Consider the following 72,089-nt stretch of genomic DNA (forward strand, 5'->3'; position numbering starts at 1 on the left):
ATTTGCCTTAAAATGTATATTAAGAGAAATTGGTTAGCATTTAATGTGAAAAATCTTTGTCACATAGCTAAGGGATCAAAATATGTTATGTAATATATTCACATACGTTAGCATATCACACAGGGATTCTTCACATACATACTTACTGCTGTTATCCTAATGAATCATCTTATTTGTGTTGTGTGTTTTTTAAGAACTGAGAAACTATTGGAGGGATTTCAGAGAGCCAACATGTTCAGACTTTCTGCTTTTTATTAAGGAACAGTTATACTAAACTATGAGTATATATAAATATTCACAATAACTTTTGCCAAGTGAATACACCTACAATCAATATGCAGATAAAAAACCAGAACACTCTTAACACCAGAGGAGCTCCCTCAAGTCAATCCTTGCAACTTGTCACCATCCAGGCAACTACCATCCCAACTTCCAACACCACATATTAAATTTGCCTTTTTGAGTGAAATATAGTATGTACTCCTTTGTGCTGTTTCTTTTGTATGCATGCAGTTGTGGTTGGTTCATTCTCACTGCTGTAGAGTGTATCACTGAGTGAATAGAGCACATTTATGTATCCATTCTAGTGTTGGTGGACATTTGTGCTGTTGTCTGTATCCGGGCTATTGAGAATAGTACTACTATGAATACTCTTTCAGTAAAAATATTTGTATTTATCTGTTGGATATATGCCTAGAAGTACAATTACACATCCAAAATTTAGGGGAATTCCCTGGCAGTCCAGTGGTTAGGACTCCATGCTTAAGATCCTGCATGCTGTGCAGCACGGCCAAAAACAACAACCAAAAAGTAGCAAAACAAACAAAAAACAAAAAAACCCCAAAATTAACATGCCTGCTCAGCTTTAGTAGAAAAAGCCTGTTTCCCAAAGTGTACAATTTAGATTTCCACCAAACTTGTATGAGTCCCAGTTGCTTCATATCTTCATCAGTTTTTAAAAAATCATTTTAGCCATTCTGCTGTGTAGTGGTATTAAATTTTTGTTATAATTTACCTTTCCTTGATGGCTACTGAAGCTGATCAAGTTTTCACATGTTTACTTGCCAGTTAAATATACTCTTTGTAAATTATGTTCGATTTACATTTTTCTGCTAATTTTTCTGACTTTTTTGATTTATAGGAGCTCTTTACATATTTTGTGTGAGAGTCCTTGGTTAGAAACATGCACTGCAATTGTCTCCTCCCAGTCTGCCACTGGCTTTTAACTTGTGTTTTTTGAACAAACAGCATTTAATTCCAATGCAAATTTCTCTATATTGTTTTTGTTTAACGTGTCTTACCCAAGGTCATGATGTTCACCTGTATTTTCTACCAGTGTTATTGTATTGCCTTTCACATTTAGATGTACAATCTATATGAAATTGACTTCTGTGCATGGTAGGTGGTTACAGCCAAGATGTTTCTTTTTTGCATATAGCAGGCCAATTATCCCAGTACCATTTATGATGAAAACCATCTTTTCACCACAGTACTACATGTGACCTTTGTCATTTATCAGTGTGCTTGGACCTGTTTCTCAACATTGTTCATCGCTGTGACTATACAGACATACTTCATTTTATTGTGCTTCACTTAGTTGCACTTGACAGATATTGCATGTTTTACAGAGTGAAGGTTTTGTGGCAACCCTGCATCAAGCAAGTCTATCAGTGCCATTTTTTTCCAATAGCATTTGCTCACTTCATGTCTCTGTGCCACAGTTTGGTAATTCTCACTGTATTTCACACTTTTCATTTTTAAACTTGTTAGGGCAATCTGTGATCAGTGATCTTTGATGTTACTATTCAAAAAGATTACAACTTGCTGAAGGCTCTAATGGTGGCTAGCATTTTTTATCAACAGATATAACACTATTGCACACTTAATAGACTACAGTATAAACATAACTTTTATATGCACTGAGAAGCCAGTGTGACTCGCTTTATTACAATATTTACTTTATTGCTGTGGTCCGGAACCAAGCCAATAACTCTGAGGTCTGCCTGTAACAGTCTAGTTATGTAGCAGTCTGAGTCCTGCAGCTTTATTTTGCTATTTTCAGACTGTGTCAGCTATTGTTGGTCACTGCATCTGCAAATACATTTTAAATTCATAATTTCCAACAACAAAACCTGCTGTTGGATGGCAGTTAGGGTTGCACTGAATCATTCATTCAATTTAGGGAGAAATCAGTTTTCAGTCATCAACACTAAGTAAATCCTTTCATTTATTTTTGTTAACTGTTTTGGATTTGTTTTTTTTTTTTAGAACTTTTTAAAAAATTTTTATTTATTTTTGGCTGTGTTGGGTCCTCGTTTCTGTGCGAGGGCTTTCTCTAGTTGCGGCAAGTGGGGACCACTCTTCATCACGGTGCGCGGGCCTCTCACTATCGCGGCCTCTCGTTGCGGAGCACAGGCTCCAGATGCGCAGGCTCAGTAGTTGTGGCTCACGGGCCTAGTTGCTCCGCGGCATGTGGGATCTTCCCAGACCAGGGCTCCAACCCGTGTCCCCTGCATTGGCAGGCAGATTCTCAACCGCTGCGCCACCAGGGAAGCCGTGGATTTGTTTTTGTAGGTGTTTTTTCTTACCTTCCTTTTTTTCTCTTGTGATCTGACGACTAACTTTAGTGTTGTGTTTGGATTCCTTTTTCTTTTTTGTGTGTGTATCTATTGTAGATTTTCGGTTGCAGTTACCATGAGGTTTTGATATAGCAGTCTATGTAAAAAAATAAGATTGTATTAAGTTGCTGATCTTTAATTTCAAATGCATTTCCAATATCCTGCACTTCTGCTCTTCTCACAATTGCTGGTTTTGATATCATATTTGTGTGCAGATAATTTCCTATGTTTACTGTATGTTTGCCTTTACTGGTGAGCTCTTCCATTCATAATTTTCTTGTTTCTAGTTGTGGTCTTTTCTTTCCCACCTAGAGAAGTTCCTTTAACATTTGTTGCAAAGCTGGTCTGGTGGTGCTGAATTCTCATAGTTTCTGCTTGTCAGAAAAGCTTTTGATTTCTCTGTTGAATCTGAATGAGAACCTTGCTGTGCATTCTTGGTTGTAGGTTTTTCCCTTTCATAACTTTAAATACATTGTGCCACTCCCTTCTGGCCTGCAGAGTTTTTGCTGAGAAATCAGCTTATAACCTTATGGGAGTTTCCTTGTACGTTATCTGTTGCCTTTCCCTTGTTGCTTTTAGTATTTTTTCTTTATCTTTAATTTTTGTCAATTTGATTACTATGTGTCTTGGCGTGTTTCTCCTTGGGTTTATCCTGCCTGGGACTCTCTGCCCTTCCTGGACTTGGGTGACTATTTTCTTTCCCATGGTAGGGAAGTTTTCAGCTATTATCTCTTCATGTATTTTCTCAGGTCCTTTCTCTTACTCTTCTCCTTCTGGGACCCCTATAATGCAAATGTTTGTGTGTTTAATGTTGTCCCAGAGGTCTCTTAGACTGTCCTCATTTCTTTTCATTCTTTTTTCTTTATTCTGTTCCATGGTAGTGATTTCCACCATTCTGTCTTCCAGCTCACTTGTCCATTCTTCTGCCTCAATTATTCTATTGATTCCTTCTAGTGTATTTTTCATTTCAGTTATTGTATTGTTCATGTGTTTGTATGTTCTTTAGTTCTTCTAGGTTTTTGTTAAACATTTCTTGTATCCTCTCCATCTGTGTCTCCATTTTTTTCCCCACGATCTTGGATCATCTTTACTATCATTACTCTGAATTCTTTTTCAGGTAGATTGCCTATCTCCACTTCACTTAGGTGGTGTTCTGGGGTTTTATCTTGTTCCTTCATCTGGGACGTATTCCTCCGCTGTCTCATTTTGTCTAATTTTCTGTGATTGCAGTTTCCATTCTGCAGGCTGCAGGGTTGTAGTTCCTTCTGGCTTCTGCTACCTGCCCCCTGGTGGATGAGGCTGGCTAAGAGACTTACGCAGGCTTCCTGGTGGGAAGGACTGGTACCTGCGCACTGGTGGGTGGAACTGGGTCTTGTCGTTCTGGTAGGCAGGGCCATGTCGGGCTGTCTATCAGGCAGCAGTTTATTCAGGAGGACTTTAAGCAGCCAGTCTGCTGTTAGGTGGGGCTGTGTTCCTGCCCTGTTGGTTGTTTGGTCTGAGGTGTCCCAGCACTGAGCCTGTAGGCTGTTGGGTGGGGCCAGGTCTTGGTGAGAAAATGGCAGCCTCCAAGAGGGCTTAAGCCAGTGAGTACTTGCCAGAACTGCTGCCACCAGTGTCCTTGTCCCCGCAGTGAGCCACAGCCAACCCCGCCTCCGCAGGAGACCTTCCAACACTAGCAGGTAAGTCTAGCCCAGTCTCTTATGAGGTCACCACTTTTTTCCCTGGGTCCTGGTACACACAAGACCCTTTGTGCGTCCTCCAAGAGTGGAATTTCTGTTTACCCCAGTTCTGCGGAATTCCTGTGATCAAACCCCGCTGGCCTTCAAAGCCAGACTCTCTGGGGGCTCCTCCTCCTGTTGCCAGACCCCCAGGCTGGGAGCTCAGCACTTTCACTCCTGTGGGAGGACTGTGGTATAACTGTTTTCGAGTTTGTGAGTCGCCCACCTGGCATATATGAGATTTGATTTTATTGTGATTGTGCCCCTCCTACTGTCTCTTTGTTGCTTCTTCTTTGTCTTTGGATGTAGGGTATCTTTTTTGGTAGGTTCCAGCATTTTTTTTTTGTCAGTGGTTGTTCAGCAGTTCGTTGTGATTTTGATGGTTCCGTAAGGAGTGAGTTCACTTCTTTCTACTCTGCCATCTTGTCTTCTCCCCACAAGTCATTCTTAACACCCTTTCATTTATTTTTGTCTTTGAACTTCTAATTTTGTGATGCACTTTTTGGATTTCTGGAACTGTTTTAGGGCTGTTGTATGTCCAGTGACATGAACATAATTATTTCCTTTATTTTTCTGTTTCCCCTTTCCCCAATTATGTCAGGCAGGAGAATAAATCTGGTCTTTGCCACCCTATCCAGGAAGGATGCAATTCTCCTGGCATCACTTTTCTATTGGTTGTTTATACATAAAAATATAATTTTTATACAGCCAGTTTGCTAAATTCACATATTTCTAATAATTTTTCCATAGACTTTTAAATGTAAACAATGGTATTACCTGCAAATAATGAGTTTTACTTCAATCTTCCCAGTTTTTATGTCTTATTTTTATTTTTATTTGGCCTTACTGACCTGACCTAGCTAAAACCTTCAGTCCAGTGTTAGACAGTAGTGGTGGTAGTAACAAGCATTCTTGTCTCATTATTTTTTTTAATTTATTTATTTTTGGCTGTGTTGGGTCTTCATTGCTGCGTGTGGGCTTTCTCTAGTTGTGGCAAATGGGGGCTACTCTTTGTTGCGATGCGCAGGCTTCTCATTGCGGTGGCTTCTCTTGTTGCAGAGCACGGGCTCTAGGCGTGTGGGCTTCAGTAGTTGTGGCACGCAGGCTTAGTTGCTCTGTGGCATGTGGGAATCTTCCTGGACCAGGGTTCGAACCCGTGTCCCCTGCACTGGCAGGTGGATTCTTAACCACTGCGCCACCAGGGAGGTCCTTGTCTCATTATTAATATCAGGAAGAAATATTCCAGTATTCATCTACTTAGTTTGATGTTTGTTGTATGTTAGCTTTTTGTTTGTTTTTAATGAAGTTTCCTTCTATTTCTAGTGTAGTTTTTTAATCATGAATATGTGTAAAGTTCTATCAAATGTTTTCTACATCTACTGAGACACTAATATGGTTTAACTTATTTTTTTCTAATGTGGTAGGCTACATCAATTAACTTAAACTTTTAAGTAAGTATTTGCTTGGATATGATTTCAAACTTACTAAAGTCACTAGTAGAAAAAACTCATTCCGATTTCCCCCTGTGCACTGCATTTTCTCCATCTGTCCCCACATACTTGAACTCTGTCTCTACACACACACACTCATTACTCTTTTTCTAAAGTGTTTGAAAATAACCTGCAGACACGAGATTTCGTTTCCCCTATGTACTTGTGTATTTTCCTGAACACTTACTTACCTACGGACCCAAGTCTGGAAATAAACACTACCATCCAATTTACACACTCTTTATTGTCCCAACTATTCTATTTTTCCTTTTTGTTTTTATTTTAAAACATCTTCAGTCTACTCCAACCTGGAACAGTCTCCCAGTCTTTTCCTTTTATGTCCTTGACAATTTAAATACAGGCTTTACATTCTATAATATAACCTTTCAAGCGGGTTCATCTGGTATCTCCGCATTAGCATACTCTGGCTATGCTTTCTTGGTAAGAATACAGCACAAATGTGTTGGCTCTTCTCAGAGCATCTCACCAGGGAATACATTACGTTGACCTGTCCTACCATTGGTGAAGTGAACTTTGATCACTTGATTATGTTGGTGTCTGCCAGGTTTATCATAAAAATCACCATTTTCACCTTTGTAGTTGATTAGTATTTTGTGGCAAAATATTTGGAGATAATGCCAATACCTGTTCTTCATTACACTTCTACCCACAAACTCTAGCCTATGTTGGCAACTCCTTACTGAATCAACCACCAGTATGATGGTTGCCAAATAGTGTTTTTTCTATTGCCATTATTCCTCCTACATTTATTAGTTGGCTTATAAAGAAAGCTTTCCCTCCTCTATGTATTTATTCACTTATTTATATCTGTACAAATTATTGGATTCCCATTTTTAAGTCACTTATACTATGATTCTATTGTTATTTGTTTTGATGTTCAAACTGTCTCAAATTTGGCCACTGGAACCTGTCCAAAGTAGTTCTTTTGACATGTTTCCATAATTCTTAGAACATTTTCTTATTGTCTGATAGATATTTCTCCCCATCTCTGACTTGGAATAAGCTATCACTCCAGAGACCTGCTCAATTTTTGGTGGGAGGATAGTATTTAGTAATTAATAACCTGGTAATTGGTGTGCTCAGTGCTACTGAGGTGTCAGTAGACAGATCCATAAAATACAAACACACACACAACGACTACTATAATTATTTCTGTGTATTTAAAATGAGTATCATTCCAGTCCAACACTCCAGGTGGTTTTCTAGCTTCCCCCCTTTCCATTTTTATAGATACCTTTTCCAACAGTGAGAAACCTGGCTCTCATCATCTTCAATACATTTACTTATCTGCTCAGTGTTACCAGTATCTCAGCCATGCTAACCATCTCTTCCACTTGCCCCCAGCACTCTTGATGCAGGTTGGCACATCACCACAACACCTTTCTCATCCCTCACGGCAGACCTATTCTGCCTTTTCAACTCTAGGAAGGGAAGGCAGAAGAGAAATTTACAAAGTGCAAGGGAGAAAGGAGAATCAGAGAGAGGAGTAGAAGGCCAAATGGATTGAATTTGAAATACTACATCTATCCTTTGATTCCTCTAGTAAACATCATTTAGTCAAGATATATTGTCCTTTGATATGGCTGGAATTTTTTTAATTTTAGAATTTTGTTATCTAAATTCATAAGATAGTGGTCTATAACTTTACTTTCCTGAAATGTCTTAAAGGTTTTGGTATCAAAGTTGTACTGGCCTCATAAAGTGAACAGGAAAATTCCTATCTTCCTATCTCTGGAAAAGTTTATAAAAGTTTGGTATTATGTCTTCTTTTAATATTTAGAATAACTGCAGTGAAGCCATCTGTTCCTATAAGTTTTCTTTCTGGGTAGATTTTTAAATATGACTCAGATTGTTTGCAGTTTTGGTAAGGTACAATCTACCTCTGGTATGACCTTGTGCTTTTATTGATAGCATGCTGTGTTTGCCAGGGGCCCATCCTACTGGCAGTTCCTGAATTCTATTCATTTTTTTCTCAGTACTGAAAAAGAAAATCTACTTGTGTTTTTGAGCTTAGATTTTCAAGTTCCTGCCCTGTGTCAGTATTCTCAAAATTTTGAGAAACTGGCTGTGTGTTTGAAGCCTCTCATGTTTCAGAATTTTTCACTCCAGCCTTGACTGGCAAAGTTCACCATTCCCTGGTTTCTGGTCTCCCTGCACCCTAACCCCCCTTGCCCCACCAAGCTATAGCCCTCTGCCTGAGCCAAGCTCAATATTCAGGTTCCTCCCTGTAGCCAGAATTAGCAGGTGCTCCCAGGAAAAACAGCTATATTTTCCCATATACTTTCTGTCATTCACTCCTCTCCTGAATTTTACCATTCTAGCCCTCTTTGCTTCTGCAACAATAGGTTGCAAGTAAATAGATGCTTTTTGTGAACTGCTTTTCTAGTTGTTCTTAGTGAGTGCACTGGTCTGCTGCAAACTACTGTATCTTACTCAGTAGTAAAATCTATTTGTGCTTTTTAAAGCTCCATACTTAACAGTGTATATGTTTGTACGTGAATGTTCTGCTTTTTAAAAAATCATTGTATCACATACAAAACATGTTAAGTATGTGGATAAATAAAGTTGGTTGCAGTAGGTCACTTCACAACAGGCCAAACTGTTAAAACACTGGTAAGGCAGAAACTACCTATATTTCATACCACTTCCCCTATACCAGGTAGCTGCATTCAAGGAACCTACATTGCCCCTTTGATCCACCATTTCAGGACAGGCCACTCAAAATTAGTCAGCCTCACAATTAATCAGAAATCCTGCTGGCAAGCTGCTGTCATATGTATATCACCAAGACCAGGATCTCTCTCTCTCTCTACCTGGACATCAGAAAATCTTCTTGCAGGTGGGTCCTCTTGCTAAAAATCTTCCCTTGTTTTCCATATGCCTGAGCAATAAACATGTGAGTTGCTTACAACCCCTGGTTCCAGTTGATGTCCAGTACCTTAAATTGGAAGGAATAGCACACCCAGCAATAGGCCAAATTGTATAAATGCTATGTCTAAATGCAAACGTTCTCCACATTTCCTAAATGCTAGACACTTAAGTTCAAAATTGCTGATGTATGATAAGCTTAGGTTTAACTTAAAGCTTCTATCCACTTAAATTACTTTCTGATGTCCACTGAAATGCTACTTCAAACATTTCACACAAGTCCAATAAAACACCAACTCCTAGTAAATGCTTTCCTGTAACTTTCTATAGTTTTTGCATTTTCTCTGGCCTGTGGATGAAGTCTTCTCTATGAATACTGATAGAGGTTTCTACCCTGTGTGATTTCTCTGTTTAGTGAAGTGTGGCTTTGGGCAGAAGGTTCCCTGTATTCATTCACCAGTAGGTTTTCTGTACTCTGAGCTTTCTGATACACTGTATGGTCCAAATTCCAGTAGAAAATTTTCCTATGTCCAGAACATCATATTATTTTCTTCCCTCTGTAAGTTCTCTGCTGTATTATGAGAGCTGACTTTAGACCAAAGATGTTCTCAAAATCTTAATAGATTTTTCTCCCTGCTTTGTGTTCTTTGTTCTATAAACTCTTGACTTCACCCAGAGTGATTTCCCTCACTTATTATATTTATAGGGTTTCTTCCCAAATGTGTTCTCTGATGTACAGTAAGTTTTGACTTCACATAGAATGATTTCCTGCAAACATTACATTCATAGGGTTTCTCCCCTGTGTGTGTTCTATGATGTGCAGTGAGTTTTGACTTCACACAGAATGACTTTCCACATTCATTACATTCATAGGGTTTCTGTCTTACGTGAGTTCTCTGATGAACAATTAGGGCTGATTTCTGACGGAAGTTTTTCCCACATTCATTACATCCAAAAGGTTTCTCTCCTGTATGTCTCCTCTGATGTTCTGTGAAACCCGAGTAGTAGCAGAAAAATTTTCCACATTCAGTACATTCATAGGGCTTTTCGCCTGTATGAGTTCTCAAATGTTTAGTGAGAGTTGACTTCTCAGAGAAGGATTTCCCACATTCATTACATTCATAAGGTTTTTCCCCTGTGTGAGTTCTTTGATGTTTAATGAGGTCTGATTTTCTGAGAAAGGCCTTCCCACATTCATAGCATTCATAGGGCTTCTCCCCTGTGTGTGTTTTCTGATGTACAGTAAGGACTGACTTAAATGAGAAGGATTTTCCACATTCATGACATTCATATGGTTTCTCCCCTGTGTGTGTTCTATGATGTTGGGTGAGGGTTGACTTTTCACTGAAGGATTTCCCACATTCTTGACATTCATAAGGTTTCTCCCCTGTATGAATTCTCTGATGTTTAATGAGGTCTGAATTCTTGCAGAAAGTTTTCCCACATTCATGACATTCACAGGATTTTTCCCCAGTGTGGGTTCTCCGATGTCTTGTGTGGGCTGACTTCTTGTTGAAGGTTTTTCCACATTCATGACATTCATAGCGTTTTTCTCCTGTTTGTATGCTCTGTTGTATGCCAAAGACTAATTTTTCATTGAAGAAGTTTCTGCATTCATTATATTCAATTATATTGTCAATTGAGTGGCTTCTCTGAATTGGAATGAGATCTGACTTCTGGCTCAAAGGGTGAACATTATGTTCAAAGAGAATGGATTCCTCAAAGAAATTTTCTCCACATTCATTAAATTCATAGTGATTCTCTTTTGGATGTGTTCTCTGATGAGCAAAGAGAGATGACATATCACAGAAGGTTTTTCTGTATTCAGTGTATTCACAGGTGTTCTGTCCTGTGTAAGGATTCTTATGTATAACAAAGAGTGAATTCTCATGGAAAGCTTTCCTACATTCACTGTATTCAAAAGGTTGCTCCAAAATTTGAATTTTTTGATGCTGAACAGAGTCTTCATTAAGACAGAGGCCATTCCCATTTTTATTATATTCATAAGGTTTCTCTTCAGAGTGAATTCCTTCATGCTTGTCATCATGGAACCATTTTCTACCTTTGTTAAATTCATCAAACTTCTTTCTTGAATAGTTTCTACTGCTATCAATTAATTCTGAAATAGAGTGACAAGAAAGATTAGTTCACAAGGATATAGTTAGCATTAGGTTTCGGGGAGTTGATCAGTTTAGGTCCTTATCTCTTCATGCCTAGAATATGACAACAGTGTATAGATCCAGTCTTCTCTCTCTTTTCCATTCTACCCAGCAGCAACAAATCAATATTCTAAGAGCCCTAACTCATGAAGGAACAGTACTAAAACCCAAGCTCTAATTCTTTTCTAGCTCTGATTCATGAGGAATAAAAATAAGCAACAAAAGAGCAAATCAGTGAGTGGACAAGCCATTCTTGCCACAGATTCAGACATACATCTCTATTGTAGGTATGGTATGTTCCCTTCATTACATCAGAGTTGGTCAGCAGTGGACCTCTCCTGACCATCAAACCCTGTTTCAATCCCTTTTGGCTTTCCCCCAGATTTCACCTGAGTTAGTATCAGTTTTCAATCCTGCTTTCATATCCATGTTTCAGCATTTCTGTATACCATGAGAACTGTAAGGAATAAAAATTCTAAACCTGGTCCTAGAAATTTCTTTTACCTTTACCTTATGATTTTTTGGTTATGTGTGGCTGTTTTTACTCCTCTACTATCTACAATATTCTACATCCTTGAGTTTAATGTCCAAAAACTGACAATATATATTTAAAAATTTACTTTATTGAAGTATAGTTGATTTACAATGTTGTGTTAGTTTCTGGTATACAGAAAAGTGACTCAGTTATATATATATATACATTTTCATATTCATTTCCATTGTAGTTAATTACAGGATATTAAATCTAGTTCCCTGTGCTGTACAGGAGGACCTTGTTGTTTATCCACGCTTATATATCCTAGTTTACATCTGCTAATCTGCTCCATCCCTCCCCCTTGGCAACCACCAGTCTGTACTGTATATCCATGAGTCTATTTCTGTTTCATATATAAGTTCGTTTGTGTCATATTTTATATTCCACATATAAGTGATCATATGGTATATGTCTTTCTTTCTGAATTATTTCACTTAGTATGATAATCTCTAGGTCCATCCATGTTGTTGCAAATAGTATTATTTCATTCATTTTTTTTTTTATAGCTGAGTAATATTCCATTGTATATATGTACCCCATCTTCTTTATCCATTCCTCTGTCAATGGCCATTTAGGTTGCTTCCATGTCTTGGCTATTGTAAATAGTGCTGCTATGAACATTGGGGTGCATGTATCTTAGAGTTTTCTCTGGATATATGCCTAGGAGTGGGATTGTGGGATCATATGGCAATTCTATTTTTAGTTTTTTGAGGACCCTCCATAGTGTTCTCCATAGTGGCTGTATCAATTTACATTCCCACCAACAGTGTAGGAGGGTTCCCTTTCTCCACATCCTCTCCAGCATTTGTTGTTTGTGGATTTTTTAATGACGGCCATTCTCACAGCTGTGAGGTGATATCCTGTTGTAGTTTTGATTTGCATTTCTCTAATAATTAGTGATGTTGAGTATCTTTTCATGTGCCTATTGGCCATCATCATCTGTGTGTTCTTTGGAGCAATGTCTATTTAGGTCTTCTGCCCATTTTTTGATTGGGTTATTTTTTTGTTGTTGAGTTGTATGAGCTGTTTGTGTACTTGGGAAATTAAGCCCTTGAGAACTGACAATATAAATCTAGAATGAATATATTTTTCTTTGGGTAAGCCCAGCTGTTTATCCCCTATAAATTGCTCATTTTCATCTACTGTCATCTACTCCTTGCTGTTCCCCTGGTTCTGTCTCCTCTGTGTGTTCATCCACCCCCCTGTAGATGTATTGATGTATGGAACTCTTTGGTGTCCTGGTGTGTTGGGCAGAGGATTTCTTGAGTTACAGATGTCTTACTGTTTGTAGGTTGAAGGGGAGTGACAAAATGAATATCTCAAACTGCCATGATGCTGACATCACTCAAAAGGGTAATTTTTAAAAAAACAGCTTTGTGTTATTTTGTGGCTACTAAATCAGAATATGTGTGTGATTTGCACCTAGGGGTAGTTATCAGAAATGTTCAAGTATTTGTGCAAACACCTGGTAGCGTAAGAAAGAGGAGACCTCAGACATGCAGTCTGTGAGCAGTTTTACCTATAGTGCAGTTATTCCATTAGAAAGAGGTGTGGAATTTGTTCCTAAAATTTAGCTGAAGTGATGCATGATCCTGTCTCAGCCTGGAAGGCATTTAAATCAGCTTCAACTGACTGGACAGAGTTGTATGGATGGCAAAATGTGCCACAGACTTCTTCCTTGCAGACCAAGGCAAAGTGTAGGCAAAATATTAGTATACCCTGCTGCACCTGGGTACAGCTGGGCCAGGCAAAAGGCTAAGAGAAGAACTTGAAGAGGAAACTATCCAGCTTTCTACCACAGACCTTCATTGTTTGTTAAAAGGCTAAAACAAAATGAGGAATAGCACGTATGTAGAAAAACCAGCCAGAAGTCACCTATGGAGAAGTAAAATGGGTAGCACTGTGGGACTCTATGGAAAATAATGTTACTTTTCTGCACAGTTAGGACTTTGTGAGCAAATGTTAATGAAACTTGGAACCTAAGGTCAAAGAATGAGATTGAGAGAGTAATTATTAAGGGTAGAACTCTAGAGAGATTTACATTTCAGTGGGGGTGCTGAAACCTGGGAGCCCTGATGACATCCTAGGTGTGAAGCTGGAGACAGTGGTCTTTTTTTTCCCCTGAAGAAATTTATATACCAAAAGGTTAAAGAAAGAATTTAGGATCCTCCCCAAGGGAGCAAAGGTTTTTCTTTCTCCTTTTAAAAGAGGAGTGGGACAGCTACCTCTCCCTTCTACAGGAACAAGCCCAGATTCATTTTATCAGTGTTCTTCATCTGCAATACCAATTTTGTGTGTATGTGTAGGACACCTAGCTTCTGTCTCACTGCACCAAGAGTAAGATATTAAGGTACGTTGGAACTACACAGTTGTTATTTGGTTTTAAGTAAATAATACTTCACTTCACCATCTGTTCTGTTCCAGAAACTACACGTATTGTATTTATGATATTAACCAAGTTAAAAAATTTAACACTCTGAAATTTTAAATCTCCACAAAAATAACTTCAGACTGAAATGGCTTTGTTGGTGGAATTTTCCAAACACTGAAGAAGAAATAACACAATCTTGAAAAATCATCATGAAACAATGCTCAACTCATCTTACAAAAATAGGACAGTCTTCAACCCCAAACTTGGAAAGATTACAACAAAGGACAGCTACAGAATACACACAGAAAAACTCAGTGATTATAAAAACTGAATATATTATGATCAAGGAGGATGTATTTCAGAAATATCAGATTGGTTTAACATTTGAAAATCAAGACTACTCACCAGTGCTAAAACAGAATAAGTAAGTAAGAAAAGCCATATGATTTATCTCATACAGAGATAGATAGCATTTGACAAAATTGAATATAATTCATGTTTTTTTTTAAAACTCTTAGCAAATGAGGAATAGAAGAGAACTTCCTTAAAACCATAAAATGCATTTACAGAAATCCTTAATGTCAAAATTAATGGTAACATACTGAACAGTATCTCCCTGAGGTCAGAACTTCTGTACAACACTTTACTGGCTAGGAATGCCAGTACAAAAGGCAAAAAAGTCTGTATTCATACATGACAGAATTGTTTACATAGAAAATTTTTACAAATCTACAAAACAACTACCAGAAAAAATGAATTCATTAACCAGAAAAAATGAATTCATTAGCAAGGTTGCAGGATACAAGGTAAATGTGCAAACATAAACTGTTTTTCTATATACTATTTGTACTGTTTTTTTCTATAATTATACTAGCATTAAACAAAGACAAAAATAATATAAAATATTTAGGAATATATTTAAAGAAAAATCGGCAGAACTGCTCAACTGAGAATTTAAAGACCTAAGTAGAGGTATACCATGGTCAAGATGTCAGTTCTCCCCCAAATGAGTGATGCAATCCCAAATAACATCCTAACAGGTGTGTCTGTATTTGTGGAAATTGACAAGCTGATTCTAAAATTTAATGAAAATACAAAAGACCTATAACAGTACAGAATTGTCCAGAATGTCTAAAAACGTAGAAATCATTTTAATACATTCTGTAGACTAAAGATGTTCTTGGCAACATTCTGTATTCATGCTGTAGAATACCCAAGAATCTTGAAGAAAACAGCAAACCTAGAAGGCTAACACTGCCAGGTGTCAAGACTTATAATATTATAATAAAAGACAGTGTGGTATTGTCATAAAGATGGATAAATCAGTCAATGGAACAGTAAAGAAAGCCCAGAAACATACATATATGATCACCTGATAAATGACAAAGATAAAACCGCAATTCACATGTAAGGCTGGATACTGTAAAACTCTTAGAGGAAAACATAGGCAGAACATGCTCTGACATAAATCAATCACAGCAAGATCTTTTTTGATACATCTCCTAGAGTAATGAAAATAATAACAAAAGTAAACAGGACCTAATGAAACTTAAAAGCTTTTGATAGCAAAGGAAACCATAAACAAGACGAAAAGACAACCCTCAGAATGGGAGAAAATATTTGCAAATGAAGCAACTGACAAAGGATTAATCTCCAAAATATACAAGCAGCTCATGCAGCTCAATATCAAAAAAACAAAGAACCCAATCCAAAAATGGGCAAAAGACCTAAACAAACATTTCTCCAAAGAAGATATACAGATGGCCAACAAACACATGAAAGGATGCTCAACATCACTAATCATTAGAGAAATGCAAATCAAAGCTACAATGAGGTATCACCACCTCACACCAGTCAGAATGGCCATCATCAAAAAATCTGCAAACAATAAATGCTGGAGAGGGTGTGGAGAAAAGGGAACCCTCTTGCACTGTTGGTGAGAATGTAAATTGATACAGCCACTATGGAGAACAGTATGGAGGTTCCTTAAAACTAAAAATAGAAATACCCTATGATCCAGCAGTCCACTCCAGGGCACATACTCAGAGAAAACCATATTTCGAAAAGATACACCCCGCCCCCTACCCCAGCCATGTTCATAGCAGCACTATTTACAATACCCAACAGATGGAAGCAACCTAAACGTCCATCAACAGAGGAATGGATAAAGAAGATGTGATACATATATATACCATGGAATATTAGCCATAAAAAAGAATAAAGTAATGCCATTTGCAGCAACATGGATGGACAGAGGTTATCATATACTAAGCCAAGTAAGTCAGAAGGAGAAAGACAAATATCATATGATATCACTTATATGTGGAATCTAATTTAAAAATGATATGGATGAACTTACCTGCAGAACAGAAAGAGACTCACAGATCTCGACATCAAACCTATGGTTACCAAAGGGGAAATATGGGGGCAAGTGATAAATTAGGAGATTGGGATTGACATATACACACTACTATGTATAAAATAGATAATAAGGACCTACCTTATAGCACAAGGAACTCTACTCAATATTCTGTAATAAGCTATATGGGAAAAGAATCTGAAAAAGAATGGATACATATATATATGTATAACTGATTCACTTTGCTGTACACCTGAAACTAACACAACATTGTTAATCAACTATACTCCAATAAAAAATTAAAAAAAAAAAACTCAGCTATTGGCTTCCAGCCCACCTGATGTGAAATCATTCCTCTTCATACTCCGTGCCTGGCCCCAATTCCCCTCTGTTCCACAGTTTGTATGTGGATGAAAAGATGATGGTATTTTAGAGTAGGAAATATCTCTGCAGTGAAGTAGAAAATGAAATACGTTCTTCAGCTCAAAAGGAACAGTTCTTACTTCCTGGGGAATTCTGGAAATCATTCTTTGTATATTTAAAAGCTGGAGAAACATTTTTTAACAGTTTCACTTAGCTCCACCATGTGAAAAGAGGTAATAAGTAATTGGGGCCCATGCCCACCTCACCATCCTATATGATTATCATACAAGCACTCTTAGGCTGCCCAAACATAGAAATGTCAACTGTTTAAAACTGCCCAGCTCTACAGCAAACCCCTGAGAATCACTCCAACATTGGGGAACACAGTGTGTTAACTCTGGATGTCTGACTGAACTCCATTCTCTAAGGGTCCTGTCTGTCATGGTTGTCTCTTCATCCACAAACTTGGGTTCTAGTTACATAGTCGTAAAAAAAAGGGAATAAAAGGTGAATTGCAAAAAAGAAAAAAAATCACCACAATTCAGTGGAAGGAAGGACAGTCTTTTTAATAAGGTTCTGTTTATCAGAAGATATCATTAAGAAAGTGATAAGATGTAACTGAGAAGATACTTTTCAATACATGAAATTTGACAAAAGATTCATACCCAGAATATATTGTTAAACATCTCTAAATCAGTAAGAGACCAATAACCTAGTAATATAAAAAAAGTAAATGAGGTGAATAATCACTTCACTAAAGGAGATATCCAAATAAGCAACAAACATATGAAAAGATGCTCAACATCATTAGTCATCAGAGAAATGGAAATTAAAACTTAGTAACACACCACAATGACTAGAATGGATAAAATTAGACTGACAATATCAAGTTCTCAGAAGGATGTAATGTAACTGGAACTCTTATACATAGCTGGTGGCAGTATAATTTAGTACAACCACTTGGAAAACAGTTTAAATATTACTAAAGCTAAATTATGTGACTACTCTATACTCGGCGAGTATATTTCCGGCTTTACATCTAACAAAAATAAGAGTTTAGGTCCTCCAAAAGACATACACAAGAATACTTATGGAAGAGGAAATCAAGATGGCAGCAGTAGAGGACACTTAGCTCACCTCCCCCCAGGAACACATCAAAAATACATCTATTCTGGAGCAGGTCTCACTGAAAACAATCTGGAGACTGGCAGAAAGACTCTTATACAACTAAGGCTATAAAAAAGATCCATAGGGAAGGAAGGGAAGAGAAACAATCAGTTCAGGACCTGTGCCCCTAGGAGGGGACACAGAAGAGGAGTGTCAAAGAAAGATCCTCCCTGGGCGGGGTGGGGGGGAAGCAGTTCCAACCCCTTATTGGGCATCTTATCCCTGGGGTCTGACATCAGGAAGATAAGGCCTCTTGGCTGGTATGAAGACCAGTGGGACCCACAGCATGGGGAGCTGTGAGAAACTTGGACTCCGCTCTTGAAGTGCACACACATGCTTGCTTGCTCAGGGAACAGGCAGAGGAAGCAGACTGAGACTGCAGAAATTGGGCTGGTTTCCTGCAACTGACCCAGCACATGCCCCCAGCCCCTCTTGCTCCACAGCGCAGCTCCCCACTAGGGCAAAGGCTGTTGCTACTGAGGAGCGTACACAGTTCGGGGCATGGAGCTAGGTTGGACCTGACACTACATATGAATGGTATTGGGGGGGGGGCCACTGCTGGTGCAGGGAGGGGCAGCAGATCAGGAGTGTCCTAGAACACTGACTTGTGTGCCAGGACAAGCACAGAGTGCACCCTGGCCCACACTGGGCACACACGCCAGTCCCTCTTGCTCCAACCACTGCTTCCTTCTGGGGAACGGAACCAGCTCTGACCCAATCCTCCAGCTTCTGCTCCACTACCTTAAGACCTGACACCAGCCCTGGCCCTGGTAGGCAGTGTTGACCACTGAGCATAGGAGGAGCCCTGGCTGACACCTAGCTCCTAGCCCCTCCATCTCCAGCCCTAGCCTTCAGCAAGGGGTAGCTGCCAGAATACCCTGGGGGGAGATACTCCCACCAAAGCCATTGGGCACACACAGACTATGTAGGGACCCACCCAAGGACACCACTCCAAGATCAGGATAGGTAACTGTTTCCCTTAATTTCACAAAGACAGAGAAAATTAAGAAAAATGAGAAGACAAAGGAATTTGTTTCAAACAAAAGAACAAGAAAAAAACCCTGAACAAAATCAACTAATGAAACATATAATTTACTAAAGATTGTAAAGCATTAGTAATAAGCATGATAACTGAACTAGTGAAAAGAATATATGAACACAGTAAGAATTTTAACAAGGAACTAGAAAACAGAAAAAAAAACCACTTGGAGGTGAAAAACCCAATTGGTGAAATGAAAAATACACTAGAAGGAATTAAGAGCAAAATAGGTGATATAGAAGGATGCAGAAGTGATCTGGAAGAGAGAATAATGGAAATCTCCTAATCAGATTAGCAAAAAGAAAAACAAACTTAAAAAGGATAGTTTAAAGGACCACTGGGACAACATCAAGCATACTAACGCTCTCATTATAGGGGTACCAGAAGGAGAAGAAAGAAAAAACAGGTAGAAAACATATTTGATGAAATTATGGCTCAAAACCCTGAACCTAAAGAATAGATATTCAGGTACAGGAAGCACAGAGGGTCCCAAACAAGAAAAACCCAAAGAGACTTACACCAAGACATATCATAATTAAAATGGCAAACATTAAAGATAAAGAGAATTCTAAAGGCAGCAAGAAAGAGTCACGTGTAAGAAACCCCAATAAGGCTATCAGCTGATTTGTCTGCAGAAATTTTTCAGGCCAGAAGGGAGTGGCGTGAGATATTTAAAGTGTTAAAAGGGAAAAACTTCCAACATAGGATACTCCACCCAGCAAGATTATCATTCAGAATTGAAGAAGAGATAAAGAACTTCTCAGACAAGCAAAAACTAAAACAGTCATCAATACTAAACTGACCTTATAAGAAGTGTTAAAGGATCTTCCTTAAGTGAAAAATGGTGGGAGGAAGGTACAACAAGAAATAAGAAACTACAGGATGGAGAAAATCCCACCAGAAAAGGCAAAACTATAGTAAAGGCTGTGGATCAACCACTAAAATAAGCTATTGTGAAAGTTAAAAGACAGCATTTGTAAAATAAACTGTAACTACAATAAACAGTTAAGAGATAGACATGAAGATGTAAAATATGTTAAAAACCAAAACGTGGGGGAATGTAGATCTTCTATCAGTTTAAAATAAATACAGTTCTAGGTCAACATACATGAACCACATGGTAACTACAAAGCAAAAACCCACAATAGTTTTTTTTCTAATAAAACTCCCAGCAAACAACAGTCCAGGACTGGGTGGCTCACGGGGGAATTCTACCAAACACATAACAAACTACTAATACCTACCCTTCTCAAACTATTCGAAAAAACTGAAGAGAATGGAACACTCCCAAATTCAGTCTACAAGGTGACAATTACCCTGATACCAAAACCAGACACAAGTACAGACCAATATCTCTGAGGAAAATAGATACAGAAATCCTCAATAAAACATTAGCAAACCAAATTCAACATTATATAAAAAGGATCATATGCCATGATCAAGTGGGTAGATTTATTCAAGGGATGCAAGGATGGATCAATATCTGCAAATCAATGTGATACACCACATTAATGAAAGGAAGGATAAAAATCACATAATCATCTTAATAGACACAGAAAAAGCACTTGACCAAATTCAACATTCATTCATGATAAAAACTCTCATCACAGTGGGTATAGAGGGAGCATATCTCAACATAATAAAGGCCATTTATGACAAACCCATAGCCAACATCATACTCAATGGTGAAAAGCTGAAAGCCTTCCTGTTATTTCCAGGAACAAGATAAAGATGCAGACTATTACCACTTCTATTTAAACATGGTATCGGAAGTCCTATCCACAGCAATCACAGACACAAAGAAAAAATAAAAGGTATCCAAATTGGAAGGGAAGAGGTATAGCTGTCACTATTTGCATATAATGCTCCTGGGTATATATCCGGAGAAAACGAAAACACTAATTTTAAAGGATACATGCACCCCAATGTTCACAGCAGCATTTACAATAGCCAAGACACGGAAGCAACATAGGTGCCCATCGACAGACAACTGGATAAAGAAAATTATATATACACACACACGTGCACACACACATATATATGTACACACACACAACAGAACAGTACTCAGTCATAAAAAAAATAAATTCTGTCAATTGCAGGAATGTGGATGGACCTAGAGGATATCATGCTTAGTGAATTAAGCCAGAAAGAGAAAGACAAATACTGTATGATATCAATTACATATGGAATCTGAAAAGATAATGCAAATGAATGTATATGCAAAACAGAAACAGACTCACAGATACAGAAAACAAACATGGTTACTGAAGGGGAGACTGAAGGGTGGAGGGACAAATTAGGTGTTTGGTTTAACAGATACAAACTACTATGTATAAAATAGATATGCAACAAGGATATATTGTACAGCACAGGGAATTATAGCCATTATCTTGTAATAACTTATAATGGAGTATAATCTGCAAAAATATTGAATTACTATGTTGTATACCTGAAACTAATGTAATATTGTAAATCAACTATACTTCAATTAAAAAATATAACACCATTTTTCAAATACCCTCAAATTCAACATAAATATATTTTAAAACAAGTATGTTTCAAATATGTACCCCAATTGTGTTTCAATAATGGAATGGACAGATAAATTCTGGGATAGTCATGATGGAACACTGCACAGCAATATAAAGCAATAAACTACTAATATATATGACATATATATCTCACAGACATAGTGCTGATCCAAAGAAGGCAGACACTATACACACAAACACACACACACACATATAGTATATATACATATATACATATTGTGTGTATGTATATACATAGTGCACATATATACATAGTACCTAGTGTATGACTAGTTATCTGAAGTGAAAAACAGGCAAACTTGATCTATGATAATAGAAGGGGGAGATGTTATTTACTGGGAGGAGGACACCAGGGAGCCTTCTGGGGTGCTAAAAAAATGTTCCATACGTTCATCTTGACAGTGGCTATATGGATGTATGCATATACAAAACTTTATTTACTTGAACACTTAAACATCTGTGTATTTAACTCTATGTAATTTACACCTTAGAAAAAGGATACCATTTGTGTATAAGAGTGACACTGGGGAGATACTGCGCGATTCAGTGACACTGGATATTTGAGTCATGTTAACATGCTACTTCCAAAGGTCCAGAGCCACTAAAACATGATTCCTGAAGACCATTTCAATGGCCTTAATCTCTGAACTACCCCTTTGTGATCTGATTTCCTCCTAAACTCCATCCAGCTCATACTCCCAGACTCACCTGGGACACTCTGGCTTGGGGACTCTTCCTCCAATATCCATGGCTCCTCTCCTTGCTCCAACTTGAGGATCACTTCTGGTTTAGGGATGCAAAACCCTGTGAATGAGAATTATATGACATGAGACAAATTGGATGAGTGTCAGGGTCTTTGATACACTGTTCTCAAAGAATATACAATAAAAAAAAAAAGCTCATCTAATCCTGTTATGGGGCAGAGGACAACACATTCTTTCTGGTACCCAAAAGGGATAAGTTGTCCTTGGCCTGTAAATCCCAAACCTAAATATTATTATATTCTACATATATTCTACAAAAATTCCACAAGTTTCTGTAAATAAGAAAGGACATGTATACTGGGGGTCTACATGGGAAATAAGCGCTACCTACCTACTGAGATGAGGTGGCTGTAGTTCTCCAGCATCACGTCCCTGTACAGCGTCCTCTGAGCAGGGTCCAGGTGCTGCCACTCCTCCTGGGTGAAGCCCACAGTCACATCCCTGAATGACAGTGATCCCTAGAAAAACACACTTCTGCTCAATCTGCAGTGGTCAGAGTCAGGTGATGTGGAAAAAGAAGTTTAAAGACTAATTCTTACCATTTTTCCTGTTGAAAATTGACCAGAACATGTTACAAAGGACCTCTACTATATAGCTTGTTTTGTGTTACACTTTGTGATTAAACAAGAAACCATGGTAGAAATACCATTGGTGGATTAATTTATTACTTAATGGAAAAATATCTGCATGCCTTTATGTGCCTGAAAGTGTCCTAGTTTTTGAGAATTCCAAGTTGAAAAATATACTCTTCCTGGTCTCAAAGAGCTTATTCTCATAAGGAAAGATATAAAGATATACCTACCATAGGACTTAAAGGACCCATACCACAAATATGTACAATGCAGACAGATCATAAAGGGGTTCTGTGCAAGTTCATGTGAGAGTGTCAGCACCCTGGATTTCACTGAGCAGATAAAACTCAGTGCTTAAATATAAATAGTAGTTTCTTTGCAAATATGCGGCAAAACTGCAAGAAATGTTAAGAAGACCTGAAAAAACATGTGGCAAGTCAATGGACTGTACAACAGGACAGGAGAGCAGGTCTGAACCTGTGATGAGATAAAAGGCTGCAGAGGCAGTGGCAAAAGGTTCAGGGGAGGAAACTAGGGAATATATTTGGCTTAAGTTCTGTTGGTGATCTCCAAATATTTCATCACTCATCTAATCCATAAAATTCTTGAGGAACCACCAGTTTTATTTATATTTATCTATAAATTAAATACTGTCAATTCACATATGAGGAGAGCTTAATTCTGTTCTTTTCAGATAAAAATGTAAATAAACAAGCTAATATTTTCTTCCCATGCCCTAAAGGACTGACAGTATATGATGTATGCAGAATTATCTTGCACACTCCCTTAGGGCACAGCCTCTCTCTCTTCCCCCATCTCCACTCACCCTAGGTCATTGCTGTGAATAGCACGAAGCCAATAGTGAAATGGAAATACACACTTCCATCCTAGTTATGTAAACTAATTTTTGCCGAGGAAGCAATGATCCCAAAGTTGTTATTTTTTTTTAAAGTGAATCATTTAATGTGTGAGGCTCAGTTTGATATTACTGTAAGTATTAACAGAAGAAAATGGGAAAGTATAAACATTTCCCCTTCTATCAAAAACGGGTTTGATGCCAGGATAAACCAGCCTGTTGATTTAACATAGCTGATTAAAAAGGCTAGAGAATCTGGAAGTAAAAAATGTACTTGGAAGCAATGTCCTCTGAGGCTTCATTCTCCTGAGGGCAGCAAAATGCTGAAAAATTTAACTGGCTCAAAAATTATATTGAGAGATCAAAAAGAAGAGCTAGTCACAGCTTGGGAAAAATTTGGAGAACAGATGACACTAAATATAGTTAGATTAATAATTCCAAAATTTCCCTGGAGTTATAATAGCACTCTGAGCTAACCAAAGGGGCTATAAACTCATGCTCCTTTGAACAGAGTGGTTCTAAATGATAGATTCTCCAGTGCACCCAGCTGTATTTTCAAGTATAATTCTAGCATTTGTACCTAGCAATACAGAAGAAAAAGCAGCAGGGAGGAAGTGTCAAGTATATAGGACATGAAAGGATTTGGCAGCCCTAGAATTCCCAGTTTGAATCTTTGTCATCAGGAAAATCCCATTCCAGCTCAGTCCTAGGTGAGGCTGGAGGTGGTGCTGTGGATGGCCTGTGACAAGCAGGAGGCAACAGTGTAAGTGCTGAACTCTGGCTTTCTTCCTTCATCTGCTAAAGAAACTCAAAGTAAGGCTGTATGAAGAAAACATGGGATAATACACTGCTTGCTGATGGCCTTTTCTCAGGATCTTGTTGCAGACAGAGCTGTACCAAGCTAAGGAAGGCAGGAGAGAATGTTTCTGAAGGCGGTGTTTGCAATCTGTCACTATTTACTGTGCGAGTTCCACTGGAGACGTGTACACTTTCTCCAATCCCAGAGTCTACGCCTGATCGGGAACTTTTCATTCTGGATTCTGATTGAGGGAAAATACTGATATCCAATGGGCTCTAAGGAGGACCTTTCAGTTTCTGTAACAACGTCTGAGTCCTGTGCATGTCCTGGAAAGGTACCTGCCCACTGGCCAATTCACATGCTGTAATCCCAATGCTGTAAATATCTGTGCTGGATCGCCTGTATTAAGAAGGGAGTCACCTATATTATTAGCGGAGATGCTAAACAGGGAACTTGCTGAGCAAAGGGAGAGAGGAAGAGTTACTCCCAGAGGGTCTGCATGATCTGCCTTGGAGGTTCTGGAAACCTCTTGTCAAGTCTGGGGAAACAGGAGGAAGAGCAGGGTAGACGCACAGTGACAATGAAACAGATGCTAGACATACAGTATGCCAGATATCTTCAGAACATGGAAGTAGAAATATCAACTGGAAGGTTGGATAGATGAATCTGGAATTTAGAAGTGTGGTATGAAAATAAGGATTTGGGTGAAAATCACAACTCTGTCACTGGAGTCACCAGAGTGAATCAGATGGTCACAGAGGAGACAAATTGAGGAAAGAAAAAATACCAGCACAGAATTTAAGGGATCACCAATATTTGAGAGGCTGGCAGAAAAAAGAAAAATAGGCTATGAAGGCAGAGAAGAAATTTTCTGAAATGTAAGAACAGAACCAGATGACAAGAGAATAGTGGGAAATAATAACAGTTTCACAAATAACTGACACTTCCAATTAAAGATGGTGGACTTAAAACACACATCTATCTCTGATGCCTCCAACAATATAAGTGGGAGAAACAATAAAACAAAAGTAAAACAAACAAATGTGCCAGTAACAGAATACACCAGAAAGACAATTTTATGCAACTTCTGGATGACATAAGTGGATAGTATCAGACAAAAGAAACTAGAAGCATGGTACCTACAATTTATACAAGCACACAAGTGGGCAGAAGCAGCGGCTTCCAACCACAGCCGGAGACTACCAATCTCTGAGCCCTCCAACCAGGGCCAGGGGTCAGCATAGGTGCTAAGATGAATGACTGGCAAAGTAACTCACCGACAAAGTAACTGACTCCTAGGGCACCTTGGTGGACCTCCACTCTGTGGAGATCCAGCAGTTAAGACCAAAGCTGAAGTGCAGCCAGTCTATAAAATCAGGACACTTTTTTTTTTTTTTAAAACATATCTATATACAATTGGCCCTCCATATGCACAGGTTCCACATCCACAGATTCAACCAACCAGAGAATGAAAATATTTGGGGGAAGAAAAACTCCGGAAAGTTCCAAAAAGCAAAACTGAATTTGCCACACACCAGCAATTATTTATATAGAATTTACATGTATTTACAACTATTTACATGGCATTTACATTGTATTAGGTATTATAAGTAATCTAGAAACAATTTAAAGTGTATGAGAAGATCTGCCACAAAGGAGGTGAGAATATACAATGGGGAAAAGACAGCTTCTTGCTGGGAAAACTGGACTACTTACACCATAAAAAATAAACTCAAAATGAATTAAAGACTTAAATGTAAGACCTGAAACCATAAAACTTCTATAAGAAAACATACACAGGGGGGACTTCCCGGTTCAAACCCTGGTCTGGGAAGATCCCACATGCCTCGGAGCAACTAGGCCCGCGTGCCACAACTACTGAGACTGTGCTCTAGAGCCTGCGAGCCACAACTACTGAAGCCTGTGCGCCTAGAGCCCATGCTCCACAACAAGAGAAGCCACCGCAACGAGAAGCCCATGCACTGCAACAAAGAGTAGCCCCTGCTCAACGCAACTAGAGAAAGCCCGCACACAGCAATTAAGACCCAACCAGCCAAAAATTAATTAATTAATTAATTAAAAAAAAAAATACACAGGGGACTTCCCTGGCAGTACAGTGGTTAGGACTCTTCATTTCCATTGCAGGGGGCATGAGTTCAATCCCTGGTCAGGGAACTAACATCCTGTAAGCTGTGCTGTGTGGCAAAAACAAACAAACAAACAAAAAATAGGCTCTCTGAACAAACGTATGGACACCAAGGGGGGAAAGTGGCGGGGGGTAGTGGTGGTGTGATGAATTGGGAGATTGGGATTGACATGTACACACTAATATGTATAAAATGGATAACTATTAAGAACCTGCTGTATAAAAAAATAAATAAAATAAAATTTAAAAAAAAATAGGCTCTCTGACATCAATCTTAGCAATGGTTTGGATATTCTGCTCAGGCAAGGGAAACAAAAGCAAAAATTACCCAGTGGGACTACGTCAGACTAAAAAGCTTTGTACAATGAAGGAAACTATCAACAAAAGGAAAAGGCTGCCTAATGAATGGGAGAAGACATTTGCAAATGATATCTCCAACAAGGGGTTAACATCCAAAATATACAAAGAACTCATACAATTTGACATCGGAAAAACAATCCAATTAAACCCAGGCAAGGAACTGAACAGACATTTATCTAAAGAAGATATACAGATGGCCAATAGACACATAAAAAGATGCTCAACATCACTGATCATCAGGGAAATGCAAATCAAAACCACAATGAGATATCACCTCACATCTGTCAGAATGGCCATTACCAAAAAGAAAACAAATAACAAGTGTTGGTGAGGACGTGAAGAAAAGGGAACCCTTACATGCTGTTGGTGGGAATGTAAACTGGTAAAGCCACTATGGAAAACAGTATGGAGAGTCCTCAAAAAACTAAACACAGAACTACCATACAACCCAGCAACTCCATTTCTGGCTATTACTGGCTATTTATCTGAAGAAAATAAAAATGCTAATTTGAAAAGATGTTCGCTCACCCCCCCACATGTTCACTGCAGCATCATTTACAACAGCCAAGATATGGAAGCTACCTAAGTGTTCATCAACAGATGAATGTATAATGAAAATGTGGTATGTATGTGTGTATATACATACACACAAACACATACACATGTACACAATGGAATATTACTCAGCCATAAAAAGAATGAAATCTTGTGATTTGTGACAACATGGGTGTACCTAGAGGGTACTGTGCTAAGTGAAATAAGTCAGACAGAGAAAGACAAATACTGCATGATTTCACTTATATCTGGAATCCAAAAAACAAAACAAATGAACAAATATAACCAAACAGAAACAGAGTCATAGATAAAGAGAACAAATAGGTGGTTGCCAGAGGGGAAGGAGAGAAATAGGCGAGGGAGACTAAGAGGTGCAAACCTTCAGTTAACAAAATAAAAGAGTCACAGGTATAAAATGTAGAGTGTGGGGAACATAATTATATAATATCTTCATATAGTAACAAATGACATATTACTGGTGATCATTTTGAAACGTATAGAAATGTAGAATCACTATGCTGAATACAAGGAACTAAAATAGTGCTGTAAGTCAATTATACTTCAAAAACAAACAGACCAACTCATAGAAAAAGAGATCAGATTTGTGGCTACTAGAGGTGGGGAGGAGGGGGAAGGGGAATTAGATGAAGGTAGACAAAACATACAAACTTTCAGTTATAAGATAAGTACTAGGGATGTAATGTACAACATGATAAAGATAAGTAACACTGCTGTATGTTATAAATGAAAGTTAAGAGAGTAGTAAATCCTAAGCATTCTCATCACAAGGAAAAAAAATTTTTTTTCTATTTCTTTAGTGTTGTACCTATATGAGATGATGGATGTTCAAAACACTAACTGAACACAAGCTAAAGGAACAGAGAATTCAGTGACCACAGGTAAGAAATACAGACTTTGCAAAAACAAAAGCAGTTTGGAAAAGTCATTTGGATAACTGTAGTCTTCAACAATCAAGAACAGCAAAATTTGGAGAAGAGCAAGAAAGTAATTTCTAAAATTACATTATGATATACAAATGTCCAGTTTCAACAACAACAAAATCACAAAGAAACAAAAAAGTATGGCCCAATCAAAGGAAAAATATAAATTGACAGAAATGTCCCTGAGAAGACCAGACATTGAACTTCCTAAACAAAGGCTTTAAGTCAACTGTATTAAATATGCTCTAAAAAATAAAAGAGAGGTAGGAGTCAAGATGATGGAGTAGGAGGACGTGGAGTTCACCTCCCCGCAAAAATACATCAAGAATACATCTGCCAATGGTACAATTCTCACAGAGCACCTGCTGAACACTAGCAGAGGTCCTCAGACACCTAAAAGGACAAGAAAGAACCCCGTGTAACCACGTAGGACCAAAGGAAAAAAAAAAGCCCAGAAACAGGATGGACTGCACCCCTGCTGTGGAGCTAAAGGAGAGGAGAGGTTGCCGCACCCGAGAGCCCCCTCACCAGTGGGGAGATCAGCTGGGACAAAAGGGGAGCTTCAGGGGCTTGGAGGAGAGAGCAGCAATCTGTCTATGGCAGGCAGGACAGAGTGAGACCTATAAAGGTGGTCCGTGCCACAGCCCTGTGCACCCCAGGCTGAGGTGTGTGTCCACCAGTACAACAGGGGCTGGGTGCTGGAACAGGGTGCTTGGAGAACAGATCCGAAAAGAGGACTGCTGTTGGCTGCAAGGAGACAACATGAAGGGGTGGGAGTGAGGAGCTCTGTAACTAGGAATGCTCAGGGAAAAAGCCCAGGCTGCCATAGGCGCAAAGCATCATTGTTGAGTGACACACAGAGAGTGGGGCCACTACTGTTGCCTCTTTCCCCACGTGCTGGCTGCTGCTTCCGTGGGCACTAGGAGGGGCTCCTGCCAGAGCAGGCTTGTGTGCCCCCGGTGGCCGCCTCCGGCCCCTCCCACCTGGGCAGGCACGCATGCCACAGTCAGTGGCCACTTCTACCCCCTCCTGCCTGGGCAGGCTCATGCGCCCCTGGTTGCTGCCTCAGCCCCCTCCCACCTGGGAGGGCTTTGTGTGCTCCAGGGCAGCCCCGGGAGCAGATGCCTGTGGGTAGCCCACGTGCAGAGGTGAGGCTGAAACCACAGCGGAGCCCCAGGAGCCATGGAACTAAGAAAGAAGAGCTGAAATCTCTCCTCCCACTGCGTGAACCACGGAATTACACCCCCATGACTGGCTTTGTAAACTCAGCACCTCAGGAACATCTGAAGGGACAACAAGTGTTCCTGCAGCAGAGATGGGTCTAGCTTTAGCAGCTGTGGACTTTGTGGGCAAGTACACATGGGAGATTGGCCAGGCCAGAGTCTGCGTTGCCTCCACAGCGCCCACAGTGGTTCCAGATGCATGATTACTGCAGTCCTGGGAACTGACCTCAGTGGATCTATGCTGGTGGCCTGGTGAAAACAATGCCTGAGAGACACGAGGGCCAATTGCTGGCATACCCACAGTTAAAGTGGGGCTGAAAGCAGTGCCAACGAGAGTGGAATTTGTGAGCTCCGACAACGGGTGAAAGGTGACGCAGCAGAGCACACTCAGAAGTGAACACATGCAGAGGAGGTGTACTCAGTGGCTTCTCTCCCAGTGGGAGTGGTCCAATACAGCCTACCTTGCACCGCAGATCAGAAACATAGCTAAGAAACAGACTGGGGGCCTCTTCAACAACAACTAGGGAGCAGACCCCGCCCCTGACAGGGCAGTGACAACCACAGAGCAAAGAGGAGGCCCCACTCAATACCCAGTGCAGGATCTGGTCACTAAAACATCAGTCACACCTCTTACCAAGGTGATAAGCATAAGCTGAAGAAAAAGATGGCAGACACCCATACTGACAACAGCCCTTGGACCAAAAAATGTTAAACCCATGCAGGCTACACGGAACTTCCCACATAAAAATAGTCCTGCAGGGCTTCCCTGATGGCGTAGTGGTTAAGAAACCACCTGCTAATGCAGGGGACATGGGTTCGAGCCCTGGTCCGGGAAGATCCCACATGCTGTGGAGCAACTAAGCCCATGCGCCACAACTACTGAACCTGCGCTCTAGAGCCCGTGAGCCACAACTATTGAGCCTGCCTGCAACAACTACTGAAGCCCGTGTGCCTAGAGCCCGTGCTCCGCAACAAGAAAAGCCACTGCAATGAGAAGCCCGCGCACTGCAATGGAGAGAAGCCCGCGCACTGCAATGGAGAGTAGCCCTCGCTCGCCACAACTAGAGAAAGCCCGTGTGCAGCAAAGAAGACCCAGTGGAGCCAAAAATAAATACATAAAATAATTAAATTAAAAAAAATAGCCCTCCAAGACAGTCTGAGGATTTGACACTGGGAGGAAAAACCCCTAGAGCATTTAGCCTTGAAGGCCAGCAGGGCTTGAGTGCAGGAGCTCCACAGGGCTGGGGGAAACAGACTCCACTCTTGGAGGGCGTGCACACTAGGCCTCATGTGCACTGGGACACAGCACAAAGCAGTACCTCCAAAGGAACCTGGCAGACCTATCTAGGGGTCTTGGAGGGTCTCCTGGGGAGGCGGGGATTGACTGTAGCTCACTTTGCAGGCAAGGACACTGGCAGTGGAGGCCCCAGGGAATAGTGATCAGTGTGAGCACTCCTGGAGGTCCCCATTTCGGCACCAAGACCTGACCCCACCCAACAGCCTGAAGGCTCCAGTGCTAGAAAGCCTCAGGTCAAACAACCAGCAAGATAGGAGCACAGCCCCACCCATCAGCAGACAGGCTGTCTAAAGTTGTACTGAGCTCACAACCATCTCAAAACCAACCCTTTGACATGGCCCTGCCCACCAGAAGAACCAGACCCAGCTCCACCCACCAGAGAGCAGGCACCAGTCCCTCCAATGAGGAAGCCTGCACAAGCCCCTAGACCAACCTCACCCACCAGGGGTCAGACACCAGAAGCAAGAGGAACGACTATCCTGAAGCCTGCAGAAAGGAGACCACAAGCACAGAAATTTAGACAAAATGAGAGGACAGAGAAATATATTTCAGACAAAGGAACAACCTAAAAACCCAAAGAAGAACTAAATGAAAAGGAGATAGACAATCTACCTGAAAAAGAATTCAGAGTAATGATAGTAAAGATGATCCAAAATCTCGGAAAAAGAAGGAGGCACAGACTGAGAAGATACAAGAAATGTTTAACAAAGAACTAGAATACTTAAAGAACAAACAAATAAAGATGAACAACACAATAACTGAAATGAAAACTATACTAGAAGGAATCAATAGCAGAATAACTGAGGTGGAAGAATGAATAACTGAGCTGGAAAACAGAGTGGTGGAAATCACTTCCACAGAGCAGAATAAAGCAAAAAAGAATGAAAAGAAATGAGGACAGTCTCAGAGACCTCTGGGGCAATATTAAATGCACCAACAATTGCATTATGGGGTCCGAGAAGAAGAAGAGAAAGAGAAATGGTCTGAGAAAATATCTGAAGAGATAATAGCTGAAAACTTCCCTAATATGGGAAAGGAAACAGTCACCCAAGTCCAGGAAGTGCAGAGAGTCCCATCCGGGATAAACACAAGGAGGAACATGCCGAGACACATATTAATCAAACTAACAAAAATTAAAGAAAAAACCTTAAAAGCAAAAAGGGAAAAGCATCAAATAACATAAAAGGGAATCCCCACAAGGTTATCAGCTGATTTCTTAGCAGAAACTCTGCAGGCCAGAAGGGAGTGACACAATATATTTGAAGTGATGAAAAAGAGAAACTTAAAGCCAAGAATACTCGACCCACCAAGGCTGTCATTCAGACTTGATGGAGATATCAAAAGCTTTACAGACAAGCAAAAGCTACGAGAATTTAGCATCACCAAACCAGTTTTACAACAAATGCTAAAGGAGCTTCTCTAGGCAGGGGGAAAAAAAAAAGGAGGCCACAACTAGAAATAAGAAAATCACAAATGGGAAACCTCACCAGTAAAGGGAAGCATACAGTAAAAGTAGGAAATCATCCACACACAAATATGATATCAAAACCAGCAACCATTAGAAGAGGAGAGTACAAATGCAGGAAAAGGGGATTGCATTTGAAATTCAGAGACCAGCAACATGAAACAATCTTATATAGACTACTATATCAAAACCACATGGGAACTGCAAACCAAAAAACTACAATAGATACACACACAAAAAGAAAAAGCAACCCAAACATAACACTAAAAATAGTCATCAAACCTCAAGAGAACAAAACAGAAAGATAAGAAAAAAGACCTACAAAAACAAATCCAAAAATATTCAGAAAATGGCAATAGGAACAAAGAAATCAATAACTACCTTAAATGCCAATGGATTAAATGCTCCAACCAAAAGATATAGACTGGCTGAATGGATGCAAAAACAAGACCCGTATATATGCTGTCTACAAGAGACCCACTTCAGATCTAGGGACACATACAAACTGAAAGTGAGGGGATGCAAAAAGATATTCCATGCAAATGGAAATCACAAGAAAGCTGGAGTAGCAATAAGCATATCAGACAAAATAGACTTTAAAATAAAGACTGTTACAAGAGAAAAAGAAGGACACTACATAATGATCTAGGGATCAATCCAAGAAGAAGATATAACAATAGCAAATATATATGCACCCAACAAAGGAGCACCTCAATATATAAGGCGAATGTGAACAGCCATAAAAAAACAAATGGACAGTAACACAATAATAGTGGGGGACTTTAATACCCCACTGTCATCAATGGACGGATTATCCAGACAGAAAATCAATATGGAAACACAGCCTTAAATGACATATTAGACCAGATGGACTTAATTGATATTTACAGAACATTCCCTCCCAGTGCAGCAGAATACACTTTCTTCTCAAGTGTAAAAGGAACATTCTCCAGGATACATCACATCTGGGGCCACAAATCAAGCCTCATTAAATTTAAGAAAACTGAAATCAGAGCAAGCATCTTTTCTGACCAGAACGCTATGAGATTAGAAATCACTTACAGGCAAAAAACTGTAGAAAACACAAACACTTGGAGGCTAAACAATATGTTACTAAACAACCAATGGGTCACTGGAGAAAGTGAAGAGGAATTCAAAGAATACCTAGAGACAAATGACAACGAAAACATGATGACCCAAAACCTTTGGGACTGAGCAAAAGCAGTTCTAAGAGGGAAGTTTATAGCAATACAGTACTACCTCAGGAAACAAGAAAAATCTCAAACAACCTAACCTTACACCTAAAGCAACTAGAGAAAGAAGAACAAACAAAACCCAAAGTTAGTAGAAGGAAAGAAATCATAAAGATCAGAGCAGAAATAAATGAAATAGAGACAAAGAAAACAACAGAAAGGAGCCACAGAGGTCCACATTTGTTCAGTGGGTTAAAGGACATGGAATGGAAAACCTTGAGGAAGAAGAAAAGAAAGTTCTATGCCAGAATGGTCATACTTATAAGACATTTCCATACTATAACCATTTCTTGTGTGTGCATTTTATTCCTCACTACTGTATATACAGTTGACAATAAGTACTTTTTTGAAATATCTAGTCATTCTAGATGTTCTGAAGTGCCTGATATATGTTAAAAGTAGAAGTAATAAAAAGACATTTTGTAAATATCTTTTTGTTAAAATTCATACGAAATATTGTTATTTATTTGGAGGGGGGGCAAGCTTGGCCAAACCACCTCTTTGAACAGTATGCATTGCGTTTGTGCTCTGGTTCAAGGTCGGGTGGAGGAGAAAAAAGTGCAAAGACCTCTGTGCCAGTGTGTTTATAGTGAGGCAAGATTAACTACCATCTTTTTTATGTTCATGCATTTTGTTTCACTTTGCTGTGTATAAAGTGTATATAATGGACAAATGAGTCCTAATTTACAACATCTAGTCTTTCTAGATGTTATAAAGGTTGCCAGAATATGACAAAAATAGAGTTAGTAAATAATACATTTTGTACATTTTGTGTTAAAATTTCTAGGAAAGACTGTCTTCTGAAAACTTGGGCATTATAGCTCTCTGGGTTGGTGGAGATGGGAGAGAAGGGAAGGGGGTTGGTATTAGGGTAGAATGCACATATGTTGAAGACACTTTCAGATTATAACTGTCACATGTGTGCAGTTTATTCAAGACTGCTCTGTATATAGTGGACAAATTAAGTCCTTATTTGAAACATCCAGTCCAGCTATATGTTTAGAAGTGCCCGACATATGGTAAATGTAGAGGTAGTAAAATGTCGCTCTGTAAATATATTTTTGCTAAAATTCATAGGAAGTACTATCTTTGGGAATGTTAAATATTAAACCACCTCTGTGAGCAGTATACTATTGTCTAACTTGTTCAGTGGTTTGGAGGAGATGGGAGGGAAAGAATTGCAAAAGGTAATGTGCTAATGTGTTTGTACCTGGACATTTCCAGACAAAACTATTTTTTGTATGTTACGTGTATTTTGTTTTGCTGTGTATATAGTGTATATAATCGACAAATGAGTCCTAATTTTGCAACATCTAGTCTCTAGATGTTAAAGAGGTTGCTAGTGTATGACAAAGTAGTACAATTAGCACATTTTGTACAATTTGTGTTGAAATTCATAGGAAAGCTTGTCTTCTGTAAATGACTTTTGGATATGAATTTGCTCAACCACCTCTAAGATTACACATGCCTGTACTTGTCCACTGGATTGGTGGTGGAGAGAAGGAAGTGAGGGAGGGAATAGTTCAGGCCAAAATGGTCATATTTAGAAGATACCTCAGATTATAACCATTGTTATATGTGTGCAATTTTATTTAACAGTGCTGTGTACATAGTGCACAAGTAAGTTCTTACGTGAAATAGCTAGTCTTTCTAGATATTTAGAAGTGCTTTATGTATTTAAAAGTAGAAGCAGTAGAATAATGCCTCTTGTAAATATCTTTTAAAAAGTGATGGGAAATACTGTCTTTGGAAATGGAATTGTTAAACCTCCCCTCTGAACAGTGTAGTCTGTGCTTGTTCATTGGGTTGAGGGAGGTGGGAGGGAAGATGGCAAAAGATGTTTTGCCAGTGTGCACTAGAACATTTCACCTTACCCATTGCTCTGCATGTTATATGCATTTCATTTAACTTTACTGTATATATTATGTATATACTGGACAAATGGGTCCCAATTTTATAACATCTAGTCTCTAGATAGTAAAGAGTTTGCCAATGTATGACAAAAGTAGAGTTAGTAAACTAACAAATTTCTACACTTTGTGTTAAAATTCATTGAAAAGCCGTCTTCTGAAAAGGACCTTTAGAAGTGAAATTGTAAATCACATCTAAGTGACACACAAAAAAATTAATGTACGACAAAGGAGCAAGACTATACAATGGAGAAAAGACAGTCTCTTCAAAAAATGGTGTGCTGGGAAAACTGGACAGCTACATGCAAAAGAATGAAATTAGAACATTCTTTAACACCACACACAAAAATAAACTCAAAATGGATGAAAGACCTAAATGTAAGACCAGATACTGTAAAACTCTTAGAGGAAAACATAGGAAGAACACTCTTTGACATAAATTGCAGCAATATCTTGTTTGATCCATCTCCTAGAATAACGGAAATAAAAACAAAAATAAACAAATGGGACCTAATGAAACTTAAAAGCTTCTGCACAGAAAAGAAACCATCAACAAAACGAAAAAACAACCCAAAGAATGGGAGAAAATATTTGCAAATGACGTGACCGACAAGGGATTAATCTCCAAAATATTCAAACAGCTCATGCAGCTCTATGTATGTAAAAAAAAAAGAAAAAAATGGGCAGAAGATCTAAATAGACATTTCTCCAAAGAAGAAATAAAGATTGCCGAAAAGATGCTCAACATCACTAATTATCAGAGAAATGCAAATCAGAACTACAATGAGGTATCACCTCACACCAGTCAGAATGGCTATCACCAAAAAATCTAAAAAACAATAAATGCTGGAGAGGGTGTGAAGAAAAGGAAACCCATCTATACTGTTGGTGGGAATGTAAATTGGTACAACCACTATGGAGAAGAGTATGGAGATTCCTTAAAAAACTAAAAATAGAACTACCATATGATCCAGCAATCCCACTCCTGGGCATATACCTAGACAAAACCATAATCCAAATAGATATGTGCACGCCTATGTTCATTGCAGCACTGTTTACAATAGCCAAGACATGGGAGCAACCTAAATGTCTATTGACAGAGGAATAGATAAATAAGATGTGGTACATATATACAATGCAATATTACTCAACCATAGAAAAGAAGGAAATAATGCCATTTGTAGCAACATGGATGGACCTAGAGATTATCATACTAAGCGAAGTAAGACAAAGACAAATATCATATGATGTCACTCATATGTGGAATCTATTTTTTAAAAAAGGTGAAAAGGAACTTATTTATATAACAGTGCAAAATCAACACACAACAATCAGGTTTTTTTCTATACCAGCAATGAACAACCCAAAAAATAAATTTAAAAAAAATTCTATTTACAGTATTATCCAGTAGAGTAAAATACCTAGTAATAAATTTAACCAGGGATATGCAAAACTACAAAAAACTGTGAAAAGAACTTGAAGAAGACCTAAATAAATGGAAGGATATTCCATGCCCATAGATTGGAAGACTTTGTATTGTTAAAATGGCAGTACTGGGACTTCCCTGGTGGTCCAGTGGCTAAGTCTCCGCACTCCCAATGCCGGGGGGCCGGGTTTGATCCCTGGTCAGGGAACTAGATCCCACATGCATGCTGCAACTAAAGATCCAGCCAAATAAACAAATATTAAAAAAAAAAAAGACAGTACTACCAAGAGTGATCTGAAGATTCAATGCAATCCCTATTAAAATTCCAACAGCCTTTTCTGCACAAATGGAAAAGCTGATACTAAAAATTATGGAATTGCAAGCAGTCCTAAATAGCGCAAACAATCTTAAACAAAAAGAACAAATTGGGAAGAGTCACACTTTCCTGATTTCAAAACTGAGTACAAAGCTATAGGTACTGGTGTAAGTATAAACATGAAGACCGGGGACTTCCCTGGTGGCGCAGTGGATAAGACTCCATGCTCCCAATGCAGGGGGCCCAGGTTTGATCCCTGGTCAGGGAAGTAGATCCCATGTGCATGCCGCAACTAAGAGTTCACATGCCACAACTAAGGAGCCCACATGCCACAACTAATGAGCCCTGGAGCCACAACTAAGGAGCCCACAAGCCACAACTAAGGAGCCCGCCTGCTGCAACTAAGACCCCATGCAACCAAATAAATAATTTAAAAAAAAAAAACACAACACGAAGACCACCAGAACAGTATAGAGAATCCAGAAATAAACACATACCTCTGGACCACTGATTTTCAACAAGGGGGCCAAGACCATTCAGTGGGGAAAGAACAGTCTGGACCTGGGTCAACAGTATATCTCAAGGAAAGAATGATGTTAGACAACTATGTCAACACCATGTTCAAAAATTAAATCAACATGGGTCTAAATATAAGAGGTAAAGCCATAAAACTCTTAGAATAAAATATAAAATTTGGTAATGTATTTTGAGATATGACACGAATGCATAAACAATAAAAGTAAAAACAGATAAATTGGACTTCATCAAAATTAAAATGAAAGTATCTTATCAAGAAAGAAAAAAGACAATCTCCAGAATGGATGAAAATATTTTCAAATCATGTATCTAATATCTGATTATGCAGAATATACATAGAACTCTTACAACTCAACAAAAAGGAAAAACAGCCCAAATAAAATACATGTAAAGGACTTGAATGGATATTTCTCCGAAGATTTTTTTTTAATGTCCAAATCATGAAAAATGCTCAATATCATTAGTCATTTAGGAAATGCAAATCAAAACCACAATGAGGTACCACTTTACCCACACTAGGATGACTATAATCAAAAAGCAGAAAACACATTTTGGCCAGAATTAGAGAATCTGGAACCATCATACATTTCTGGTGGAAATGAAAAATGGTTCAAGATGCTGTGGAAAACAGTTTGGCTGTTCCTCAAAAAGTTAAACATAAAAAAAAAAAAAAGTTAAACATAAAATTGCCATATGAGCCAGAAATTCCATATTTATACACACACACACACACACACACACACAGAGGAAAGTATACAAAAAAGCAGGAAAGTATGGTCCATGAAAAAGAAAAATATAAATCAATAGAATCTGTCCCTGCAAAAGACTTAACGGCAGATATATTAGACAAAGACTTTAAAACCACTGTCTTACCAATGCTCAAAGAACTTGAACAAGATGTGGAGAAAGTCAAGAACATGATGTGTGAGCAAAATGGAAATGTGAGTGATACAGAAAACCTAAAAAGAAACCAGAAAGAAATTATGCAGCTGAAAAGTACAATAACTGAGATGAAAAATTCATACAGATATTCAAAGGCAGATTTGAGCTGGTAGAAAAAAGAATCAGTGAACTTGAAGATAGGACAGTGGAAATTATCAACGCTGAGGAACAGAAAGAACAAAGATTGAAGAAAAGTGAACAGAGCATATAGGACCTGTGAAACACCATCAACTGGAGCAAAATACGCATCACGGGAGTCTCAGAAGAAGAAGGAGAGAGAGAAAGGGGCACAGAGAATCTCTGAAGAAATTCACAGAAATATACAAAAAATATTTGACAAACTAATATTTGAATGAAAAGTTCCCAAATTTAATGAGATACGTTAATATAAACATCCAAGAAGCTCAACAAACTCCAAGTAAAATGAAATCAGAGACCCATATCAAGACACTTTATAATCATACTTTCAAAAGACAGAGTGAATCTTGAAAGCAGCAAGAGAGAAGAGACTCATCACATAAAACGGATCCTCAATTAAGATTATCTTCAGACTTCTCATCAGAAACTTTGGCGGTCAAAAGACAGCGGGTCCGTATATTCAAGGGCTAAATGAAAACACCTGTCAACTAAGAATACTATATCCAGCAAAACTGTCCTTCAAAAAGTCAGGAAGAAACCAAGATATTTCCAGATAAACAAAAGCTGAGTGAGTTCATGACCACTAGATGTGCCCTGCAAGAAATGCTCAAGGGAGTCCTGCAAGGTAAAATGAAAAGACGCTAGACAGTAACTTGAAGCCGTACAAATAAAGATCCAATAAAGGCAAATACATAGGCAATTATAGAACTAGTATTACTATAGCAATCATTTTTAACTGTACTTGATCTTTTCTATGTGATTTAAGAGAGTTATACGTTTTTTAAAATTTAGAATAAAAGTTAGTATTAATGTAAGTTTGGTTTGTAATTCCAAATCTTTTTTTTTTCCTACATAATTTGGAGACTAAGACATTTAAAAGAATTATTCGTTTTTGTTTTGGAGCACACATTACATAAAGATGTAATTTTGTGGTGGGAGGGAGGGAGACACAAGAGGGAAGAGATATGGGGATATATGTATATGTATAGCTGATTCACTTTGTTATAAAGCAGAAACTAACACCATTGTAAAGCAATTATACTGAAGGAAAGAAAAGGAAGGGAGGGAGGGAGGGAGGGAGGGAGGAAGGGAGGAAGGGGAAAGAAAGAAAAAAGAAAGAAAGAAAGAAAAAGAAAGATGTAATTTTGTGACATCAACAACCGAAAGGGGTGGGGACAGAGATATAAAGGAGCAGTTTTTTGCAGGTTATTGAAGTCAAGCTGCTATAAATGCTGCTATAAATTCAAATAAGTAACCATAACAAAATGAAAACAGGTTAAATTCTCAATATAAAGGGCAGAGTACTTCATATTAGAATTAAAATGTCAGGATACATGTTCTTTACCAAAAAACATACTCATAAAGAATATGGAAAACCTTACTAAGGTGAAATACCCCCATGATGCAAAACCCTCAAGCACATCAAAGAAAGGAACTGACTGGTGAGTTAGAACTTATCATTTTACAAGTCAAGTGGTTTTCAGTTACAGTCACCCTCCATATGTAAGGATGCTGAACCCACAGATACAGAGGGCCAACTAAGGCACTTGGGCCATCAGTCAATTTTGGTATCCTCAGAGGGGATCCTGGAACCAATCCCCTGTAGATACCAAGGGATGACTATACTTGCTTTCAGTTAAGTTGAGAGAGAACCTAACCAGAGTTACCAGCTGATAGATCATTAAAAGTATATTTTTCTTTGTTAGATTTTTAGTGGCATATGATTTGTAAGGATTCAAAAAATTTAGAGGCATTACTATAATAAAACTCCATTCATTCATATCTACTTATTTATGCAAACAAATTTTCTCAATGCTTACATCCATGGAATTGAACTTGGAATAGAATTAATGCTATTTCTCATTCTAGTAATTCTCATCCACTGATAAACTACTTTGTAAAAAAATCTATCCAACTCCATCTCCGTAAGATGCTTTTCCAGTAAAATTTTACTTTTGTATTTAATATTTATTCATAAATATTTGAAATATATTCACTTTGATTAGTTGAAATAATAAGACTGAGAGTTTTATCATGACAGGAAACTTTTTCAAACAACACTTAAATGTCAACTTATTCATATTTTTTACTACAGGAAAGTGTGATAAGGTGATCAATAAAACAGCTGCAATTTCTTAAAAAAGAACATGAAGCAGAATTTTGTGTGCACCTCAGTTACAAGGCTTTTCAAGTATTCTGTCAGTGTGCCCATCTCCCACTTGTGCCCCACTGAGAGCGACTCTTTTGCAGGGGCCAATATTTCATTTTTGTTAGAACCTACAGTACAGAGCAAAGGATACTTAGTAGATTTTTATAAGTAGCTGCTGAATGAATACCTGAGTTAAATAAACATTAGTTACAAAGAGATTTATTTTTGTGATAAATAAAGTTGTGATAAAATCAGTTGAAGGGTTCATTGATTTCTTATACTTTAAATATCAGTACAAGATATTTCTGAGAAAACTGGAGAATTTAAGGATGAAAAATAATTCTAACTTACATGTGAAAAATGATCCATCTTATCCTGAGCCCTTGAGGATTCTCTGGATTCAATAACTACTTCTTGGTGATTTGTTTTTATTATTCTTTGCTTTGTAACTTTGTAAAACCCTAATATTATACCCAAATCTCCTAGTTACTTTGAGAATGTCTCCAAATACATCTGTATTATAGGTCTTTGTAAATAAGTGAGACCAGATTTAACTTAGTGGGCAAACTATTCACTTGACAGAGGAAGGAGATCAACATAGCACAGTATGATGTGGAACTCACCTCTCCCCACAAACACATCAAACATACACCTAGATGTGGAACAATTCTCACTTAAAACTAACTGGAGACTGGCAGAAAGAATCCTGTACAACCAAGGCTGTAAGAAAGATCCACACAGAATCAGGTAGGAAGTTAAGAGAAGTGATCAGGCTGGAACCTGTGCCCCTGAGAGAAGACATGGAAGAAAAGGGAGATTAGACACATGGAAATCCTCTCTGGGGAGCGAGTGGTCGAGCAACATATTCAGGGACCCAACATAGGAAATATGAGCCCCTCGGCTGGTTGGAGTGCCAGTAAGAGTAACAGGAGGGCTATGGGAAACCTGGACTTTGCCAGTGAGGAGCGTGCACATGCTTGCTTGCTCCTGAAGCAAGGCAGATTGAAAACCGCATTCATGGCTGACCAATTTCCTGCGACTGACCCAGCAGGCACGCAAACCTGAGCCCAGCAAACGCTCAAGCACCACTTGTTTCACAATGCACCTCCTCACTGGGTGAGGTCCCAGATGTGTGTAACAGAGATGGCTCAAACCCAATATGGCATCTGAACAGAGCAGGGACAGCCATTACTGGTGCTCACACAGTTAGCACATCAGAAGCAGCCATGTTCTCCATCTGCAGTCAGAACACCACAGCCTATGCCCAGACCCACACTGAGCCCACACGGGCCCTACTTGTTCTACAGCACAACTCCACACCAGGTCAAGGGAAGCAGAGGCCAAGGGAAGAGCCCAGCTGTGACGGAAAAAGGAGGCTCAGACCCAAAGCAGCATTGGAGAAAGGTGGGGGCAGACATTGGTGGCACTCACACAGGCAGTGCATCCGCAGTCCAGATCTCTGCCCTGGCAGGACTGCCATGGCCTGCATGCGGGGCTCAAGCTAAGTACCCTACCTTGCTCCAGAGTTGCTTCCCTCTGGAGTAAGGGTGCCAGTGCTGGGAGTGGGAGAGCACATACTTAAAGGGAATGAAGCCAGCTTGGACCCAGCCCTCAGGGCTTCTAGACCAGCAACACAGAACCTACCCCCATCCCCAACAGGGCAGAGACAGCCAATGAGCAGAGGGGAAGCCTGAGCTTAAACCTGTATCCACTGCTAGTCCCTACATCTCCAGCAACACCTACTACCAAGGTGATAATTGCCAGCACAACCTGAGGAAAGACATGACTTATGTTCAAGTCAAATCCAGCTATACCACCAAAGCCACTGGGCACACGCAGACGGTATGGGAATGCTCCCACATAAGGACACCTCTTCAGGATTGCAGTAGATAACTGCTTCACCTATTTCATAGAGACAGAGTAAGTTAAGCAAAATGAAAAGACAGAAGAATTTGTCTCAACTGAAAGAGCAAGAGAAAATCCCTGAAAAAGCAACTACTGAAACAGAAATAAGCAATTTACTAGATAAAGACTGTGAAGCATTAGTAATAAGAATAAAGCAAGTAATAAAACGGCAGTAAGTATGTACCTATCAATAATTACTTGAAACATCAATGGACTAAATGCTGCAATCAAAATACATGGTGTGGCTGACTGATTAAAAAACAAGACCAATCTATATGCTGCTTAGAAGAGACTCACTTCAGAGCTAAAGCCACATACAGACTGAAAGTGAGGAGATGAAAAAACATATTTCATGCAAACAAACAAGAAAGCAGGGGTAACAATACTCTTATCACACAAAATACATTTTAGAACAAAGTCTTTAACAAAAGACAAAGAAGGTTACATAACGAGGGATCAATACAAAAAGAGGATACAACACTCATTAACATATATGTACCCAATACAGGAGCACCTAAATACATAAAACAAATATTAAATATAAAGGGAGAAATTGACAGTAACACAATAATAGTGGGGGACTTTAACACCTCACTTGAATCAATGGACAGTCCATACAGACAGAAAATTAGCAAGGAAACACTGGCCTTAAATGACACATTAGACCAAATGGACTTAATTGATATTTATATAGTATTCCATCCAAAAGCAGCAGAACACACATTCGTTTCAAGTGCACCTGGAACATTCTCCAGGATAGATCACATGCTAGGATACCAAAAAAAAATAAGCCTCAGTAAATTTAAGAAAACTGAAATCATATCAAGCATCTTTTCTGACCACAACGCCATGAAATTAGAAATCAACTACAAGAAAACACTGCAAAAAACACAAACATGTGGAGGCTAGACAATATGGTACTAAACAACCAATGGATCACTGAAGAAATCAAAGGGAAATTAATAAATACCTGTAGACAAATGAAAACTAAAACACAATGATCCAAAATATATAGGATGTAGAAAAAGCAGTCCTAAAAAGGAAGTTTATAGTGATGCAAGCTTACCTCAGGAAACAAGAAAAAACTCAAATGAACACCCTAACCTTACACCTAAAAGAACTAGAAAAAGAACAAAACCCAAAGGTAGAAGAAATGAAATCATAAAAATCAGAGCAATAAAAAATGAAATAGAGAATAAAAAATAATTAAAAAGTTCAGTGAAACTCAGAGCTGGTTCTTCAAAAAGATAAACAAAATTGATAAACTTTTAGCCAGACTCATCAAGGAAAAAAGAAAGGGCCCAAATCAATATCACAAATGAAAAAGGAGAAGTTACAACCGACACCACAGAAATACAAAGGATCATAAGAGACTACTATGAACAACTATATGCCAATAAAATGAACAACCTGAAAGAAACGGACAAATTACAATAAATGAAAATCTCCCAAGACTGAACCAGGATGAAATAGAAAGTATGAACAGACCACTTACCAGCAATTGAATTGAATCTGCAATTAAAAACAAAGCAAAACAAACAAACAAACCTCCCAACAAACAACAGTCCAGGACCAGATGGCTTCACAGGTGAATTTTACCAAACATTTAGAAAAGAGTTAACACCTATCCTTCTCAACCTGTTCCCAAAAATTGCAGAGGAAGGAATGCTTCCAAACTCATTCTACAAGGCCAGCATTACCCTGATACCGAAATCAAAGACACCACAAAAAAGAAATTACAGGATAATATCACTGATGAACATTGATGCAAAAATCCTCAATAAAATACTGGCAAACCGAATTCAACAATATATTAAAAGGATCACACACCATAATCAAGTAGAATTTATCTCAGGGATGCAAGGATTTTTCAATATCTGCAAATCAACCAGTGTGATAGACCACATTAATAACTAAAAGAATAAAATCCATATGATTATCTCAATAGATGCAGAAAAAGCTTTTGACAAAATTCAATATCCATTTATGATAAAACTCCTCAGAAAATAAATATAGAGAGAACATACCTCAACATAATAAAGGCCATATATGACAAACCTACAGCTAACATCATACTCAACGATGAAAGGCTGAAAACATTTTCTCTAAGATCAGGAACAAGACAAGAATGTCCCTCTTGCAACTTTTATTCAACATAGTTTTGGAAGTTCTAGCCATTGCAATCAGAGAAGAAAAAGAAATAAAAGGAATCTAAATTAGAAAAGAAGAAGTAAAACTGTCACTGTTTGCAGATGACATATTATACATAGAAAATCCTAATAGATGCTACCAGAAAACTACCAGAGCTCATCAACAAATTTGGCAAAGTTGCAGGATACAAAACTAATACAACGAAATCTGTTGCATTTCTATACACTAACAATGAGAGATCAGAAAGAGAAATTAAAAAACGATCCCATTTACCATTGCCTCAAGAAGAATAAAATACCTAAGAATAAACCTACCTAAGGAGGCAAAAGACTGTACTCTGAAAACTATAAGATACTGATGAGGGGCTTCCCTGGTGGCGCAGTGGTTGAGAATCTGGCTATTGTAAATAGAGCTGCAATGAACATTGTGGTACATGACTCTTTTTGAATTATGGTTTCCTCAGGGTATATGCCCAGTAGTGGGATTGCTGGGTCGTATGGTAGTTCTGTTTTTAATTAACAGATTAATACTTTCCATACAAATTTTAAGACTTTTTGTTCTAGTTCTGTGAAAAATGCCATTGGTAATTTGATAGGGATTGCACTGACTCTGTAGATTGCCTTGGGTGATTACTGTCATTTTTACACTATTGATTTACAATAGCCAGGACATGGAAGCAACCTAAGTGTCCATGAACAGATGAATGGATAAAGAAGATGTGGCACATATATATAATGGAACATTACTCAGCCATAAAAAGGAATGAAACTGAGTTATTTGTAGTGAGGTGGATGGACCTAGAGTCTGTCATACAGAGTGAAGTAAGTCAGAAAGAGAAAAACAAATACCATATGCTAACACATATATATGGAATCTAAGGAAAAAAAAATGGTCATGAAGAACCTAGGGGCAAGACGGGAATAAAGACACAGACCTACTAGAGAATGGACTTGAGGATATGGGGAGGGGGAAGGGTAAGCTGTGACAAAGTGAGAGAGTGGCATGGACATATATACACTACCAAACGTAAAATAGATAGCTAGTGGGAAGCAGCCGCATAGCACAGGGAGATCAGCTCAGTGCTTTGTGACCACCTAGAGGGGTGGGATAGGGAGGGTGGGAGGGAGGGAGACCAAGAGGGAAGAGATATGGGAACATATGTATATGTATCACTCATTCACTTTGTTATAAAGCAGAAACTAACACACCATTGTAAAGCAATTATACTCCAATAAAGATGTTAAAAATAATAAAAAATAAATAGATAAAAGAACAAAATTCTTAAGAATAAATTTAAGCAAGCATACGTAAGATCTGTACTCTGAAAACTACAAAACATTGCTGAAAGAAATTAAAAACCTAATTTAATGGAAAACCATCTCATGTTCATGGATTCTTATACTTAATATTCTTAAAGTGGCAAGATTCCCCAAAGTCGTCTACAGATTCAATGCAATCCTTATCAAAATCTCATCTTGGACCTTCCTGGTTGCACAGTGGTTAGGAACCTGCCTGTCAATGCAGGGGACATGGGTTTGAGCCCTGGTCTGGGAAGATCCCACATGCTGCGGAGCAACTAAGCTTGTGCACCACAACTACTGAGCCCGTGCACCACAACTACTGAAGCCCGCATGCCTAGAGCCCGTGCTCCGCAACAAAGAGAAGCCACCACAATGAGAAGCCCACGCACCGCAACAAAGAGTAGCCCCCACTTGCCGCAACTAGAGAAAGCCCGCGTGCAGCAACGAAGACCCAACGCAGCCAAAAAAATAAAACAAATAATTAATTAATTAATTTAAAAAATTATAAAATCTCAACAGCCTTTTTGTGCGGAAACAGGAAAGCTAACATAAAATTCATAAGGCCTTGCAAGGGACTTGCTGCAGAACACAGTTCAGCAGTTTCAAAATAAGTTAAACACAGAATTATCACATGATCCATCAATTTCACTCCCAGGAAAGAACTGAAAATAGGTCTTCAAACAAAAACTTGTACGTGAATGCTCACAGCAGCACTATTCTCAATAACCAAACATGGAGTCACCCCCAAATGCCCATCAAATGATGGATAAACAAAAGGTAGTATATACATACAATGGAATATTTATTCAGTCATAAAAGGGATGAAGTAGTAATACAAGCTACAACATGGATGGGTCTTGAAAACATGATCAGTGAAAGAAGCCACCCACAAAAGGCTTCATGATTCCATTTACATGAGCTGTCTGGAAAAGGCAAATCCATAAACAGAAAACAGATTAGCAGTTGCTAGGGGCTGGGGGGAATGGGGAGTAACTGTTTATTAAGCTATAGTACTGCTTATTAAGGGTATGGGTTTTCCTTTTGGTGTGATGAAAATATTCTGGAAGTGGTGTTTATGGTTGCATAACATCATGAATGTACAAAATGCCACTAAATTCTACACTTTTAAATGGTTAAAATGTGAATTTCATGTTATATGTATTTTGCCACAATTAAAATAGGGGAATCCCTTGCCATATTCTACAAAGATTTATATTCTGCCCAGTCCTCAGTATTGTCACATAGCCTGCCTCATCCTACTAACCAACCTAGGTCACCCTGGTCTACCCAGACTTGTCCCTTCTTTGAACAACCATGAGTCCTAATGCTGCTCTAGTTCATTTGAATTATTTATCACATATTTTCTTTCGACATCTCAACTTTTCCCCTGGATTAGACAAAAATCATTCACTTTATTCCTACCACTTCTTTATGCAACTGCAAGACGGTCACTAGAAGGTTCACAATGTCACTGGACATCCCTGGTGGCGTAGTGGTTAAGAATCTGCCTGCCAACACGGGTTCGAGCCCTGGTCCAGGAAGATCCCACATGCTGCGGAGCAATTAAGCCCGTGCGCCACAACTACTGAGCCTGCGTGCCGCAACAAAGAGTAGCCCCCACTTGCTGCAACTAGAAAAAGCCCGCGTGCAGCAACGATGACCCAACGCAGCCAAAAATTAAAGAAAAAAAAGGTTCACAATGTCAGCTAATGAAGTCTATCAAAAAACTTTTTTATGGCCCAGTTTCACAACTCAGTAAGATCACAGGATCTGCATTTACCTACATGGCACCTTTGTCCTACTGTTGATCTGCTGTTCTATATCAGAAGTCAGCAAACCTTTTCAGTAAATGTCCACACAGTAAACATTTTAGGCCTGTGAGCCACACAGTCTCTGTCACAACCACTCAACTCTGCCCTTGTAATTTGATGGCAGCCACGGCCATAAATGAATGAGCATGGCTGTGTCCCAATAAAACTTTACAGACACTGAGATTTGAATTTCATACAATTTTCCCATCACAGACTATTACTCTTGATTTGTTTCTCAATCATCTAAAAATTCTTAGTTTGTGGGCCATAAAAAAACAGGCAGCATGCTACATTTGGCCCATGGACTGCAATTTGCTGACTTCTGTTCTATATTTTTCCTGATGTTAACATATCTATTTCTACTATTTCATATGAATGTATAGATATTTTATAAACCTCAAATAATCAGTGTTAAGCAAAACTGTGCATAAATTAAACGACTCACCTGGGATGTGATCATTTTCTGCTGCTCCTGGAAGAATGTAGAGAACTGAGGGGGCACACCTGAGAAAGAAGGAAAGCTCATAAGTGACATCACCTGCCTAGAAAGCTCCACATAGCAGCTGGCAAAACACCTCAGCATGGGAGACACTCTGAGAAGGAGCAGAAAGGATAACAGTGAGGGAGGGAAGCACTCGGTGTCCATGCATGACTCTGGGATGATTATGTAATGTTTGGACAAGCTAGTTTTCAAATGTAAAAACATTTGTTTTCTGCTGATTTGTTAATGTATGCTCTAACACAGAAAAAATATAAACAACACATTAAACTAATTAAGCCAATTAGGAAAAGCCAAGGAATAGAACACAATGCTTTCATTAAAACTGATGCTGAGCAAAAATATTCAGCACAAAAATTTGTAATGTTCATTACAAACCAGAGAATCTCAACAAGGTTCTGAAAAAAAGGATGGGGTATTTTTGGAAGGAAAAAAGGGCTGGTCTTTTTTGGAAGGAAAAAAAAGGGTTTACTCTTAAATTGGTTTCAGGTCTCAAAAGTATTTTTTAATTAAAAAACAAACAAAACAAAACTGGTTTTGACTTATCTGTTGTTAAAGCAGAAAAGACCTGCCTAGACCATCAAGAGACTCCATGTCTCCTCTTGATTCTGCCATAACAAAATGTAGAACTGTAACCACTTACCATTTTTGACCCACTTCTTGCCCACCCCAACCCAACTCCATCTTTTAAGTAAAGTAGAAATAGACCTGTCTTAAGTCCAAGTCTTAACGACCTGTCTCGCAGTACCATCTCTGATTCTGTAAGATCGGGATAGAGGGGGCATCAGTATATCTCTAGTTGTGCTGAGTGTGGGAACAGCTCAGAGCTCACAAAGAGTGGAGTAAAGAGTGAAGGGAAGAAGGTAATTCCCTCCCCTGTGGCTGGTCAGCTCTTCCCTCCACACGATGCCTTCACAACTCCCCAAGCAGCAGTATCTTCTGTTCCTTTTGTCTTGTCCTCCTATCCCAACCACAGCTTACATCTCTCTGGAAAGTTGGCCCAAGGTTTCCACCATCACCCAGTCTGTGAGAGTCTGCATATGACAGTGGTTCCGGCAGGAGGACCCAAATTGCTTCCGGCTGAGCAACAAGCGTCTTTGCAACAAGCGTCTTTGCACCTGGGCTCTGGATCTCCACTGAGGTCTCAGGCCGACTGATTGTCCTACCGGGACAATTCCCGCTCCCGGGAATCCCCCTTCCTACCTCACAAAAGCCGCTTTGTTGCAAGAAAGGTGGAACCTAAACCAGTTGGAATATTCATCCAAGATCGAAAGCTCCTGGATCTTAAGCAGGACCTCCTGTAAAAGCAAACTGGTGCTACTGAGGGCGCAGGCAAAGCTGGAGGGGGTCAGAGGGGCCTGGACGCCTCCATTTATGTTCACAGGTTCTTTAGAAACAAGAAGAAATCCCCCAAATGCAACGCTGCATTCACTTCAACATTATTTCCTTCAGGGGTTAGGGTACTCAAGCTGCTTACTGCTGCGACCGACTCATGCTCAGATTTTATGCTGGGCAGAGAACGAGGCATAGGATCTATCCTTGCTCCTGCCCCTGCTCCCTGCGCCACTTTGAATTTCTATCCCGTCTTGGAGCCTGTTAGAAAGGGGACGCGACGCTGACCACAGGTGGTTGGGAGGATTCAGAGAGATCCTGAGTGGAAAAGAACAAGGGTCTCCGCTGAGAAGAAAAGTGCGCATCTACTGACAGCCAAAGGCCAGTTTCCGCGCGGTCTTACCGAGGCCTCAAACGACAGGGCACCTTGGAGATGAGAAAATTAAGCGCTGGGACGTGCAGGTCCTCACCAGGTGCATAAAAACGGGGCCAGATTTACACCGAATCTGGAGACAAAGCCGCTTCCTCTTTCACCCCCCTCTGGCCTGGAGCTTCTTGTTCCCCTGGTGCTCCACAGCAGCGTCCTGCTCGCCAGCTGCCTGGCCCGCAGCCGCCAGAGGTTCCGCAACCATCTCCTCGCGAGACAGCGGCCGCGGAACGGGAACACGCCCGGCATCCGGGGGTGGGGGGAGGAGGAGGCAGTGCACATGCGCAGAAGGCCCATAGTGACAGCCCCGTCCTGTGCCGGAAAGCTGCGCACAGTACATTTCCTGAAAGCCTTAGAGCCACCTCAATTAGAAAAGGCTCTGCGATGGAAATAAACTTATGGTTACTAAAGGGGAAGGGGGGAGGGATAAGTTAGGAGTTTGGGATTACTATATGTAAAACAAGGACCTACTGTATAGCATAGGGGAATAATATTCAGTTTCTTGTAATAACCTATAATGGAAAAGAATCTGAAAGAGTATTTTTATGTGTATGTATACAGATTATATATAACTGAAGTTCTATATATATATGCGCACACACACACACACACATATATGACTGAATCACTTTGCTGTGCACCTGAAACACAACACTAAATCAAGTATACTTCCTTCAATTAAAAAAAAAAAAGAAAAGGGTCTGTGACTTTGGGAACATTGGGTAAAATTGCCAGATTTAGCAAATACAAGCCATGAGACATACTTTTATTCATTGTTCATCTGAAATAAATTTTAAGTATCTAAATTACATATCTTTCATTAACTATTTTCCTGATATACTGGCTCTCCTTAACAGTTCCTTGCAGAATTGAGTTATAGAATTTCTTCCAGAGACTGTTACATTGCTCCATTTTCATTATAACATATCTCCTACAGTAGTAACATCTCACTTACTTCATCCTTTGTCCACTGGACATTCATTAATGAGAAAAGACATTCAACTTTAGCGTTCTGAGCAGATATAATGGCATAAAGTTAACAACTCTAGGCACTGCTCTTCAGATTTGATTTGTTGAAACACATAATACCATTATTCATGGCAGAACTTGCCTTTTCCATTCTTCAGGATTATGATGGATCTCTTGATTAACAAGTTTTTAACATGCTGTCCACTGATAAAAGAAAACTTTTTGTCAATTTTTTCCTTTCCTTTTTAACACTACACATGATAATTCCACTTGTCCTCATGCTATAAGAGCAGTTAGTAACATCCATGTAAAAGAATCAAATTCTTCAAGAGATGAAACTCATTTCAAAATACAGTCATGGCAAGTACAATAATGATTATCCACAAGTCAAAATTTATTTTCCTATTCCTATTACTCCATAAGTCATATTTTCCCTTTTAAAAACAGTCTGACATGAAGATTTTACTAAGTTCCATTAAACAGTAGAATATTTCACTAACACTTTCTGCTCTTCTTTCAATTTCCATAACCTATTGCTAAAAAGATACTGAAATCTATGAACAAGAAATAAGCAAACTAGCTTCATTCAATGGAATATTTAAAAGGTTAAACAAGAATTGGGAGCCTTTTCTTGAGAATTAAAATATTATTTCAGTGCTTTAAATAAACTGAGAACTCTTCCAGCTGTGTTTGTTAAAGAGAGTCAATGAGTTTCTGAATGCAAGAGAAATGAAGAATACTGAATGCCAATAAAAAAATCACAAAAATCCTTTAATCACTCAATTCAAATAGTATAAATGCTGAAGTAAGAGAACTTCATGCCAATTACTTCAACATCAATAGAAAGAACATCAGAAGCTATTTGAACAGCAAGCATTGTGCAGAATATGGGCAGCACAGTCAACATCTTCCACAGAATCATTCATGCTTTGTTTAACCTTGGAATAAACATGTCTGCACCTTTATGCAAACATCCACCAAAATTTGTATCTTTATTACCTCAACCGAAACCAATGTAGAAGCAAGGGGAAAATATGTATTTTCTGCATTGTAATTGCTTGCATCCACAGGGATGATGCTAAAAAAAAAAAAAAGAAAAAAGATGAGGCATTTAGAACATTGATAATCTCTGTAATCATAAGGGAAGCTATTATTTTTGTTGTTGTTGCAGTGGATTTTATCCTGGCACTTGCAATTTTTTTTTTTAAAGGTTTTTAATTTTTGGCTGCGTTGGGTCTTTGTTGCTGTGCTTGGGCTTTCTCTAGTTGCGGTGAGCGGGGGCTGCTCTTCGTTGCAGTGCACCGGCTTCTCATTGCGGTGGCTTCTCATTGCGGTGGCTTCTCTTGTTGAAGAGCACGGGCTCTAGGCGCCCGGGCTTCAGGAGTTGTGGCTCCCGGGCTCTGGAGCACAGGCTCAGTAGTTGTGGCGCACGGGCTTAGTTGCTCCGCAGCATGTGTGATCTTCCCGGACCGGGGCTCGAACCCGTGTCCCCTGCATTGGCAGGCGGATTCTTAACCACTGCGCCACCAGGGAAGTCCTGGCACTTGAAATTTTGATTGCAACTCTGGAATTAGAAAATACTCTGGCAGCAGTACATTCAGTCATTTGAGCTGAAAGACTGGTGATGATGTATGGTGTGGAGGGTATTTACAGCTTCCACTGCAATTACTATATCTCAATCTGAATTCCTATGAATCAAAAAATTTATTTTATCTCTTTCTATAGTACTAGCTGAAGAAATTATACATCTCTTATGCTTAGCTGTTAGTATATGCCGGTTTATATCTGACTCACTACATTTTTTTTTTTCTTTTGCCTTTTGGCCACACTGCGTGGCTTGTGGGATCTTAGTTCCCCAACCAGGGATTGAACCCATACCCTTGGCAGTGAAAGCTTGGAGTCCTAACCACTGGACCACCAGGGAATTCCCACTACCATTTTTACATACTGTAAAAAATCTTCAAAGGGAATTTTTCCTTGCTTAATAAATTTCCGCTTTTCAGAAAATTCATCGTAAAATTTACACTTGCATTTTGGCGTTTTAGGATTCACATGTACACAAATAAAAACAGATAATAGCAACCACTACAAAAAATTGAAATGATTGAACTTGATAATCCTATGACACATTGTGTCTGTCATTCACACGTCTGAACTCACAACTAACCACAAACGGGTTGAACCATTGAAAGCACTGTGAATTTGCAATAGTGGCATCAGCCTTAGCTTTCAAATTTTTTGTTAAGAGTATAAGACCTTTTGTATACTGATAATCAGCAGCACTTAGGAGATATAATTGATTAGTATTTTATGATTTTGTATTAATTGGACCACATCCTTAGTTTGCGGGGAGAGTTCGAAACAGATATTCCTTTCCCCTCTTTCATTAAACACTGGGCCATTGGTCTCCAGGGATGGGCCCTCATATCTTATATCACTGGGTCTGGGATCAAACTGTGACAACAGCACGGCAGAGAACAGCAGAGGATTTTGCAACAACATAACATTTGTGGGGAGCCATGGTCTCTGTAGGGTGGGTGCCCTCAAACTGATCGTCACTAGGTCCTTCCAATGTAAGGATGCCTAGCCAGGTAGCATCCTGCTACCTAATGAGACAGGCTAATATGTCTTTTGCATACAAGGAAAATAAGGGAGAATATTGGAGCAGCCCCTACCTACAGATCAAGCTCGCCAGGTGAGGGTGGGAGGGTAACTGTTCCCATCCCTTTAGGGAACCTTTGCTCAGTATGATAGCCAATTACCCTAAGCACCCCTGGAGACCGCATCCAGACTAGGTGCATCACAACACATAGGGACCAAGTGGGGACCTCTTTGCTCAGACTACAGCACCCTAAGCTCAGGGTGGGCTCAGCTTTCTGAGCTCTGACACAATTGGACTGGATAACGAGAAAAACCCAACAGATACAACACTACGCGGTGGCCGCTAAAGCACAAGTATGTCAACAGCCAGCAGAGCCTTCCCAAGCATTATTTGCTGTCAGTTGGATCCAGTTAGTAAGCCAAAAGCCATCTGGAGACATGTCATCCTCATCTGTCACTGAACCACCCTGCTCAATGCACCAATTGTTTTAAGACGTACCTGGGATTTGTTTTAATCAGGTATGATAAAATGATAGACATGGAGACAACTGCCTTTGAAAGAAGACTTCATGACTTATAATGTTCAAGAGGAGGGGACACACCACACCACGCAGGGCCACATGGGGAAACACCAGTCCAGAGACAGAAGACATGAAGAGAAATCATGAACGAAAAGCCTTTCTTACTACAGTGGTGGTGATAAACTATAGTAACCTAACTATACTATGTTAGGTGGGGAAGTGCCCTATTGGGCAGGAAGCAAAACACAGATGGTGGGGTTTTTATGCACCTGTGGAAACACAGGGATGGTATGTATGCCAACATCTTTAGCCATTAACTTGGCCCATGATTTCAAGATGCTAAACCACCAATTACAGAATATCAAAAATGACTATTACATTAATACATCGTACTAACAGAATAAACTCATATTGTTATCTCATTTAATAATACATGATTATCTCAATAGATGCAGGAAAGCATTCAACAAAATCCAGCACCCTTTCATGATACAAGACAGAACTAGGAATAAAATGGAATTGCCTCAACCTAATAAATGCCATTTTTGAAAAACCCACAGCTAACAACATATTTGATGATGGAAGATTGAATGCTTTCCTCCTAAGATCAGGAACAAGACAAAGATGTTTAAAACAACATCTTCCAATTCAGAAAACCTCTCCAATAGGTAGAAGGAAAGAAAAATCACTTCCTAGGCCCAACATGATGCATTGATTTGTTTCACTTGGTGTGCTTGCCCAGCATGGTATGAAACTGCCACTCTCTGCCATACCCCTTTTCTTTCAAAGGGCACATCATGACCAAATCAGGTGTCTTTTCCCCAAGGAGCTCCACAGCTACTCCATCCAGAGTACAGCATATGGTAGCCTTTTAGTTGCACAACAGGTCTCTCCCCAATAGGTTTATAGAAGAATGAGGAGAAAGTAAGAACATGCATTCCCAAGTTAGAGGACCTATCTGCATGGGAACTGTGGAGGAAACGGGAACAAGTAGGAGACTGATGCAAAATACCAACAATCTGTAACGATCTGCCGCCAGATGGAAAATGAGAAATTTCTGAGGAAATTGCAGAATAAGTAGCACCAGACTTTATTAGAACAGGCAGAAATTAGCCTGAGGGAAAGTTACTGACACATATGGCTCACCAGTTCCCACCTCTGAGATTCTCACAATCTGCCCATTTTGAGCCATTTGCCAAGTATTTCCTGGCTGAAGGTTTTGTTCTTCTAGGTCCTGCTGATTCTCTTGTCCCTGCAATCCCTGCCTCCTCCGGAGGCTCTCTCTACAGTCCCCTCTTCCTGATCCCTTCACAGGTTGACTAGAGTAGGGGATATTCCCTTTAGTAAGGAGTTCTAACTGAGCAGCCAACACAGAAATCTTTAATTTCTTTTTTTTCACTTTCTCTAGATTATCCCCAAAGTGAGTAGCTGCTGCTCAGATTTGACTAACAGTCTGTCCTTGCCATCCTCCCACTTTTCCTTAATTAGGATTTGGACAGTTGGCTAGAGAGTCAAAACAAAGGTTGCTAAAACCAGAGCATATTTTGACCTGAACCCAGGTTCACACCAGGGAATTTTGAGAAAGCCTCAACAAACCACTGACGGAAATCAGTGGGGGGACTCACATGTCTTCTGGGTACACTGCTGCAACATCTCCCAGCTCAACTTCAGTGGAAAGGCTTCAAGTACAGCTGTTAGCAACCCTTCTCAAAGAGTTCGTAACTTCCTTAGTTACTCCATAGTTATGAGGGGTGAAGTGGCAGATAGTCAGCTTCCCCTGGCCACCACACCCCTTTATGTAGTGATCTTCCAGACCCTAATGTGACTGCTCTATCAAAGGAGCAAAATCTGCTAATTACAGAATTCCACACAGCTGCTGGTTGCTGAATTCTATGCAATAATCAGTATACATTCCCATGTGTGGGCTGTAAATTGAAAACACACTGAGGTGTACGTCTGCAAAGTTCTGGGGCATGGGGAAAAGAAGCCTTTAAGTGAGTTACATCAGCTGGTGAGAAAGGCACTTGAATTACCCAGGAGTCCTGGGTGGCTTCTCAATGGTATCAGCTGTGCTGGTGATCCAAATAGGATGGGCTGGTTTCCTTCACGTTGAGACAAGAAAAATATGAATCATGTGGGCACTTTGGTTTCCCTTCCTGTGTTTACATTAATTAGTTGAACACCTTGTTTGCCTTTTTTCCAAGTGACTAGTACAGCTAGTCTCCATATGTTGCCTTCCTATGCAGACTCTTTTATCCAAGCTCTTAATCTTTCCATGATTCTCCCTTTATCATTTGCGCCTTCCTAGCTATGTGTGGATAATAAAGGACTACTGAAGGGGTCCCTTGGCTTGAAGACAAAGAAAAGAATTTTATTATTGAATAAGCATAAAACCAGAATGTGATGTGCATTACAGGCAATCTGCTAAGAGATTGCAAAGACAGAGAGAAATCTCACCCTTTTATAAAGCCAAGCAGGTACAACTCATTACATACATGTTCTCAAGATAAACAATAACTAGTCCTTAAGTAAGAGGACTTGACAGTACCATTTATTGCACATAGTTCACCCAAAATTCGTCTGGTAATTGGGATGACCATCTGTGTTAATTAATTGTCTTTATAAAAGGAAAAACAAGCTTCTCATATCTTTATGACAGGAGGCAGTTTTGCAACTTGGAGCAAGGCACCCATTGAAATTAGGCTCCCACCCTCCCCCAGAACTGGGAAAAAGGAGTGCTACCTCCCTGGAAGTATTTCAGAGATGGCTCTGAGGCTCCTTGCGAAAGATACTGTAGGGGTGTAAAACTGCCAAGAGGCTTTTTTAAAGGTTCATATTCATCTCAAAGGGATAAAGAATTTACAAGTTTACAAAAGAAAATGCTCTACGAAAAAGAAGGGAGGATGTCTCTTCCATTATTTTTAACAGAGAATAATAATCCTCTTATTTTTCATTTCTATTTGCCCTTATACCACTCTCACCACTTCTAGTTAATATTGTACTGAAGGTCTTACGGCAATTAGGAAAGAAGATGCAACAAAAGGCATACAGATGGGAAATAAAGAGGTAATGCTATTGCTATATGCAGATGGCATGACCTTGTATATAGAAAATGCTTAGAAACCCACTGAAAAATATTAGAATAAATGAGTTCAACAAAGTTACAGGACACAAGATCAATATATATATATCAATTGATCTTGTAAACACTAGCAATGAGCAATCCAAAAACAAAATTAAGAAAACAAACTCATTTGCAATAGCATCAAAAGAAAACAATTCTTAGGAGTGAATTTAACAAAAGGAGTGTAACATTTCTACAAAGAAAACTGAAAGACCTGTACAAGGCTTGCCTGATGAAAAGTTCACTGAAAGATTTTTAAAGATCTAAATAAATGGAATATCGGCAAGATGGCAAAAATAAGATTCCAGCCCTCTCTCTCCCTAGAAACACCAATTTAACAACAATCCATGGATGAAAACCAATATATGTAATACATTATGGAAGTCCCAGAAGGACAAGAGAAAAAGAGCAGAAATATACTTGCATGTCAAAAGGTGAAAAATAAATCTGAAAAAATTCAGGGGAATTTTACCTTAGTGAAATTTCTAGGGGTTCAGTGGTGTGGAGCATGTCAAGATATCCCTTCTATACATGCTTAAAGTGTTAGTGGCGGATAGGGATGCTGTTTGGAGCCTTTGGTAAGCTCACTTCTTGTGAGCCAATTCCTTAAAATCAATCAATCAATTAATCCATCTCTCTGGAGTTCATGCATATTTAATTTAATTATGCCTATTTTAAAAGAGGATGGGGTCATTTAATTTTCTTCTACGTTTATAGGCAATTATACCTCTATCATTAAATTACACGTCAATATCAGTTAGGGTCATTTTATTTGAAAGTAACTGTAACAGTCAAGAAACCGTTAAATAAATGTGCATGCACTCATGTAATTCCATATATGTGATCTTATAAAATCCACTTGGAATGAAGATACCTCAGACTCCTCAGCTTCTGTTCTATAGATAGCAGAGACGGTGAAGTTACATTGAAGGGCTGCAGTTAATAGAGGGAGGCAGAATTGAAGAAAATGAAAAAAATTTTTTTGCTCTCAAGCATCAGACTGATAAGAAGAAAGTGTGGAAGGAAGATGAATACAACAAAGCTCAGCACATACTCTCTGCCCTTTGGTTCCCAGTGGAAACTATTATTACATCCTGCTCTTTTCAAAAGAATAAAAGTTCAAGTCTTCTTGATATAAGATACCTACTCCCTGATCTGTCTCTATCTCACACCAAACACCCAAATGTCTACTCAATCTTACTCATTATGCCTCTTGCCTTTCTCTCTTATTTAGAGCCCTTCTACACCACCATTTCCTCATACTAGGCATTCATCACTTCTCATCTAAACTATTATAAAGGACTCCTTCCTGGTTTCCCTTCCTCACCTGAACTTCAATTCATCCTGTATATTCAATTTTTAAAAATCTTTTTTAACTAAATAAAACACACATACAGAAAACCGTACAAATATACAGCATAAATAAATGTTATTAGGCAAACATCCTAGTAATCACCACTAGGTCAAGAAATAGAACTTTACCAGCCACCCTAAAAATCTTTCCCTTGCCCAATTTACCTCTCCCCATAGTAATACCATCTTGAATTTTAGAGTCATTCTTTTTTTCTTTCTTTACAGCATGTGTTATCTCTAAGTGTGCATCTCTAGAATTATAGTTTAGTCTTTCCCATTTAAAAAAGAAAAAAAATAAGAACTGATTATGGCTTTCAATTTTTTTTCTTACAGATTTCCTTCTATATCTTTCTGTTCTTTTCAATTTGGCTTTGAAAAACCTGGGGCATCTGACATGGTGCAGTCCAGATTTTGCTGCTTACACATTCATGGTGCAGTCACTGTGTTCCTTTGTGTTTCCTCTGTATTCCATGCAAACTGGTTGCTGGATTGACAGGCCTAATCATGCTGAGGGTGATCACTTTAGCAAGACCACATGCAGTGTGTGTTCTTTCACCATGAGGCATATAATTAACTAGTAGTCTCTCTTTGCGATGTAACAACTGATGATGCCATTAATTCACTGGAGGAGGCAAAATAATGATGTCTTAATTCTATCATTACATTTTTATAAACAGACTTTAAGTTTAGAATAATTTTAGATTTATAGAAAAGAGAAGATAGTACAGCGAGTTCCCATATAACCCACACTATCTAGCTCCCAATCTTATTAACATTTTATATCAGTATGGCACATTTGTTACAATTAATGAACCAATATTGATCAATTACTATTAACTAACATCCACACTTTACTCAGATTTCCTTGGTTTTCATCTAATGTCGTCTTCTGTTCCAGGACTCCACCCAGAATATCACATTACATTTGGTTGTCATGTCAACTTAAGCATTTCTTGGCTATGACAGTTTCTCAGACTTTCCCTGTTTTGTATGAACTTCACAGTTTTGAGATGTACTGGTCAGGTACTTTTCAGTATGCCTCTTAGCTGAAATTTGAAATTTTTCTTAAGATTAAACTGTGGTTGTGAGATTTGGGGAGGAAAAGTACATAAAGTGCCACTTTCATCACATCAGACCAGAGGTACACACCATCAACATGAGTTACCACTGCTGATACTGACCTTGATCACTTGTCCAGTTTCTCCATGGTTGTTATATTTTTTATTTATTTATTTATTTATTTTGGCCGTGTTGGGTCTTCGTTTCTATGTGAGGGCTTTCTCTAGTTGTGGCAAGTGGAGGCCACTCTTCATCGCGGTGCGCGGGCCTTTCACTGTCACGGCCTCTCTTGTTGCGGGGCACAGGCTCCAGACGTGCAAGCTCAGTAGTTGTGGTTCACGGGCCTAGTTGCTCCGCGGCATGTGGGATCTTCCCAGACCAGGGCTCGAACCCGTGTCCCCTGCATTGGCAGGCAGATTCTCAACCACTGCGCCACCAGGGAAGCCCCCATGGTTGTTATATTTTTATGTCCTTCTTTCCATACGGTACACTTTAGAAGCAACCATGCACAGCCACAGGAATGGGGAGTTATGCTCTTCTTCCTTGGTGGCAATCTACATAAATTATTTGGAATTTTACATAGGAGCTCTGTCTATTCTACCCCATTTATTCAATAATTTGTATCAGTATGATTGTCTCCTGTAGTCCTTTGACATATCCTCATCAAGGTGGTATTTTTTTGTTTGAGCACTTCCTTACATTCTGGTACTATAAGATGCTCCAGGCTTCTTCTATTTATTTCCTGCCCAAGTCCTACAATCAGCAACTTCTCCAAGAAGCCCTGGTTCCTTTTATGGGAATATGGTTTTAGAAACCAAGATCTGGGCACTGCATGTACATACTGCTATTAGGGTTTTGGTGTTTTTATAGTCTCTCAGATGACACAGCAAGGGAATATTTTGTGTATACTAACGTGTATATAAGCCTATTTATATAATTCTCATATATAACCATATGTATCTATATTAAATAAACATGAGTTCATACTGATGATTCCAACTCTAATCCAGAGTACCACATGGATCATTCTAGCCTCTTCTTGCTGATATGCAACATTCCAATGCAATAGTGATAAACCTGGCTCCCTCATCTACCATCCACTTACTTAACTGTTCCATTCCAGTATAAATCAGAATTGCTAACCTGTACCCCATGGAAAACAACTTTATCACCTAGAGTACTTATGTGCAGTTTCTTTTGTCGTGAGGCTAACAGTCTCATTTCCAAAGTTACTTAGCAACTTTTCCACCCACCTCCTTCAGGGAAGTTGTTACATAGATTCTCTTGTCATAGTCTGCAATATTTCCTGGTATTCCTTGAACTCAATAATTTTTAAATTTGCCTACATTAAGGCTCCCTATTTGTGCTGTAAACTTCTGTGGGCTTGGACAAATGCATAATGTCATGTATCTATCACTATGGTATCACACAGAATAATAAATAGCTTTCCAATCAGGAAAAAATATTCTGTGCTTCATCTATTTAACCCTCCCAACCTCCCCCTAAAGGTCTTGCAAATACTGATTTTTACTATCTCTATAGTTTTGCCTCTTCCAAGGTCATATAATATGAGTCATACATTGTACAGCCCTTTCAGACGGGCTTCTTTCACTAAGCAATATGCATTTAAGATTCCTCCATGACTTTCGGTGACTTAACACCTTGCTTCTTATCAATGAATAATATTCCATTGTATAGATGTACCACAGTTTGCTTATCCATTCACCTACTGAAGCATATCGTGGTTACTTCCAATTTTGGAAATAAACCTGCTATAAATATTCATATGCAGGCTCCTGTGTGAATCTAAACTTTCAAATAAGTTGAGTAATTACCCAGGAGAGCAATGGCTGAATTGTATGATAAGACTATGTTTACTTCTGTAAGATATTGCCAAAGTTTGCAAATATCTTCAACCTCAATTTACAGTAAGAAATACATTTAAATTCATGATCCAATACAAACATTCGTTCAACATTTTTTTAAAATATTTATTTATTTTGGCTGCATAGGGTCTTAGTTGCGGCACGCGGGATCTTTGTTGAGGCACGCAGGATCTTAGGTTCCAGCGTGCGGGCTCTTCATTGCGATGCGCGGGTTTTCTCTAGTTGTGGCGAGCAGGCTCCAGGGCGCATGGGCTCTGTAGATGTGGTGCGCGAGTTCCAGAGCACGTGGGCTCTGCTGTTTGCGGCACGCAGCCTCTCTAGTTGAGGCGTACGAGCTCAGTAGTTGCGGCACGCAGGCTTAGCTGCCCTGCGGCATGTGTGATCTCAGTTCCCTAACCAGGGATTGAACCCGCGTCCCCTGCACTGGAAGGCAGATTCTTTACCACTGGACCACCAGGGAAGCCCCTCACTCACTGAATATTAACAATGTGCCAGTTTTAGGCACTGGATTCATAGTAGTGTGTAAAATAGATAAAACTCCCAGTTCTGATGGAGTTTATATTCTAGTGAGGGACTATAAAATAATACAGAGACTAGGTAAAATATTTTGTATGCTAAATGATACCCTGGCAAAAAACTAAAGTATTAAAGTGGGATAAAGAGTTTACAGAAAATGAAAAACTATGGCGACAATAAAAAAATCAGGAGTTGGGGTGGAGATGGAAGGATGAAAAGGCAGAGTGCGGAGGACTTTTAGGGCAGTGAAAATACTCAGTATACCATAATGACGGATAAATGTCATCAATACATTTGCCCAAACCATAGGATGTACAATACCAAGAGTGAACTACAATGTAAACGATGGACTTTTACGATGTGTCAATGTAGGCTCATCAATTATAACATACACACCACTCTGGTGCGGGATGTCGGTAACAGGGGAGGCTGTGCGTGTGTGGGAAATGGGAACTCTCTGTACCTTCCCCTCAATTTTGCTATGAACCTGAAACCGCTCTAAAAAGATTGTCTTAGTTTTTTTAAAAAAAAGCTGCCAGAAGACTGATTCAATCTTTAGTACACACATGTACTAGTCTGCTAAGGCTGCTGCCTTAGTGATTCAGGCTGCTATAACAAAATACCACAGACTGGATAGCTTATAAACAACAGAAATTTATTTTGCACAGTTCTGGAGGCTGAGAAGTCCAAGATTAATGCACAAGTATGGCTGCATTATGGTGAGAACTGTCTTCCTGGTTAATAGACAGCAATTTCTCACTGTGTCTTCACATGGTGGAAAGGCTGAGGATCCTATTCATGAGGGCTCCACTCTCCAGACATAATCACTTCCCAACTGCCCCACCTTCTAATGGAGATTAGATTTCAACATATGAATTAGGGTGGTGGGGCATAAACATTCAACTGCCGTAACAAAATATCACCACAGACCAGGTGACTTAACTGAAATTTATTTGGCTCAGTTTTGGAAGCTGGAAGTCCAAGGTCAAGGTGTTGGTAGATTTGTTTTCTCCTGAGGCCTCTTTCCTTGGCTTGCAAATGGCCGCCTTCTCGCTGTGTTCCTGCATGGCCTTTTCTTTGTGCAATGATCGTCCCTGGGTCTCCTCCTTTTCTTTTAAGGACTCCAGTCATGTTGGATTAGGGCCCCACCCTTATGACCTCATTTAACTTTCTCTCTTTAAGGGCTCTACCTCCAAAACAGTCACATTAGGATGGATCTGGGGTAAAACCACTTCAGTCCAGGATAACATATAACTGACTATAAATATTTTTCATAAAACAGTATTTACCTATATCTATAATGAATTCTGATATTATGTTTTATTTCTTTAAAAATATTACCTCTGATTCACTGAACTGATTTCACAGTTCCTTCATAGGCCAATGTGGCTGCTTTGTGTTACCTAGGCAAGGCTCAATTACATTTCCCAGAATTCCTTTTCCTGTATGTTTCCCATGGGGTGGACCATAAAAGAGATTCTTGTGCAAGACTTGGAGGGCATAAGTGATGTAACAGCCATTTTGTATCTCACACATGCGATTGCTGATCTACTGACCACCTCATTGGCATGAGACACCTCTAGGACTATGTTCCACATGGATCCTTCAGCTCCCCTGATGCACACACCAGGTATGTGTGATTACCTCAGTGACTAAGGGACCAAGCTTCTGTAGGACACCACACCATCAAGGTCAGAGGCAATGAGAACTGACTCCAGTTTTAACCCATCCTCGTCGGCGCTACTCATGGTTGTGAGTTCTCGTTTGTTTTTGCTCTCTTCCACATCACATCCACCTTCCTTTCCTTGTTGTCTGCCTTGTGGACTTCAAGTGCCTTCATCAGACATGAAGACGACAACCTTATAGAGACTGCTTAACCAGTTCCCACAGCTGTAGAAAGCCAAAGCCCTGTAATAAATCCCTTTAGACATACACGCTCTTCTTATGGTTCTATGTCTCTAATTAAACCCTTCCTGAACCATAAATTTGTACCAAATTGGGTCTGGCTTTTCTGAACTGGGTCTGGTTTTTCTTAATTAGATTGTTATCTGACTAGAGTCACATTTAAAGCCATTAAAGATCCTGTTTCAGTTGTAAAGGGGCACTGATAGTCCATGACATGCAGTGGCAATGCAGATACTCAAATTATTACCTTTAGATACCTGTAATCAGGTGCCTATAGAAAGCAAGGCTCTGGGAAATCAAGTATTTTCTCCCCTAGATACTTTAGTGAACACAAGGAGTATAATGGAACTGGTTGTTACTTCTAAATGTGCTGGAGAACTTTGGGGAAAGAAGATGAGAAGCTCGGGGATTTAAATTCCCAGCTCAAGATCCACAAAGGGACCTTAAGGCTTCAATGATAATCTTGAAAGCACCTCATCCCCTAAAGCTGCAGGGCTGAGATTTATGAAAGGAAACCCAGTGACAAATCTGTTGGGTAGCTTAATTACTATGTAAACTGAATTTCCAACCTTACACGGCCTCATTAAAAGTTAGGGCACTGACTGGTAGGGAGTAGAATCCTGAAAACTGGGATGGGGAGATGCTGAGATCCTCAATGCCTACAAATGCTTTCAGTATATCTGTTAACCCCACGCCCCACCCCCAATCCACAGCTATGGCCTCATGAGGAGTTCCCTATGACCAGATGACTGAGAAAGAAAAAACCTCAGGCTTGGGTTAGACGATTCTGCACGGTATGCAGCCCCACTCTGAAATGGTCCTGAAAGTCAGTGGTAAAAGGAAATCATCCAAATGGGCAGAAATTTGAGCAGTGCACCTGGTTTATTTGGCCTGGAAGGAGAGATGGCCAAAGTTATGGGTCTACACTTATTTATGTACAGTGGCTAATGGTTTAGCTAAATGGTCAAGGACTAAGAAGGGGTACATTGGAAAATCTTTGAAAAGGAGTTCTCGGGAAGAGGTGCATGCCCAGACCTTTCCAAATGGGCAGAGTGAAGGTATTTGTGTACCATGTGAATGCTCACCAAAGAGTAACCTCACTGGAGGACTGAATAATTAAGTGAAGGACACATTCTGTGGATGTCAATCTCCTTCTGTCAGTCCGGCCCTTTTCCCAGCCACTTCTGGCATTGCCAAGTGGGCTCATGAATGAAGTGGCCGCAGCAGCAGTGAAGGAGATTATGCATGGGCTCAGCAAAACGGACTTACTCTCGTCAAGGCCGATCTGGCTAAAGTCACTGTTAAGTGCCTAATCTGCCAGCAGTAGAGACCACCAATTACCAACTAACTTGGCACCACTCCCTGGATGGATCAGTTTAGCTACTTGTTATCAGGGTGACTGCATTAGATCATTCCCATCACAAAACAGACAGTATTTTGTACCTACCGTCAAAAGATTTGGAGTACATGGATTTGCCTTCCCTGCCTGCAATGCATCTGTCAAAACCAACATCAAGAGATTTACAGAATGCCTCATCCACCAGCATGGTATTCCTTGCAGCCTTGGTTTGGATTCCAGGAGGCATGAGAGGAGGCTGCTAAAGCCCCCACAGTGAAAGACTCTCTGAGGGCACGAATGGGAGTACCTGTTGATTTCAATTTGGATTGACTCTTGAGCCTGCTTTTGGAGGAGGCCCTATACAAGTTGGGCCAATTTGAAAGTAATAGCATCAGTGAGATTAAAAAAAAATTGTAAGTGGGGAAATATGTTGCCTACAGAACCCAAAAAGGACTAAAGGACATTATCTGTATTAACACTGTGTGTGTTAAGAACAGACAATGAAAAAAAAAAAAACAAAAACAGTCAATAGCTGTTTCTTGACGGTGTCAGGGATGGAGCAGCCCTTGGTTTACAAATAATTTTCAGGAACTTAACTGACAAGGTAGATATTTGCGTTATGTGTGGTGAAATAACTTATGCCTCTTTTTGTGAGTTCTTTTGTGGGTATTTATATGTCCCAAATGGATATGTGAAATGAATTTCCTCAGAGGAGGATGCCATCAATGTAATGTCATACCTGTGCTCCTGGAGAAAACTGGATGCAGTTAAAGTATTGCCCACGAAGACTGTGCAATGGCAGAGTTGCTGAGGTATCCCACGGGTAGCCTGGTAAAGGTGTCTGGTGTCCCTTCAGAGGTGAAGGCAAACTGTGGCTGAGAGGCTGTTGAAAAGAGCACTGAACACAACGTATTAGCCAAACCTGGAATAACAAAATATTTACTACTTGCCATTTGGATGGAAGCAATAATTTTAATAAATTGGGTACTGGGTCCTTAACAGATGGGCCATAGCATTAAGGTTGTGATAATCCCTTGTGAAGCACCATCACTATTTCCAGGCTAAGAATAAGCTAAACTGGACCATTAAACAGAGAAGCAGAGGTGATAACCACTTCTCTAGATAGGTCTTTATAATGGTTTCAATTGGAGTATATGGTACATGGGGTCCCATTTTGTCAATCCAATTTGTAAGTGCCAAAAATATAATTTTATTATTCACTGGATCAGAGCATCCATGCCTTCTATGGGATTATGTTAAAATTAAATCAATGGGTACTATGAATCTTAGGATGTTTCACCTTAACCAACAGAAATACTGTCTATTTGTCCTAAATGACTCACTCTGTCTGGGCTGCTATAATAAAATACAATGGACTGGGTGCCTTATGAACAACAAAAATTTATTTCTCACAGTTCTAGAGGCTGAGAAGTCCAAGATCAAGGTGCCAGATGTCTGGTGAGGACCCACTTCCTGGTTCACAGATGGCTGTCTTTTCCTAAGTCCTCATATGACAGAAGAAGCAAGGGAATTCTCTGGAGTCTCTATTTTAAGGCACTAACCCCGTTCATGAGGGCTCTGTCCTCATAACCCAATCACCCCCCAAAAGCCCAACCTCCAAATACCATCACATTGGCGATTAGATTTCAACATTACGAATTTTGGAGCAATACACAATTTAGTCTATAGCACTATTTTATGTTCAATAACTCCTCTAAGATTTTAGGGGGTAACGTGATTACATTTAGTGGGATGCCCAGGTATAACTATAATTTGAGCCCTATATTAAGGCCATGAAAGTTTGCCAATGGTACATTTCAGCAGATACTAAAGTTAACATTAAGGTTAATTTGGAAGGTATAAAAGCCAATCAGCACCCTTTATCTTTTGTTGTATAAATTATTTTAGTAAATTCTGGATTTCCAATTGGGTCAAACTGTGGACCTAACTTACATAATATTGTATAGCAACTATACCTCAATTAAAAAATAAACAAAAACAAAAAACCGTGGACCTCTGTATCAGTTATTTTGTTGTTTCCTCTCCCTGTGTCTAAGTCTGCCTCCCTCCCTTCATTCTTTCTTTCCATTTCTTTTCTTTTTGTGGTTACTGGATATACTTCTGAGGAGGGGGGGGTTCTCTTTACTCTAATCAAACTTACAAATTTCTATCTCCAGAGAGCCTCCGATCAGGATCGTCAGGGTTAGGGGCCTGCTCCATGGCAATGGTTTCTGCATATGGCTTAAGGATCCCAGGCTTAAGCTGTATTTGAATTAACCTCTTTGCTGTGCCACAGGATGGGAGTTTTCCCCTCTAACTATGAGCACAGAACTTTTTTTTTTTTTAACAACATAGAAATAGGTAGCAGGTGGTGCAGCAAAAGCATGCTGGGCCCATAACCCAGAGGTTGATTAATTGAACATCCTCTGTCTGCCATGGCTGTGGTCTTTTTTTATGCCACGCAGGTTTCTTTCTCTGTGCAAATTTCCTCAGTTATTTTGGATTTCTAGCCATGTAAAGTCTTGGCTTTCAGTTTTTGTCTCTCTCCAATCACCCATGGCATGGACCTTCTAGGTGGTTACAAGGGAGAGTATCGAAGTCCAGCAGCTGGCCTCATAGGTAGCTCAGATACCACCTGCCAAACAGATTGAACCCAATGGCAAGCCACACAGGAGCACAGCCAATTAATAATTCTCTCTTAGTGACAACAGCCTCTCAGAGTGGGAAGGGATAGCGACACTCCAAAAAAAGAACACAGAGCACAGCAGGCCAAAGTGCAAGCCTGCCAGCAATTGGTTCTATCCCAAGTGGCCTCTGCCACATCACAGAACCACTTAGCCAAGAGCAATTAGCTAACACTGACTAGGTGACCTGTCTTGGATGGACAATCCTGCTCATGATGCCAACTGTATTAACTGCCTTCTAGTCACTCTGTTGGTGGCGGGATTCCTGCCCTGGGGTAATGGAATAGCTGAACACATGACATCTCACACTGGACAGGTGAGATCTACATAAGTTTACTAGTTATGCATATTCACAGGCCAGGCAAGAAGGCACCACATGCCATCCAAGGTCACACAGGTATCACACTTGGGAACAGAGGGAACAACTAGGGGTTGTGGGAAATGGCTCTGTACTATCAAGAGGGTGCAGCAACCCCTGGTTCCTGTGAGAGGATGGGACTGGCTTTTCTGAATAATCTTGCGGGCTGGTAGGGAAGTGAAACTTGCTACTTAGGGAAAAGGAAGAACCACAGGTACACCTGGTCACCTTGATAAGACAGGAGGATTATCTGATTACAGGACCTTATCTGTGGGAGTAGAATGGGGAGGGAAACGTGCAGTTAGGACATTAGAGGCCCTTTTAGTTTCAGGTGTTAAGAGACTCTATTATACTGGGCCTTAACTTACTATAATTTAAAGTATTTTGGGGACTTCCCTGGCGGTCCAGTGGTTAAGACCCCGCACTCCCAATGCAGGGGGTCTGGGTTTGACCCCTGGTCAGGGAACTAGATCCCGCATGCTGCAACAAAGATCCCACAGGCTGCAACCAAGACCCGGCACAGCCAAATAAAGAAATAATTAAATAAATAAATAAATATTAAAATAAATAAAGTATTTTGAAGACTATAAAAACCACCCAAATATTCATTAGTGGTGATTACAGCTGCAGTGCAAAAACATATGACCGACAAACAAAAACTTTAGTACAGAAACAAGATGTTATAATGAGAGGAAAGAAATTTAAGATAATTCCAAAAAAAGGTAATAAGGCTTAGAAAAGCAGAAAGCTGTAATTGAAAATATGCTTCAGTGGTTGTCAATATATGATTTCTGAGAATGCATTCCCCTCCCCAGCCCAACCCCACATGGGAAAATTGGTACTGAATGATGTGAGTTTTCAATTTTGTAAATATGTAAGAAAGCATCCTCACAGATTAATCTATACTGTTATATGCGGCAGGGTTGTTTATTTATTTAATACACTCCATTTTTTCGAGTAGTTTTAGGGTTACAGAAAAAATGAGCAGAAGGCACAGAATTCCTATATACCCCTTCACCTCCACCTCCCTCCACAGTTTTCCGTATTATTAATATCTTGCATTAGTGTGGTACATTTGTTACAACTGATGAGCCAATACTGATACAGTTTTACAACTGAAATCCACAGTTTACATTAGGGTTGACCCTTTGTGTTTTACATTTTGTAGGTTTTGACAAATCAATGACATGTATCCACCATTACAGCATCCTACAGGATAGTTTCACCGTCCTAAAAATACTCTGTAATCCACTTATTCATCCCTCCCACCTTCACCCTGGACCCCTGATCTTCTTGCTGTCTCCACAGTTCTGCCTTTATCAGAATGCATTACAGTTAGAATCATACAGTATAAAGCCTTTTCAGATTGACTTCTTTCATTTAGCAATACGCATCTAAGGTTCTTCTGTGTGTCTGTTACTTGATAGCTCATTTCTTTTTATCACCTGCCTGAGCATTATATCCTGTAATCTTGCTGTAATTGCTTACTAGTGTCAGGAGGTTTTGTTGTTGTTGATTCTCTGGAATTTTCTACATAGACAATCATGTTATCTGTGAACGTAGATAGTTTTATCTCTTCCTTCCAAATCTGCACCTTTTATTTCCCTTACTTGTCTTACTGCATTAGCTAGGACTTCCTGAAGGATGCTGAAAAGGTGTAGTGAAAGGGGACCTCCTTGCATTGCTCCTTATCTTACTGGGAAAGCATCTCATTTCTCACCATTAACTATGATGCTAGCTGTAGGATTTTTATAGATGTCCATTACCAAGTTAAGGAAATTCCTTAGTATTCTTTATAGTAAGCTACTATTCCTAGCTTACTGAGAGTTTTTTATTTATCACGAATGGGTGTTAGGATTTTTTGAAACGTTTTTCTGTACCTATTGATATGATCATACAATATTTCTTCTTTAGCCTGTTGACATGATGGGTTACATTAATTATTAAATGTTGAACCAGTCTTGCATACCTGGATAAATCCCACTTGATCATGGCATGTAATTCTTTTTATACATTGTTGGATTCAATTTGCAGACATTTTGTTGAAAATTTCTATATCTATGTTCATGAGATATTGATCTGTAGTTTTCCTTTCTTGTTATGTCTTTGCCTGGTTTTATAACTAAGGTAATGCTGCCTCATACAATGAGTAAGAAGTATTCTCTCTGCTTTTACATTCTGTAAGATATTGTAGAGAACTGATACCATTTCTTCCTTAATTTGGTAGCATTCACCAGTGAAAACATCTAGGCCTAATACTTTCTGATTTGGAAGATTAAAAATTGATTCAGTTTCTTGAATAGATATATGCCTATTCCCATTTATCCTTCTGTGAGTTTTGGCAGATTGTGTCTTTCAAGGAATTGGCCCATTTCATCTAGGTTATCAAATTTGTGGGCTCAGAGTTGTCCATAACATTTCTTTATAATCCTTTTGATGCTCATGGGATCAGTAGTTATGGCTCTCTTTCATTCCTAATATTAGCAATTTGTGTCTTCTGTTTTTCTTAGTTAAACTGGCTAGATATTTATCAATTTTATTGACCTTCTCAAAGAACCAGCTTTTGGTTTTACTGATCTTCTCTATTGGTTTCCTGTTTTCAATTACTCTGATATCTGCCCTAATTCTCATTATTCTTTTGTTTTTTATTCCTTGGACTTAATTTGCTCTTCTTTGTCTAGTTTCCTAAAATGGAAGCTTAGACTCTGTGTGCAATCTAAGATCATTTGATAATGTAATCTTAGATTATTAGCTTAACCTAATTATTTACATAATCTGATCATGTAATTTAGTATATCACCTTTGCCCCGTCAATAAAAGCACCACTCTAGTTCTACTCTGGCCCTGCTCCAGGCTCAATCCTCCTTCTCACAGAATCAACAGTCATTAAGGGCCCAGATCTCTGGGTACATCAGACCCTTGAATTTACAGTCTAATTTACAGCCCTGAGTGTCATCTAGTCTGAGGCTTCTTTCCTGGACCCTGTCTTGGAAAGCAGTTGCTTACACAGGGTTTGGATAAATTTAGGCTGAAGGCTAGAGTATTTACATATGTATACTCAAGGCACATCATGGTTTGCGATGAACCATGGGTGAAAAGAGAAAAGGGGCAATGGGAGTAGGGCCTAGATATCCCCATGCATAGAATACATTTTATTGAACATTCTGTTATTTTGATATATAAGTTTTAAAAGGTTAGACATTAGCTTTGTGGGCTTCCTTTTATTGAACTGTTGCTCCAGGCCCTACACACATGGGAGATGTGCCTAATGTTGTTAACAACTGCTAAACTAGGAGTATCTATTTTCTATTCACAATTTCATTAAGTTCTGTTTTGTGTAGGAAACATATATAGTTTATATAATGTACATACCTAAGCCCTGTGAACTTAAAGGATACTTCACAGGTGTTTAATGCTGTTGCTCTAATTACTCAAT

General features: G+C 39.3%; 1 protein-coding gene across 2 annotated transcripts; it reads right to left on the reverse strand.

Annotated features, from left to right (window-relative positions):
- Positions 1-8,944: 8,944 nt before the first annotated feature.
- LOC133085099 (zinc finger protein 37A-like) lies at positions 8,945-50,538 on the reverse strand. Of its 2 annotated transcripts, XM_061181993.1 has the most exons (5): positions 50,315-50,538; positions 48,526-48,584; positions 22,359-22,485; positions 21,972-22,067; positions 8,945-10,834 (listed from the first exon to the last, which is right to left on the reverse strand). In XM_061181993.1, exons 2-5 carry the CDS (start codon positions 48,538-48,540, stop codon positions 9,384-9,386), a joined length of 1,689 nt encoding a protein of 562 aa, XP_061037976.1. In that variant the 5' UTR covers positions 48,541-48,584; positions 50,315-50,538; the 3' UTR covers positions 8,945-9,383. The 2 variants fall into 2 exon arrangements, with proteins under 2 accessions (XP_061037976.1, XP_061037985.1); XM_061182002.1 differs by lacking the exons at positions 21,972-22,067; positions 22,359-22,485; positions 48,526-48,584; positions 50,315-50,538 and adding an exon at positions 16,477-16,512.
- Between the last annotated feature and the right edge of the window lie 21,551 nt (positions 50,539-72,089).

This window comes from Eubalaena glacialis, chromosome 1, assembly GCF_028564815.1.
Source record: "Eubalaena glacialis isolate mEubGla1 chromosome 1, mEubGla1.1.hap2.+ XY, whole genome shotgun sequence".
Taxonomy (NCBI): Eukaryota; Metazoa; Chordata; class Mammalia; order Artiodactyla; family Balaenidae; genus Eubalaena; species Eubalaena glacialis.

What these genes read in the sequence shown, in the direction of transcription:
- LOC133085099 (XM_061181993.1), bottom strand. An exon ending in CAGCCACCTCATCTCAGTAG is followed by an intron (nt 22,068 to 22,358) that starts GTAGGTAGCGCT and finishes TCTCATTCACAG; the next exon opens with GGTTTTGCATCCCTAAACCA. An exon ending in CCCAAGCCAGAGTGTCCCAG is followed by an intron (nt 10,835 to 21,971) that starts GTGAGTCTGGGA and finishes ACTCTATTTCAG; the next exon opens with AATTAATTGATAGCAGTAGA.